This window comes from Coregonus lavaretus (assembly GCF_964263955.1).
Source record: "Coregonus lavaretus genome assembly, chromosome: 22".
Lineage (NCBI taxonomy): Eukaryota > Metazoa > Chordata > Actinopteri > Salmoniformes > Salmonidae > Coregonus > Coregonus lavaretus.
Window position 1 is genome coordinate 40351424 of NC_140009.1, and position 72089 is coordinate 40423512.

Here is a 72089-nt window from a genome sequence, read left to right on the forward strand (position 1 = left end):
ATAGAAAATGTGTGGGCAGAACTGAAAAAGCATGTGCGAGCAAGAAGGCCTACAAACCTGACTCAGTTACACCAGCTCTGTCAGGAGGAATGGGACAAAATTCACCCAACTTATTGTGGGAAGCTTGTGGAAGGCTACCCGAAACTTTTGACCCAAGTTAAACAATTTAAAGGCAATGCTACCAAATACTAATTGAGTGTATGTAAACTTCTGACCCACTGGGAATGTGATAAAAGAAATAAAAGCTGAAATAAATCATTCTCTCTACTATTATTCTGACATTTCACATTCTTAAAATAAAGTGGTGATCCTAACTGACCTAAAATGTCAGGAATTGTGAAAAACTGAGTTTAAATGTATTTTGCTAAGGTGTATGTAAACTTCCGACTTCAACTGTATCTAACTATAGTTGAGAAACAAATGGCCTACCAAATGTCGGAAATTATAAGTAGAAATGTGTCTAAATTAGGGGTGAAAGTAGCCAGTAGGCTATACGGTACAGTATAGAATATCAGCAAAATAAATGATTATGGAATTATTATGGTGGATCGAACTGCGCAGATAGCCTTCTTTCTGAAGTGATTTGTTTGACCAGAAGATGAAAACATCATCACACAACACCATAGACTGCACAACACCCATGGTATGTGCAACTGAGCCTGCGCAGACCACGAAAAACAACAGTAAATGTGATAAGATGTTTAAATGCCACAGTATCCTGTCTAAGATCAGGATATCCCAGGCATCTTATTCTGGTTTCATATAACAGGGATACAAGCTTTTTCGGGTTATTGTAAACGGGATGTGATGGTTCTATGCATCAACTCAAAAACATAATACTTGAGTATCCCGAATAATAACGGGATATTGGTGTGCATGTAAATGTGGTCACCGATTGACCCTGTTTCTTCACAAAATTATTGCATGACTCGAGCCTGTAGATGCATGGCATTAGCGTTCCAAAACGTCATATCATTTTTTTTTCATTTAGGTTTTTAATATTTCATCCTACACAGATGGTTTGAGGGTGACATTTCTTGTGTTATGGAATATATTTAATTTGTATTTTATCCCACAGAAGGTTGAATTAAATCATGAACAAATATGGTATAACAGAAGCAGTTTTTTATTGATCAACTAAATATATCAAATCAATATTGTAAACCTTAGAGCAAACGTCAGGTTCATTACTGAACACTAATGGATGAAATGATCCTAAGGAACTCTTTCAAGTCCTACGTACGTAAAGGTCATTTCTGACATGTCTTTATATCAAAACACAAAGAATCAATGTTAATCATTTCACTACTAGTATTATTAGTGTAGAATTTTACATCCATACTTGTTTTTGGCATTCAGATTTCCAGGTGTTGAGAGACTGATAAACTCAGAAACACGTTGGATTCCTTAATTGAGCCAAATATACATTAGCAGCAATTCAGAAATAAATAGAAATTTTATATTGTGTTGTTGTGTGTTGTTGGGTACACAGTCACCGATGAGGATGGTCACAGACCCTTCACTCACCAGAGGTGAACTAGGAAACTGGGAAATGTCTGACTTGCTAACTGGTTGAACACGGCACGTGTATAACTACAACCAGTTAGCAAGTCGGAAATTAACGGGTTTCCTAGTTCCGACTGGCACATTAACGCAGCATCAGTACAGAACAGGCTGGAGTGTTACATCATCAAACCAGGACCTTGTCATTACTTACCAATTACTAGCTTTAGTCGTGTCATAAACAGAATAGGCAGTGTAACCTGTTCTCGTCAATTGGTTCCTTGTCTCCTTCCTATGGTGGCCACTGATCAGAAAAGACCGGATAGATGAAATCAATGGCTACTTGGGCGTTCTGCCAGGCCAATTTGAACCATTCAGTGTCCACAAAGTAAATGGGATGATAAGGCATTATACGTTTTTTTGGACACACATACTGAACCATACAGAGTAAATTAACCTAGATATGCTTTGTAGGTTACATGAATGTAGTGCGTAGGAATATTATTATTATTTCAACAATGCATATGTTGGAGAAAATGGCAATCCTTTAATTCTTTCCTATGGCTGGTCTTAAGGTCTAAACTCTAGGATATGTCTTCTCTTTACATTAATTTAAAAAAAGTATGAACATGGAATGACACAGGCTTCATATACAACACATCAAATGTAACCTTTTGAAAAATAAAAGGGAGAACAACAATTGTAGACCGGTCACCCAGAAGCTGTGGAAGCAGGGTGACTTAGACTTAATGATGATCAGACCCCCTGGCCCTATGTCAAGTACAGGGGATTCAGTTTTCTCAAATAGATATTTCATAATGCTGGACAAATCACAGTACTGTAAATGGTGTTACCTCCCAGCAGAGCTGCTGAAATACTTGACAGCATTTTCCCTAAAAGTCACAAATTATTTTGCCGTGTTCACTTTTGGCACACTTGTGAAATCTTCCTCATGGAGACCCCTGTTAGATTCCAGATGGTTAGTAAATCCCCCCCCCCCCCACACACAAAAATCAAGCTTCACAGCGGCCTCACTATATTTGAGACAAGATAAGTGCACACAAACCACATCCTTAAAAAATACCATAAATTAATTAGAGGAAAAAACACTGAACATTATAAAACAAGCAAGGAAAAAAAGTGCAAGTTAACCTTCATGGTACAACACATCCTTTAATAGTTAAAAATCTTTTTTTGTTTGTTTGACGTCAATACACATTTTAGGCAGATCTGTAGATAGGATGGATATGTCACATGCCTTGGGAGTGGGGATGAGATCAAGGCTGCTTCCCTGAGTTATGTTAGAGTCAACGGTTTGACATTGAAGCCTTCTACATATGGGTTATAGGCCTCAACACTATTCTGTAGCTAGTCACTAAGTGGCACAAAGTAGGGTGGCTTGTGCTTTGGATGATTACTGCGAATGCTTTTTGGTTGATGGTGGATGCCCCAGAGTTAATACCTAGTGGATAGGTATTTTTTTGAAGGCTGAGCGGTAGATTTACCGCAAGTAACCAACAGCTCGAGAGAGAAGCTCTAGGCAACAGATATCCCTGGAGAAGTTTTCATTTTGAGGAATAAAAAAGTAACATTCTATCAAACACACTGTAAAAAAAGTAAGTATTGTTTTGCATTTTATTTGTACAACAGGTTTATGAAGTTTACCTCACTTGAGTTGAATAAACAGAAATTCATCACCGGCCAAAACATTTGGCTGATTAAACACATTTAACCAAATCCACAGAAGCGTTAGCACTCGTGTTCTTTGTAAAACATTTATTTTTGACGTTGCAGTTCTGTACAAACCAATCTGTTGTACACACGTTTACCAAAATGTTTAAGTTGAGAAAGTTAGCAGTTATTTCAGCCCTCATGGTTTTCCTATCAGCCAGAGACTAGTAAGCATGAACACTTCTAAACTTATTATTTACAAAAATGTTACTCGACTACAGTATATCTACGCCCTATGTATCAAGGGAGGGAAATCTTGTAAAGTCAAGGCTCACTTGAAACCACAAGGATGCTGGCTGATATGTATGACTCAAAGTAGTTTATTCTATGGCAGTGAGAAGTTTTCTGTTTTGAGGTATATTTTTCTTGTAGGTGTAGTGACAGCTTCTAGACGGATTCAACTTGCCTTCCAATTAGCAGGTTAGCGTTTTTCGTCATGAATATTGTTCTGGAGGCAGCTCTGCAGAATGGTCACTAGCTAGCACAGCCACAAAATCTGATTTTAAACCTAACCCTAACCACACTGCTAACCCTAATCCTAACCCTAAATTATGACCAAAAAGCAAATGGTAGTTTTCATGAATTTTTACAATATAGCCAATTTTGACTTTGCAGCTGGCCTATCTAAGGGGAAATCGCTCAGTTCTGCCTCCAGGACAACCCTCATGACAATAAACGTCAACCTGCTCTCTAGTATGTAGTTCCACCATGCAATTCATCGGTTTATCTTAAAGTGCTTTATTTCAAATGAAGAAAAAGAGAGTCGCCGTTTGACTATTGTTCTTGTAAAAACCTAATAAAAACTAGACACTAAAAACATGAAATTGAAAACCGAGTGACAGTAGCGCTCGATTTCAGAGTCTCAGGGTCAATTATGCTTGACCTACAGTTGAAGTCGGAAGTTTACATACACTTAGGTTGGAGTCATTAAAACTCGTTTTTTCAACCACTCCACACATTTTTTGTTAACAAACTATAGTTTTGGCAAGTTGGTTAGGACATCTACTTTGTGCATGACACAAGTCATTTTTCCAACAATTGTTTACAGACAGATTATTTCACTTACAATTCACTGTATCACAATTCCAGTGGGTCAGAAGTGTACATACACTAAGTTGACTGTGCCTTTAAATAGCTTGGAATATTCCAGAAAATGATGTCATGGCTTTAGAAGCTTCTGATAGGCTAATTGACATCACTTGAGTAAATTGGAGTTGTACCTGTTGATGTATTTCAAGGCCTACCTTCAAACTCAGTGCCTCTTTTCTTGACTTCATGGGAAAATTAAAAGAAATCAGCCAAGACCTCAGAATTTTTTTTTTTAGACCTCCACAAGTCTGGTTCATCCTTGGGAGCAATTTCCAAACGCCTGAAGGTACCATGTTCATCTGTACAAACAATAGTATGCAAGTATAAACACCATGGGACCACGCAGCTGTCATACCGATCAGGAAGGAGACGCGTTCTGTCTCCTAGAGATGAATGTACTTTGGTGTGAAAAGTGCAAATCAATCCCACAACAACAGCAAAGGACCTTGTGAAGATGCTGGACGAAACAGGTACAAAAGTATCTATATCCACAGTAAAACAAGTCCTATATCGACATAACCTGAAAGGCAGCTCAGCAAGGAAGAAGCCACTGCTCCAAAACCGCCATAAAAAAGCCAGACTACGGTTTGCAATTGCACAAGGGGACAAAGATCGTACTTTTTGGAGAAATGTCCTCTGGTCTGATGAAACAAAAATGGAACTGTTTGGCCATAATGACCATCATTATGTTTGGAGGAAAAAGGGGAAGGCTTGCAAGCCGAAGAACACCATCCCAACCGTGAAGCACGGGGGTGGCAGTATCATGCTGTGGGGGTGCTTTGCTGCAGGAGGGACTGGTGCACTTCACAAAATAGATGGCATCATGAGGAAGGAAAATTATGTGGATGTATTGAAGCAACATCTCAAGACATCAGTCAGGAAGTTTGGTCGCAAATGGGTCCCAAATGGACAACGACCCCAACAACCAAAGTTGTGGCAAAATGGCTTAAGGACAACAAACTCAAGGTATTGGAGTGGCCATCACAAAGCCCTGACCTCAATCCTATAGAACATTTGTGGGCAGAACTGAAAAAGCGTGTGCGAGCAAGGAGGCCTACAAACCTGACTCAGTTACACCAGCTCTGTCAGGAGGAATGGGCCAAAATTCACCCAACTTATTGTGGGAAGCTTGTGGAAGGCTACCCAAAACGTTTGACCCAAGTTAAACAATTTAAAGGCAATGCTACCAAATACTAATTGAGTGTATGTAAACTTCTGACCCACTGGGAATGTGATGAAATAAATAAAAGCTGAAATAAATCATTCTCTCTACTATTATTCTGACATTTCACATTCTTAAAATAAAGTGGTGATCCTAACTGACCTAATACAGGGAATTTAAACTAGGATTAAATGTCAGGAATTGTGAAAAACTGAGTTTAAATGTATTTGGCTAAGGTGTATGTAAACTTCCGACTTCAACTGTATAGTTATGCATTTCTAGATGGAATCTCTTGAGAGAGTATCGTGTAGTGTTGTTACTATACTAGGTGCCCCTAGGCAATTGTGCTAAGTCAGTTTTGTTATTCTAATGATCTATAAACTTTTCTAACCTCTTCGACTAAGAGTTGGAGGAAGTGAAGTCAGACCATAGATCCTGTGTTTAGGGGCTCCTTGTCAGCATTGGGTGGTATGTCCCATTTTGATCATCGACAATTCGTGAATTTAATGTGAATGAAATTTGACAGCGATTTTTTTATTTGTGAATTTCAAATCATCCAAATTTCCAGATTTAACTGAGGTAGAAAATGGAATTGACCCCAATCTGCACCTAATAACCCCTGTGACGGTGAACCCGGTCTGTCCTCTGCTACATGGAGCTGGTGGGCAGTCTATCTAGTCCTCTGCATGTACCCCTCTCCCAGTCATGGAGAAAATCACTTCATTTCACCACCAGTAAATCAAGCCTGGCTACGTCCTCAGTGGTTGATCTATAACGACGACCACCCATCATTCTCATCCTCCAAAATACAGTTATGTAGTGTGTGTTCAGCTCAATTGGGTGACAGACTTGGTGTGATTTTCATATAAGCCCTTGGGCTTCCAACCACACCTGCAAACCGTTTCTTTAAATGTGTTTTTATCTGTATTGTTGTCTATCACTTGTTTTCTTTGGTGCAAATAAATAAAACTTCGGTTGACTATGTGCTGATGTATGTCATGCTTTTTAGGGCTCTCCCAAAAAACACTCTTACTCAACTCACCCTCACAATGCAATTGAAAACAATTCAGTAATTCAGCTAACCTTTTGGATCCCGCTTCTGCCCCCACCTGCGGTTGTAAACTACCTGGGTTGTTCGCAGTGGGGAGAAGAGGAGAAGGGTCAGGGGAGCAGCCTCAGATCTCTATGTGTTTATGGGGGGAGTTAGTAAGAGAAGGTGTGTGCGTCTATGTCTGTTCGTAATGTCAGTTTCTGTGTTCATGGCATTTTTCATTTCATTTTTGTTTGTTCAGCTCATGCTTTTGCATGTAACATCCTGCCTGTGTAACGTGTATAGGAGTTTGTGTGTGTGCTCTGTAACAGGAATGTCCATCGCCATGTGTTCAGGTGTGTGTTTGTAAGTGTGTCTGTGTGTGTGTGTCTGTGTGTGTAAGTGTGCGTGCATGCCGTGGCTGTATCCAGCTCACTCAGTCAATAGTTCGATCTCGTTGGCGAGGAGGGTGTTGAAGTTGTAGGCCGGGTCAGGGAGGTTGGGCAGGACTGGGCTGGGGCCAACTTGGCGGATCGTGGGCTGCGGGGTGGTATCGGCCAGCTCGGGGTCGCTCTCACTAGAAGTGGAGCCCACGCTCATGTTGCACACGGCCTCGGGCAATACGCTGCTGGGCGCCGGGCACACCTCAGGCTCGCTGCTAGTCTCGCTGGCACTGGACACCACCGAGAGCAGCGACATCTTGCGTGTGAGGCGGCTGGGCAGCAGCGAGAGGGCGTAGTCGGCCACGATGCCCGCCACGTCCATGCCACACGCCTGATCGAAGGCAATGAAGCCCACATTGGCGTTGGCCTCGCACACCACGAACGAGCCGTCGTTGAGCTGCAGCAGGTCAATGCCGCACACGTCCATGCCAAGGATGTTGGACACCTGCACCGCCAGCTGCTTGCCCTGCTCACTCAGCGGGCACATCATCCCCACGCCGCCTGCGGGAGACGAGGGCAGAATGGAAAGACAGGTACGTCAGTACCGCACACACGCCAGTAGCTGCTATCTGTGGACTGTTCACTGTGTGCCTTACATTCACATAATTCACATTCTCTGAGGCCTCTACGGCGAGGAATGACAGGACAGAGAAAACAGTGACCAACTCCCAGGGCAACTATTTCTTAATGTATTGTGAAATGTGGAATGATTTGTATTTAGTTTAGAGCAATAGATAGAAATAGGATGGACAAACAAATAAATCATATACTATGTAAGTAAGCCAGAGCAACCGAGAATCTATGCTTGCGTAAGACAAACAACATTTTGTTAAAAAACTATTGGAACAATTGAGGACTGATGACCCCAAAATGTCACAAGACATGAGTGTGTTTGCTAGCGTAAAACTGCAGACGTCATCAAAAGCAAAGTCACTTTCAAGACAACTATATTGTCCTTCTGTGGCCAAATTCAAGTGCACTGCTCCTCTCACTGTCCCCTGTGCTCTGATGTGGTTTCCTAACATAAAAAAATGGAAATAGCATGTTCAGGGTCCGTTCCATATGTTTCTTAGCCAACTAAAGAAATTATCTCATTCACTGAAAATAATATAGTATATAAAAAAAGGCTAATTCATTTTATGGAACTTTATGAAACTGATTTGGCCCTGACCTTGGTTCTCTCTAGCAATAACAAGTCTATAGACAGGGGTGCACATAACTTTTTCAGTGAGTTACTCAGGTGAGTACCAGCAGATGGTGTCTGGTACTCACCCCATATGTAGCGTGGTCTTCATAAGTACAGTCTTCCTCACTGTCGCCACCACTGTCCTCTTCTGTGTCGCCACCACTGTCCTCTGCTTCAGCTTCTTGCATGGTAGATGATGAAGATGCTGTAGATGCACCTCCCTGTCCTTGGTTGAGCCTCCGATTAGCTGTCTCCATCCACAGGTCAACAGCAGGCTTTGGGTCAAATGTCTCTGTGGTCTTCTTTGACAGGTGAATGTGCATCAGGGCTGAGAGACGAGCATGTGACAGACGAGATCTGTACTTGGTTTTTATTATGTTGAGATGTGAGAATCCCCTCTCACAAGCTGCACTGCTTAAAGGCAGTTTAAGAGACAGCTTAACCACCTTGTTGATGTTGGAGTAAGCATCTGGGTTACTTGTATTTACTATTTGGACCAAGTCATACACAGAAGAGGCTCCCAGGCGTTTTCCTGCCTGCTTTAAGCGCATCCATTCTGTCACAGTGGTATCTTTGTCAAGTTGCAAGGTGGCCTCATATTTCTTGAGAATGCTGCAAACGGTTGTGTTTCCAAAACTGTGGAGGTCTTGCATTTCCTGAGGCCATGTTGAAGGATCAAATACTAAGAAATTATCACATGACTTGAGGGATTCATATCTGATTTCAAACTCTTCAATTACCCCCTGAGTAAGTGTGTCTTGTCTCTGTCAGCATCAGCATTGGAAACAGTGTGTGCCCTGTGGCTTTCACCATCAAGCAGAAGTGTGAACTGTCCAATGGCCACCATGAGTTCATCCTTACATTCTCCAATGGTCAGCTTTTCCTTCTGAAACCTAATGGATGTGGTCTTCAAAATGTTGCAAATGTCAAGCATGTTTGACAGAAAGCACTGAAAACGCTCTGTGCACATATGCTGCAAGTCACTGTTATCACTCGTAACCAGTTGCATTTTAATGGCTGGCAATAGTCTTGATATTTTTAACAGTGTTTCATGCCTCCATGCAGACCATCTGATATTATGAAACTTACCCAGTTTCACAAAGGAGATCCCATTTTCTTCACATAGCTTATTCAGTGCAGCAGTTTTTTTTGCTCCACCTTTTTGTAAATAAAACTGCAGCAGCTTGACCACAGAGCGATTAAATATCTCACAGTAAGGAACGTTGCGATCAGCTGATTTCGCGCAATTCTCCAGTGTGTGTGCGGTGCACAGAATGTGCACAAGGGAGTCTCCAACCGCAGCAAGTTGCCGGAATTTTGGCACAACCCCGTTGTAGATACCTACGTTGACAGCAGCCCCGTCTGTGCACACAGCGACCAACTTTGTTGTCCAGTCATCCAAGCCTGTGTCCTGGAAAAGTCTCACAAGTCCGTCTGTTATGGCCTGCGCGGTTCGGTCAGCACCCAATTCAATCAGTCCAATAAAGTCTGAAGTAAACTCTCCGTTGCTGGACACAGACACAATGTAAACGATTTCCTGCTCAGTTTTTGTGATGTCCTCAGATCCATCAAAAAGAAGCCCCCAAAATTCAGCAGACTGCAACTTGGCTCGTAACTCCCTGCTGATGGTGTGAGCGATGCTCTGCATGATCCGTGTGTCCCCTTCACGTGAATGATATGCACCTCCGACATTTACTCCTAGCCGCTTCAGTAAAGGAACATCCTCAGAATAGGAAGACATGGGACGTGCGTGTTTAGCTTCATTGAAGGCGAGGAGAAAAATATTAAACAGAGCTTGCCGCTGTTCTTCATTCAGCTTGTCTCGCCATCTGGCAAGTGGGCGACTGGACATTTCTTCTCGGCTAGCTTGTTTAGCAATGGCTTGCGCCACATTCGTGTGCTCATTGCTCTTTTCATGTTTGTCAAATAAAGGATGGTTGAAATTCTTTGAGCCTTTATAAAATGCACCTGTTTTGTCTGTTAGATGTGGATTTGAGCGGCAAATCTTGCACCACATTTCAGTGCGCTCATCGTTAGCTTCAAGCCACTGCACATCTTGGAGCCACTTTTCCAAAAAAAAGTATTTTCTTCGGCTCTGGCTCCAGTTGCCGTTTCTTTGTAGGTGGCGAAATGCCAAAGAAGCTGCTTAATGTCTGTTGCTTTTTGGACATCCCTGACAGTAGTTGACAAGCAACATGTCATGTGTAAGGTTAGATGAGAAGATCGGCCAAGTACACAAAGGCGCGTAGTAACACAAGTGGCATTACGCATTCCTGATTTTTGTTGTGCTTGCGTACCTGTGTACCAGTTATGTGCACCCCTGTCTATAGACCTAACCACTGGAGACAAACTTTGCAGAGGACCCACCAGTGGGTGTCTGTGCGGTCACTGTGGTGACACTGGCAGCCCTAGGGGACCTGCCTGTCCAGTATCACTCAAGCCTCCTTTATTTTCTGTCTGTAAAACCCTGATGAAGGCTACAAGCTGAAATGTGTTCATTTTTTAATAAATAAGCATAAAAAATATATAACTCCCATTGTCCTCCAAGAGTGGCTGAATATCCTCCTCTCCTCTGCCCAGCATCACTCACCCAGGGAGCAGTTGCTCTGCATGCGTCCATCGGTGGAGCAGCGCAGCATGGAGCCGATGACGCGGCCGCCCACCAGCACCACCCGGACGTCGCGGCCGTGCGACTCCTTCACGTACTCCTGGAAGAGGTAGGGAGCGTCATGGCGAATCAGGTGGCTCAGGTCGGCCAGGTGGTGCTTGTCCCTGGCCAGGAACACAGCCTTTCCTGACAGAGTCAGAGTGGAGGGAAGCCAGAGAGAACAATTTAATTGATATAGCATTACATGAAGAAGACGCTTTTAAAAGAAAAAGAAACATTGATGGTTCGTGGCCTGGACAATGAATGAGAAAAACAGAATGAGAAAGAGAGAGTGAGTAAGAGTTTTCAGTCACAACCCTTACAAAGAAAACATGAAGAAAATCACATGAACAAATCTCGTGTTTTTCCCTTCACATGATTACTTTCACCACTTCCAGCTACATCTGTCTTCCATCAGAGGCAAACCAGCAGTGGGATGCAGGGTGCTATGTTGCTGGAATGAATGTGCCAAAACTTCCCACTGGAAAAAATGCAGCGAAAGCCATTGTCAGGGTGACATAACCAAAGACAGGGGAAATTACAGGAAAGAGGGAGGCGTTTTATTTAATTGCGTTATCATTTATTTGGTATCACTGATTTTGTTGCATCCATTTACAATTTATTTGCTCTCGCCCCAAAAAAAATCTGTGCAATATTTTGTTTTGCTATCAATACTTTTGAGTTTGTTTTGCTTTCAATATCATTATTTTTGTTTGCAATACTAAGAATTTTGTTCTCGACTTCAGAAGTTTCTCAAATGTGAAAGTTTTATAAAAATGTGAAACGTTATTCTCCTCACATGTGAAAAGGTAGTGTTAACATGTGAACTCTAAATTTAAGCTCAACGTGTGAAAACAGCTATTTCACATGTGAAAATGTGATTTCACATGTTTTTTTTTGTCATGGAAAAGTCATAATTCATTCACCTGACTATAGTCCTCCATGTTATACTCTATAGCATTACATTCAGTACTCTTCTGAAGATGATAGTGTTAGCGTGAATGTTGACACCTCTCACCTCAACGGCCATGTAACAAATGAAATTGAGAAATCTCTCGAGACACTCGGGACACTGACTGAGAAGCCATTGTGGGAGAGAGCAGAATGCCTCTCGCACTGGCTTACAAAAATACCAGGGCCCATTTTAATTAGAGTGGACTTTGTCCTCATGCTCAGTGGCACCTCCTCTGACCCCAACACAGTTAGCGTTGACTGAGGGACCAGGAAGGGAGACTCGTGAGAGAAGCATGCGAGTGTGATGGGGTGTGTGTAGAGATATTAGAATAGGTTGCGTTGCTAACAACCAGTGTCAACCAGCCAGCCAAATTAAATGTAGAGTCTACACTCAACAAAGAGGTTACATGTGAAAAAATAAGAAGATTTTTCATCAAAAGAAGGAAATGATTCTGCCCCTGCTGGCATTGCGATCAGTGTTGCCATCTCCTCAGTAAGGAAAGTAGCTATTGGCTGTCCTAAAAGTTGCTACATGACATCATCACTTAATTTGCATAATTGGCCATGTGCATGTAATTGAGATGGACGCTGTAGGAGGGAGGAATAACATCGTGGGAGAGACAAAAAGTGAGTAAAAAGCTGCGCGAGGACTGGGCCGCCTGTGAGTGCTTTGGGACAGGGGTGGGGCCCCCACCCCCACGGCAGCACCCGCTGCTCGTTGAGAAGAGTAAGAACGATACGTGCTTTCACGTCAGAGTCTCCAATAACACCAGAAAAAGTTGCTAGATTTGTCGCTAGTCGCTTTTTTGAAAATGTGTCGCTAGAGGGGTCTGAATACTCGCTAAATATAGCGACAAAGTCGCTAAGTTGGCAAAACTGATTGCGATTGGCTAGCTAGCTGGATCTTTGTCATGTGAATGGTCAAGACATGGCTCATTGGCTGATATCCACCAATGGCCCCTTTCCTTAAGGCCCAATGCAGTCGTTTTTATATCAATATAAAATCATTTCTGGGTAACAATTAAGTACCTTACTGTAATAGATTTCCCTTAAAATAGGCAAAAAAAGCTTTTTAGCTAAATAATATTTCTCAAGGAAGAAATTTGCTAGGAATGTCTGGGAGGGGTCTGAGTAGGGAGGGGAAAACTGAAAACAACTCGTTATTGGCAGAGAGGTTTGAAAGTCTTTGTTATTGGTCTATTAACCAATTTACCGCATGGTGATGTCACCATGGAAAGTCAAAACTCCTGCCAATGCAAACCTGCTGATTAGAAGGTCCTGTGTAGATTGCATTTTTAACCAGTTAGTATAGAGAAATCAAATTGCTTTTTCCCCCACACTTTTACAGTGTTAAGTTTCATCAGCTGTTGTACAATATGATATAAAACACAGGAAAAACTGAATTGTGACTGGACTTGGCATTTAACACTAGAATCACCTGGCATTTCAGCCTATACAGTGAGGGAAAAAAGTATTTGATCCCCTGCTGATTTTGTACATTTGCCCACTGACAAAGAAATGATCAGTTTATAATTTGAATGGTAGGTTTATTTGAACAGTGAGAGACAGAATAACAACAAAAAAATCCAGAAAAACGCATGTCAGAAATGTTATAAATTGATTTGCATTTTAATGAGGGAAATAAGTATTTGACCCCCTCTCAATCAGAAAGATTTCTGGCTCCCAGGTGTCTTTTATACAGGTAATGAGCTGAGATTAGGAGCACACTCTTAAAGGGAGTGCTCCTAATCTCAGCTTGTTACCTGTATAAAAGACACCTGTCCACAGAAGCAATCAATCAATCAGATTCCAAACTCTCCACCATGACCAAGACCAAAGAGCTCTCCAAGGATGCCAGGGACAAGATTGTAGACCTACACAAGGCTGGAATGGGCTACAAGACCATCGCTAAGCAGCTCGGTGAGAAGGTGACCACAGTTGGTGCGATTATTCGCAAATGGAAGAAACACAAAATAACTGTCAATCTCCCTCGGCCTGGGGCTCCATGCAAGATCTCACCTCATGGAGTTGCAATGATCATGAGAAGGGTGAGGAATCAGCCCAGAACTACACGAGAGGATCTTGTCAATGATCTCAAGGCAGCTGTGACCATAGTCACCAAGAAAACAATTGGTAACACACTACGCCGTGAAGGACTGAAATCCTGCAGCACCCGCAAAGTCCCACACGGCCAAGGCAACAAAGGAGTGGCTCAAGAAGAAGCACATTAAGGTCCTGGAGTGGCCTAGCCAGTCTCCAGACCTTAATCCCATAGAAAATCTGTGGAGGGAGCTGAAGGTTCGAGTTGACAAACGTCAGCCTCAAAACCTTAATGACTTGGAGACAATCTGCAAAGAGGAGTGGGACAAAGTCCCTCCTGAGATGTGTGCAAACCTGGTGGCCAACTACAAGAAACGTCTGACCTCTGTGATTGCCAACAAGGGTTTTGCCACCAAGTACTGAGTCATGTTTTGCAGAGGGGTCAAATACTTATTTCCCTCATTAAAATGCAAATCAATTTATAACATTTTTTATATGCGTTTTTCTGGATTTCGTTGTTGTTATTCTGTCTCTCACTATTCAAATAAACCTACCATTAAAATTATAGACTGATCATGTCTTTGTCAGTGGGCAAACATACAAAATCAGCAGGGGATCAAATACTTTTTTTCCCTCACTGTAAGTACTGAAAATATGTCATCAATGTTCTGTTTTACACTTTAGCACTTATTTTGTCATATTGGGATGGTAATGAAATAATTGGCCTGTCCAGACAGATCTATTCTAACAAAAGGACAGGTAGCCTAATTGCCCCTCCAGGATAGTTTGGTTGATTTGGGGAAAGTGAGGGGTTTCTTTGGGGGATGGTGCTCCCTTTCAAATGTGCTCAGAGGCACCCTTTTTCTAGTGTGCAGCCTGACTACACTACATGACCAAAAGTATGTGGACACCTGCTCGTCAAACATTTCATTCATAAATCATGGGCATTAATATGGAGTTGGTTCCCTCTTTGCTGCTATAACAGCCTCCACTCTTCTGGGAAGGCTTTCCACTAGATGTTGGAACATTGCTGCGGGGACTTGCTTCCATTCAGCCACAAGAGCATTAGTGAGGTCGGGCACTGATGTTGGGCGATGTGGAGAGAGCTGAAGGTTCGAGTTGCCAAACGTCAGCCTCGAAACCTTAATGACTTGGAGAAGATCTGCAAAGAGGAGTGGGACAAAATCCCTCCTGAGATGTGTGCAAACCTGGTGGCCAACTACAAGAAATGTCTGACCTCTGTGATTGCCAACAAGGGTTTTGCCACCAAGTACTAAGTCATGTTTTGCAGAGGGGTCAAATACTTATTTCCCTCATTAAAATGCAAATCAATTTATAACATTTTTGACATGCGTTTTCCTGAATTTTTTGTTTGTTATTCTGTCTCTCACTGTTCAAATAAACCTACCATTACAATTATAGACTGATCATTTCTTTGTCAGTGGGCAAACGTACAAAATCAGGGGATCAAATACTTTTTTCCCTCACTGTAAGTACCCACTAGAGAACGTTGCCGGGCGTCTCCTTTAGCATATGCATCAGATTGCATATCAACCTGCAAGGTGCAGCAAACATAAGCAACATTGCTTGATAAATAATGCATAAACGATTATAAAGGATTAATTGCATAAAGAAATACAACAGTTATTTGTTTACATAGAGTCAAGGATATGTTTTGTAAAATTCTACAAAGTCCTACAAAAAAAACTTTGGCCTATAGCCTATTCTCATTTCCCTCACAATAAAAAACATTACAGTGTAATCCATTTGATCAACTTTGTAGATTTGATTAGTAATAGAGTTTTGACAAAGTAGAAAGGAAAAATATAATAATAATATAACCAGGCAGGTGCACCGGTGAAATTATTTGCCGTATTCCTAAACAAAAGCACCAGTGCATGAACAATTGTAAAGGATGAATTGCATAGATAAATAGCATATTTAAAATTGTACGTTTATTATGTTACTAGTTTTTGCTTAGCAGCCAGAGCAATGCTGCCACGCGATTGGTCATTTGCTGAATGCATGGACAGCACGAATATTCTTGGAAAAAGTGAAATCTGCACCTCTTGAATTATGAGAGTTATTTGACAAAGGTAAGTGTAATAGAAACGGCAAAATATGCTCTTTCTGATACTATATAGAAATCACAACATTTCACCTGCATATGACTCTGAAGGAGGACGATCCTTTCCGTACATCTGTAAATTACAAGTAAGGCCATCTCTTCATGTTCAATTTGACAATTGATAGGCCTAATATTGTCACTCATCAGATTATTGTCCATCTTCTCTATAGGCTAACTCTTATTATGTGTGAAACTAGTTTCTGTATAGTTTAGGTGTAGTTTCGATGGGCCGGCTGTAAAGGCTGACTGACATCGTTTGTTTCCCGCTCATCAAGTTGGATAGAGTCAAGGATATGTTTTGCATTATTCTAAAGGCCTACTGCAACACATAGCATTAATAAAGTTACAGTAAGTAAAACAGTCCCATAACAGCTTCTTTATACAAAGTAAAACGTAAAAGAGAATGGTATCAACCCGCAAGGCGCGCAGTCTAACTATTAACATGAGCGCCAATGCTGATAAATAGGCATAACACAAACTCATCATTACACTATTGTCTTTCTAAATTAAGTCAACCTCTTCACCGTCCTTAACATTCAGTTAGGCCTAATTTAAATTCAATTGTGAAGTAAGGTGCACAATTATCAGCCATTGATCCATTTGTCATTCATTCACTGAGGAGAGAGAAACGCATTAACGCCTGGCTGGGTACCAACGTCCTACAGCACATTGTCTTGGCGGGTTAAGTCAGGAATAGGTGTGAAAAACACAGGTAAAAATGCTCTCAATACTTTTCTGTTTGTGATTTCGAAATTCTGACATATGAGCAGTGTAAAATACAAACATTCAGGAAAAGTCAGGGAAGGAGCAAGACATAGCCTTTTGGGGGGTTACAAAATCAAATGTCAGTGGCCATTCCAGTGTTTACAATGCCCTTTCTTGATAGACAGTAACCCAAAGTCTATTGTTATCTACATTTTAGCAGACGCTTGTATCCAGAGCAACTTACAGTTAGTGAGTTCATACATTATATTTTTTCATACTGGCTCCCCGTGGGAATCGAACCCACAACCCTGACGTTGCAAACGCCATGCTCTATCAACTGAGCTACATCCCTGCCGGCCATTCCCTCCCCTACCCTGGACAACTTGTGCGCCACCCCATGGGTCTCCCGGTCACGGCCGGCTACGACAGAGCCTGGATTCGAACCAGGATCTCTAGTGGCACAGCTAGAGCTGCGATGCAGTGCCTTAGACCACTGCACCACTCGGGAGACTTATCTATACGGACAATGGGAGACCAACTGGGAGACCAAGTAAAGTGTCTATGACTGAAAAGTTGATGGGCCAGGAGTCCTCTGTGAAATAGCCAGGGTTCAATCTCTTTACTAACTTAAACATAAGTTATAGGGTTCAAAAACGTATCTGGCAATCCTACTTTAAATGAGAAGTAAACTTGAAAAATCAGCGAGGGTGATAAAAATGGGTTTAAATAAGCCGTCAAAGATGTGTACTCTGTGCTTTCCTTTTCACGACGACATAACCACTTAGCACCCCTTTGTTAAATTCCTTATATGGGTGGACCGAGGTGCTGTTGGCCACGCACACAATGGTGTAAGAGGATTCGAGAAACAGTTTTGCATAAACCGAGAGGCCTGGGCCGGTTCTGTTATTAAAGAGAGGGGTGAGAGAGGTGAGGGGAGGGATGGTTGCGGTCAGACTGACCTCTGTGACCACGTGCGTTCTTCACCACCACGGGGTAGCCCAGCGGTTCCGCCTCGTCGATCATCTTGCGGAAGTTCTCGTGTCCTCCTACGAAACACACAAGACACACACACACGTTACAATTTGTCCAATGATCAAACTCTCTCCATTACCCTCTGTGTACCTCAGTCATTTGACTGTGCGAAATGGGGTTTGTTGCTATAGGAACCATGTTGTGACTTGTGAAGCAATGAATGATTGCCATTGGATGAGGATTGCTGTGGGTATGTAATTCTGTGTTGAAGGGATATTTCGGGATTTGGGGTAATTTCCTACCTACCCAGAGTCAGATGAACTCACAAATACCATTTGTATGTCTCTGCGTGCAGTTCGAAGGAAGTTGAAGGCAGCATATCATTAGCTTACCGCAATTGCTGGAAGTCTATGGGTATCTACTATCCAGCTCCTGGGAAATAGACTTAACTACTAATTTCTTACAAAGCTATACATAGTGATCTATATTTTATAAATTAGTACATTTTACTGATAATCGTAAGAAATTAGATTCTATCAACGTCCTCATTTACGGACTACTTTGGGTTCTGCCTGCGCTCTCTTCCCACGAGACTTGTTGTGGTTTTGTAAACAAAGCTCCTGGGAGACAGCCAGCTGTTGCGTACTCTAGTAGCTAAAGTAGCTAGCTCGCTTGCTTATTGGCAAATCATCACAATCACATTTGATAAATCATGTCGGACTTTGAGGTAGTAGAATACATTTGGTTATATTCAGAGCCGTGTTTATTCGAGCCAGAATTGACTGTGGAGGAACGTGTGCAGTTGGATGCTGAGGGAGCACGGAGGGAGGGTGAATCAGCGGAGCCGGTAGACGAGCTAGCAGGAGCGGTGGCGAGACCCTGGTCTGAGGGGGACGGCGGGCCAAATCAACCCCTGGCAACCAACGAAGAGTGTTTGTGCTGCGCAGAGTGGGACTTGTTACTGCCATCAGGGGCTTGATACTCTACATGACCAAAAGTATGTGGAAACTCCTTCAAATTAGTGGATTCGGCTATTCCAGCCACACCCGTTGCTGACAGGTGTATGAAATCGAGCACACCGCCATGCAATCTCCATAGACAAACATTGGCAGTAGAATGGCCGTCCTTAAGAGCTCAGTGACTTTCAACGTGGCACCGTCATAGGATGCCACCTTTCCAACAAGTCAGTTCGTCAAATTTCTGCCCTGCTAGAGCTGCCCCGGTCAACTGTAAGTGCTGTTATTGTGAAGTGGAAACGTCTAGGAGCAACAACGGCTCAGCCGCGAAGTGGTAGGCCACACAAGCTCACAGAACGGGACCGCCGAGTGCTGAAGCGTGTAGAAATCATCTGTCCCTCGGTTGCAACACTCACTACCGAGTTCCAAACTGCCTCTGGAAGCAACGTCAGCACAAGAACTGTTCATCGGGATCTTCATGAAATGGATTTCCATGGCCGAACAGCCGCACACATGCCTAAGATCATCATGCGCAATGCCAAACGTTGGCTGGAGTGGTGTAAAGCTTGCCACCATGGACTCTGGAGCAGTGGAAACGCGTTCTCTGGAATGATCAATTACACTTCACCATCTGGGCTTGGCGGATGCCAGGAGGATGCTTCCTGCCCCAATGCATAGTGCCAACTGTAAAGTTTGGTGGAGGAGGAATAATGGTATGGTGCTGTTTTCCATGGTTCGGGCTAGGCCCCTTAGTTCCCCTGAAGGGGAAATCTTAACGCTACAGCATATAATGACGTTCTAGATGATTCTATGCTTCCAACTTTGTGGCAACAGTTTGGGGAAGGCCCTTTCCTATTTCAGCATGCCCCTGTGCACAAAGCGAGGTCCATACAGAAATGGTTTGTTGAAATCGGTGTAGAAGAACTTGACTGGCCTGCACAGAGCCCTGACCTCAACCCCATTGAAGACCTTTGGGATGAATTGGAATGCCGACTGCGATCCAGGACTAATCGCCCAACATCAGTGCCCGACCTCACTAATGCGCTTGTGGCTGAATGGAAGAAAGTCCCCGCAGCAATGTTCCAACATCTAGTGGAAAGCCTTTCCCGAAAAGTGGAGGCTGTTATAGCAGCAAAGGGGGGACGAACTCCATATTAATGCCCATGATTTTGGAATGAGATGTTCGATGTGCAGGTGTCCACATACTTTTGGTCATGTAGTGTATCTACAGTGAAGAAAGCAGCGCACCCAGTGACTGTGTAACACACCGCAATGACTTTTCTGCACTCATCAATCCTGGAGTTATAGAGACATTCTTCCATGTCCCAAAAATAAAGTGGAAAAAGTAGCCCATATCTGCTGGACCGAATGGACAGCTGTCTATCGAGTAAGTGACATTACTCTTGCTTGTCCCAGCACACAGTAACAAAATATAAAATAAGATAATCTATTGATATCTTTTGTTGTTTTATCATTTCAAATCAAATTGTTTCCTGTTATTAGATTATTTGGATCTAGCTCCTCACGAATAACAACTTATTTGTTCTTAGTCAATACAGGCTGGTTGCATATCAACTGATGTTGGAGTGGGCACTGAAGGGCTATAGACTGGGACAAGGGAACAGAAGAGTCATGCCTTCATGTGTTGTTTCTGCCATTCGCCTCAAATATCCCTCCCCCACAGGAGTCTACATGGGATTCAAGGAGACAGAAGATGTAATGGGCCTGTTATAATTACACTCCGATGACTCAGCTTCACAGCCAGACATTGCCTAACTAATTTAGTCAAATCACTTGAATAAATGCTGTTTGAACCAGTCCCATCGATTTTGTTAATATCTACTATAAGTGATTCATTACAGTATGCCACATGAGATAGTGTTGTGTATGAAATATGGCAGTCAGATCACTGTATCAGTAACATTTGAATACTAAAGGTAAATTGGTAAAAGCCAATAAAACATAGTGTAGACCTATGTAATGACATGACAATCAATGAATCAGCAATTATTTATTTTATACAGCACAATACAGATCACTGCACATAATGTACAATACGGGAAAGGGGGATACCTAGTCAATTGTACAACTGAATGAATCTTCCGCATTTAACCCAACCCCTCTGAATCAGAGAGGTGCAGGGAGCTGCCTTAATCGACATCCACGTCATCGGCGCCCGGGGAACAGTGGGTTAACTGCCTTGCTCAGGGGCAGAATGACAGATTTTTTACATGTCAGCTCGGGAATTCGATCCAGCAACCTTTCGGTCACTGGCCCAACGCTCCTACCCGCCAGGCTACCTGCCGCCCCAATACTCAGTATAGACAAGTCATTCACACAATTCACAGCAATAAAATGTAAAATATACAATAAAATAGGCGGTACAAAGCAGGTATAGCGGTGCTGTTATGTACAGTGGTAGCCTACAGTGAATTGATTTTTTTTTAATGCTAAAGATGCAGAGAGATAATGACCAGAGGCTAACAAATTATGTTACAATAGAGTGTGTTTGTATTAGGTAGTAGTGCAAGGAGGCCCAAGTCCATGGATACTGGGGGAGTTGGGGGTGTCAGAAAAGCCCCAAGTGTCCTTGAATCTTGATGTGTGTGCTGCAATTGTCTATCAGTGTAACAGTGCTTTGTTACTTGTCGTGTTTGTTTTTGTGTGGACCCCAGGAAGAATAGCTGCTGCTTCGGCAAAAGCTAATGGGGATCCGAATAAACCAATAAACCAGCAATGACCTCCTCCTTGCTGGGTTTTGGGATGGGGTTATGTTGGCAGCCAAACGACAGTCTCTTCCACAGGATTTGGGCTCCAACTATTTGTCCATGCGTCTCTGCAGGATGTATACTCCATCAGCTCATCCCTGAATCTTTGAGTGGTGGGCTGATATATTGGCTGTGCAATCCACTGTTTTGATTGTTTTGGGTAGACAACGTTGGATCTTGGAGTACCTGAAATGAGGAAAGAGAAGACGATAAACCAGTGAATACAATCTAAACAGAAGGACGTTGTCGTACATATAGAAAGAAATGATGGGACTTCTTGGTTTGCTACATTGCAATCAGGCTGGATGCAGTTGATCAGATTAGTGTAGTGATTAGCGTAGTGGATATACACTATATCTACACAAAGTTATGTGTACACCCCTTCAAATGAGTGGATTCAACCATTTCAGCCACACCCGTTGCTGACAGGTGTATAAAATCGAGCACACAGCCATGCAATCTCCATAAACAAACATTGGCAGTAGAATGGCCTTACTGAAGAGCTCAGTGACTTTCAAGGTGGCACCGCCATAGAATGCCACCTTTCCAACAAGTCAGTTCGTCAAATTTCTGCCCTGCTAGAGCTGCCCCGGTCAACTGTAAGTGCTGTTATTGTGAAGTGGAAATGTCTAGGAGCAACAATGGCTCAGCCGCGAAGTGGTAGGCCACACAAGCTCACAGAACGGGACGCCGAATGCTGAAGCACGTAGTGCGTAAAAATCATCTGTCCTCGGTTGCAACACTCACTACTGAGTTCCAAACTGCCTCTGGAAGCAACGTCAGCACAATAACTGTTCGTCGGGATCTTCATGAAATTTGTTTCCATGGCCGAGCAGCCGCACACAAGCCTAAGATCACCATGCTCAATGCCAAGCGTTGGCTGGAGTGGTGTAAAGCTCACCGCCATTGGACTCTGGAGCAGCGGAAACGAGTTCTCTGTAGTGATGAATCACGCTTCACCAACTGGCAGTCCGACGGACGAATCTGGGTTTGGCGGATGCCAGGAGAACGCTACTTGCCCGAATGCATAGTGCCACCTGTGAAGTTTGGTGGAGGAGGAATAATGGTTCGGGCTAGGCCCCTTATTTTCAGTGAAGGGAAATCTTAACACTTCAGCATACAACGACATTCTAGACAATTCTGTGCTTCCAACTTTGTGGCAACAGTTTGGGGAAGACCCTTTCCTGTTTCAGCATGAAAATGCCCTTGTGCACAAAGTGAGGTCCATACAGAAATGGTTTGTCGAGATCAGTGAAGAAGAACTTGACTGGCCTGCACAGAGCCCTGACCTCAACCCAATCGAATTGGAAGCAAGTCCCCGCAGCAATGTTCCAACATCTAGTGGAAAGCCTTCCCAGAAGAGTGGAGGCTGTTATAGCAGCAAAGAGGGAACCAACTCCATATTAATGCCCATGATTTATGAATGAAATGTTCGACGAGCAGGTGTCCACATACTTTTGGTCATGTAGTGTAGTCAGGCTGCACACTAGAAAAAGGGTGCCTCTGAGCACATTTGAAAGGGAGCACCATCCCCCAAAGAAACCCCTCACTTTCCCCAAATCAACCAAACTATCCTGGAGGGGCAATTAGGCTACCTGTCCTTTTGTTAGAATAGATCTGTCTGGACAGGCCAATTATTTCATTACCATCCCAATATGACAAAATAAGTGCAAAGTGTAAACCAGAACATTGATGACATATTTTCAGATACTTACAGTGAGGGAAAAAAGTATTTGATCCCCTGCTGATTTTGTATGTTTGCCCACTGACAAAGACATGATCAGTCTATAATTTTAATGGTAGGTTTATTAGAATAGTGAGAGACAGAATAACAACAACAAAATCCAGAAAAACGCATATAAAAAATGTTATAAATTGATTTGGATTTTAATGAGGGAAATAAGTATTTGACCCCTCTGCAAAACATGACTTAGTATTTGGTGGCAAAACCCTTGTTGGCAATCACAGAGGTCAGACGTTTCTTGTAGTTGGCCACCAGGTTTGCACACTCCTCTTTGCAGATCGTCTCCAAGTCATTAAGGTTTCGAGGCTGACGTTTGGCAACTCAAACCTTCAGCTCCCTCCACAGATTTTCTATGGGATTAAGGTCTGGAGACAGGCTAGGCCACTCCAGGACCTTAATGTACTTCTTCTTGAGCCACTCCTTTGTTGCCTTGGCCGTGTGTTTTGGGTCAATGTCATGCTGGAATACCCATCCACGACTCATTTTCAATGCCCTGGCTGAGGGAAGGAGGTTCTCACCCAAGATTTGACGGTACATGGCCCCGTCCATCGTCCCTTTGATGCAGTGAAGTTGTCCTGTCCCCTTAGCAGAAAAACACCCTCAAAGCATAATGTTTCCACCTCCATGTTTGACGGTGGGGATGGTGTTCTTGGGGTCATAGGCAGCATTCCTCCTCCTTCAAACACGGCGAGTTGAGTTGATGCCAAAGAACTCAATTTTGGTCTCATCTGACCACAGCACTTTCACCCAGTTCTCCTCTGAATCATTCAGATGTTCATTGGCAAACTCTTGAGCAGGGGGACCTTGCGGGCGCTGCAGGATTTCAGTCCTTCACGGCATAGTGTATTACCAATTGTTTTCTTGGTGACTATGGTCCCAGCTGCCTTGAGATCATTGACAAGATCCTCCCGTGTAGTTCTGGGCTGATTCCTCACCGTTCTCATGATCATTGCAACTCCACGATGTGAGATCTTGCATGGAGCCCCAGGCCGAGGGAGATTGACAGTTATTTTGTGTTTCTTCCATTTGCGAATAATCGCACCAACGGTTGTCACCTTCTCACCAAGCTGCTTGGCGATGGTCTGTAGCCCATTCCAGCCTTGTGTAGGTCTACAATCTTGTCCCTGACATCCTTGGAGAGCTCTTTGGTCGTGGCCATGGTGGAGAGTTTGGAATCTGATTGATTGATCGCTTCTGTGGACAGGTGTCTTTTATACAGGTAACAAGTTGAGATTAGGAGCACTCCCTTTAAGAGTGTGCTCCTAATCTCAGCTCGTTACCTGTATAAAAAGACACCTGGGAGCCAGAAATCTTTCTGATTGAGAGGGGGCCAAATACTTATTTCCCTCATTAAAATGCAAATCAATTTATAACATTTTTGACATGCGTTTTTCTGGATTTTGTTGTTGTTATTCTGTCTCTCACTGTTCAAATAAACCTACCATTAAAATTATAGACTGCTCATTTCTTTGTCAGTGGGCAAACGTACAAAATCAGCAGGGGATCAAATACTTTTTTCCCCTCACTGTACCAGCAACTATTGAGGCTTGTCCTCTACTCTGGTTCTGAATGTGATGTTTCTCCAGCAGAGAGTCCGTTCCTTGTGGACTGTCCACAGCAGGTACATCTTCTATCTCAACCTGAGTGAAAAATAAAGGAAAAGGGAACAGGAAATGTTGGTATTCATAAACAAAGGAGAACACACTTGAAGAAAGCCATAATAGATGTTCTGTTTTTTGTGGCATGCTGTCATCTATTACATAGCTAACACTATAAAGTCAAGCCAATGTATTTGTTTCTAAAGCATGTGGAAATTGTATAATTAGTTGGAAAGTACTTAAATCAAGTTGAATAAAGACAAAAATAATGGCACCACACAATTTTGAATAATGAAAAAAGGACATCACATAGTTTTGTGCATTCTTAGTTGTTTTGTTGTACTCGGCTATACTTTGGCTTTGAGAGGAGGGCATTCACACAGATGTAATGGATGACATGGACATCTTATCCATGAGAAAATTGACAGGCCTATCACATTTTATCATGAGAACAGCTAGCTACTATTCAATCAATCAGATACTGTTAGATCATCGTCACACTTACCCCATTCTACTTTGTTCTGGCATGCGTAGAATGCCCACTGATGGGACCACTGTATCCCTCAGGAAACGTCTCATCTTATGGCTCGTCAGTTCCATCCTCTCATAATAGTCCCCCGGTAAAAAAAATTCAGAGCAAACTAGCTACTACCTTTCTGAGGTCCTTGGTCAGAGTGTTGTTGTCTATATTCATGGCAACTAGCCATAGTTTCAATCAGTCCGGATTATTCATTGGAAGTTTGTGAAAGATTCTACAGCACACCCACAAACCATATTCGATATTGGACAAGTGATGGTAGTCCGTTGATGTAACACAAGTCTCACCACACTTAGTTACATGTGTTAGCTAGCTGTCTTGCTAACGTAAGCTAGCTAATCACTTGAAAATACTTCCAGCAGTGTCAACAATCTTCAGTCATGGCTGCGAGGTAATAATATTGTTTTGGACGAGCAATGGCAGTCTGTTGATGTATTCTTCTTCGTCTGTGGGGTTTATAATTGATGAACTCTTCTCACACTTTGCTTACTTGATATCTAGCTAGCAAACTCGTTCAAAACTACCGCTGTCCCGATTTCAGCTGGCCAGCTCGCACACAGCCTATCCTTGCGCCCACCATCACAGCAGATTAATGAAATGCGTAGTTCGGTGAAAATAGTTCCAAAAAGAAATGTTTTTCAAACAACTATAATCTAAATATTATAATTTCATATATACTTGTAAAGAATACGTAGAGTTCAAAGTGCTAATTTCCCTGCTTTTAAGAGGAGCTGGCTAGTAGATTTCCATAGACTTCCAGCAATTGTGCTAAGATAACGATACCTTTAACTTCCTTCAAACTACACGCAGAGACATAAAAATGGTATCCATGAGTTCGTCTTACTCTCGGTAAGTAGGAAATTTCCCAAAATACCGAAGTATCCCTTTAATACTTGGTTGTTTTGCCGTCTCTGACTTTTCATGTGACTATATCTGGAAATACTTCTAATTCAATTGACCAGTAGGAACAGTGCTGACATTTAAACGTAATCTGGAGAGCGAGATCTGCTTAGTTTTGCTCTGTCTGGGCCTGAACTAATGTGGAATATTGAACACACTCTACAATTTTTTGGTGCTCTCTGTCTGTGGTCTGGCGTTTTGACAGAAGACCAGATGTGAGCTGCCCTGCACATGCCTTTTCCAAAAAGCACACGTCCACACTCTGCTGAGACAGAGCGAGCGAGCGAGAGAGAGAGAGCGAGAGAGAGAGAGAGAGAGAGAGAGAGAGAGAGAGAGAGAGAGAGAGAGAGAGAGAGAGAGAGAGAGAGAAAAGAGAGAGCGAGAGCAGCAGCAAATGTCAGGCCTGGCTCTACCACGTCACCGGCTGCTACGGCGGGGGAGAGCCAGAGAAGGGGAGGGGCAGGGGGAGGAATCTTTTATTGTCAAAGTCATGATGGTGGAGGGGCACGTTACATAAGCATTGCAGCCTCCCTGCACCGCCTGGTCTGCCTCTGTAGTCAGAGGAGTGCTAGATTCTCCCTGCTGCCCTCGCCAAAACACACGCCACTGGATTTTTGCAGTGGCAATAAATATATCAAAATACACCTTGGCTATCAGCTTTGGTTTAGTCTTACAACAAAACAAAAACACAGCGAGTGTGGTTTTGGCTAAGGCGTACAGGCCCTGTTGCCTGCCTGTATTCTTCCACATCCTGTTTTGTCCAACGTAGAGAAGTCAGAGATTCCGGGCAAAATGTGACAAATGTGAAAAACAAAGATTAGAGTGTTTGAGAAAGGGATGACGACAGAGGACGGGATTGGATGGGAGAAATGCTCTTTCTGTTTTGACGCATTCTTAAGATCAACTATGGTAATTCCGTAAAAGAAATAAACAAAAATAACAACACTTATTTTTATTATTTTAATGAAAGGATAAGAGCAGAAGCAGGGAGACAGAAGGAGCAGAAATGTGTAGAGCTCATGCAGGAATCGAACCAGGATCCCCGTCGCAAGGGGACGTACATGGTTCTGGAGCTGAGAGTGTTAAAGCTCAGACACACATCTCTTTTGTGTTCACAAAGCAAATACCTTGGAAGTCGTCAGCGACTCAGCCTTGTTAAAATACTCCAAACCAGAAGGTGGCAGTAGCGTTGTTTGGCAATGCATATCCGTGCGTATTGCTTATGGTCTAGATTCCAAGCTAATGCGATAATGTTGCTATTTTGTAGAACGCCCTTGTTGATAATAGCCAAATGGCCACAGCTAGATAACTACCTAGCAAAATGACGAAGAAACAATTGAATTAACTCTCCATAACCCCATAATGCCAGCCCATAGCCAAATGTTTAGCTAGCTACCTAACGTTAGCATATTCACTAGCTAGCACAACATAGTTAGCTATCTCCATGGCTGTGTGAAGATGTTTAGGGGTGGGGGTGCTGAGACATTTAAGGCCCAAATAAAAGGCCCAGTACACAACTTTATATATTTTTTACAATATTTTCCTGAAACAAATGTTACTTATTTTTCATTTATTATGATTTATCAGGGGGTGCTATAGCACCCTCAGCCCCCCTACTTCACACATATATGGCTAGCTAGCTAGCTAAGGACAACTCGGCAGCTAACATAGGCAGCTGTTTCATGTGATTTAATTATAATGTCAATACAGTGGTTAGCTAGCTTGGAGGAAGTATTTAGTGTTGTGTGCATTGCATCTGTGCACTTAGCTAGCTACCATACCATAGCCTACATTGCAGTAGTGTGACTGGCTCACCATGGATGTACGGAGAACATGCCCTCTTTTCTCCTTTTATTTTGTTGGCTACCCCACATGGGGGTTCGTGCTCTCTGAATGTCTCAAAGTCAAGTTGTTGGCCACTGACTAGCATTGCGATTCGGTAGGTTAATCGGCCCGCAGCAGGTACCGCTTTTGTTCGAGCAAGAGAAGGAACGGCCTCCCACTGTGATAACTACTTTTCGGCAGTCTATCAGCAGTGAGATTCTCTGTGTGTTTCATGCTTTACCCACTCGACCAGACTCCGGTCTCTCGGGTGACTTTTTAAGTTAATCCTGGTTGTAGAACTTTATGTCAGGACACTCTCAGACCAACTCAAGCGCATTCAAAAGCATGCTTTGGTGAATCATCCTCTGCATGGCATATCTCCAATACAAGGATACACCGAATTCATTATCACTGCCCTCATTACACTGGATTTTCTAAGCTCAGGGATCAGGAATAATATGACCAAGCTTAGAAGCTCACCGTAGGAGAAGGTGTCAGGGAGTGGGACCCCATGGCCGGCCAGCTCCTGGAAGGTCCAGAACTTGTTGACGCAGTTGAGGATGGCCTGGGGCCGGTTGACCAGCCGGCAGCCCATCTTCTCCAGGTGGCGCAGCACCGTAATGTCGCTGTCCGACTGCACCCAGGGGGTGGGGACTCGCACTACCGCCACCTGAGGGTAGGACGTCACCACCTCCTGCTCGACCCGCAGACCTGGGGAGGGAATGAGGGAGAGCGAGAAGGGAGAGCAAGAGAGACAAAACAGAGTTTTTTTAGTGTGAAATATTCCCAATGTTACATTTCACATAACGTAAAGATTTATAGTCTCAAATAGCCCTTTTAATATCCGGGCAACGGCACACATTTCAGCAAATAAACGCCTGTTTCAAATAAATGAGGTTTAATAATGGTTGATTTGTTACATTAAATAATTCAGTAATGTTTATTTTATCAACAAAATGTTTTTTTATCGCCAGTAAGAAACTGCTAGCCATTGGCTGCTAACAGCTGAGAACGGCTAGCTAACTTGCAAGCACAAAAACAGCCAACAACTTCGGGAGTACAGAACCCTAGAAATCAGCCAATCGCCCTCTAGTGGTGAAAGTAAATACTACCAAAAATGCACAGTCAAAGAGGAGAATAATTATTGTCCAGGAAAAGTGTGTTATTTTTTAATAGAGGCATACTAATACAAAAGAAACGTGACAGCGTGTAAATGATAACACATTAGTGCAGGAAATGAAGAAATTGATTAAAATGTTGGAAGTGAATGCTGGAAGTAAACAATTAACTATGCAAATTAGTAAAAGCTGTGTGCATTAAAGAAATAGATACCGGGCTCAAATAGAAGCCTGTTGTGTTAAATTATTTATGTAAATAAACACCCAGGCTATTAATTGAAGTTTTACGGTAGTTTCATAGACATCATTGGCAATTATTGATTAATCATATAAACACAGTTTTCTCCCGATACCGAAATGCAGGCTACACTTTCACTCATGTCAAAAGAAACAACACATTTAATTGATATCAACATTTTTCTGACCAACTCTTGTAGCTACAGTGCTCTGTATCACACAACAACCAGACAACCTAGAAGTAGGGGCCGTTTAGAACGTTCAGGCCACCAGTCCCTCCCATGTCACATTAGCATCCCACAAACAAACCCAGAAATCTTTCCCACTGCACCAACACGCAGGCCTAGACGAGTTGTGAGTGGATACTGCTGTGTTTGTGTACGCACTATGCAGCTCCAGTCATTATCGAGCTTGTCTGGATGTGTGAGCTCTGAGCTGCCCTTGTGTAGCATAGGTGTGGGTCCAGGCAGGGTAGCCTAGTGGTGTTAGTGCTTCATTTGGACTGGGTCCAGCCCGTGTCGCTCACTCACATCACACCCTGCTCACATCCACATGCCCAACTTCTCTGGCCTCAAGGCCAAGATTCATCACCCTCAGAGGAGCACAGATCCCCAGCAGTATACTTAATACAGCTTACAGTTCAGTGCTTTCTCCCAATATAGGAAGGTATAAGTCATTTATTTTACCTTTATTTCAACAGGGAGTCCCATTGAGACCAAGGTCTATTTTACAAGGGAGCCCTGCATTTTACAGTTAAAATACACAAAAATCTCAAATACAATCGTAGATAACATCTACATCTCTCAGCTACCAGGTCTATAATCAATACCTTAAACTACCTGAGCGGCACCAGAACATCCAATTTCAACCAGATATGCAGAACCAACCTTGCGAATGTGTTTTGTAACTCATGTAGCCAGTCTTCAGCCTGGGAGATTGACTGAACCTAAATACACATAAGAGCTTTCTACAATCATGCATGCAAGAGGCCCCACCAGCACCTATTCTCTGATAGATCTTACACCACATCTTTTGAAAGTATACAAGAGATAGCTATGTATAGCCTATCTATAGATTCCATACATACATATGTGTATTCTTATTGACATAGTTTGCGTGTTTGAACGTTGTGCTCAAGGTTACATTCTCACTGTGAGATTTGAACTGGCAACTAACAGTTCATTTAGGCCTACTACCAGCCATTTTAAGGAGACATGCACAGAAATGGTAGCAACAGCACATCATGGTGGAATAGAAAGAAAAGCAAAAAAGGGGACAGCATACAATGAAGGGATGAAAAGGAGAGATGCTGCGCAGCAAGGTTTTCAGTAGGGGCTGTGGCCCAGCAGCTCAGCAGGAGAGACAGATGGGGTGATGATGGGACGTGAGGAGGAGCGGGGGCAGGAGAGGAGGGAGGAGAGGGGCTCGTCACTGACGCAGCACTATTCGCTCCACCGTGACCTGCTCTTCAGCCATCTTGAGACGTCCACTCACCAAAGAGACAGCGTCAACGCTGGATCGACAGAGGTCACAGTGTCTGAGGATAGGTGACAGGCTTCTCAAATACTGGCTCCTGGTGCTTGAGAGGTCACAGAGAGGAAGATGGGCCATTTTTGGTTCAAACGATGGTCAGAGATAAATGCAGCAGGACAATAGAAAAGGATGGACACTGTGTCTCCTGAGTGGCGCAGTGGTCTAAGGCACTGCATCGCAGTGCTAGCTGTGCCACTAGAGATCCTGGTTCGAATCCAGGCTCTGTCGCAGCCGGCCGCGACCGGGAGACTCATGGGCGGTGCACAATTGGCCTAGCGTTGTCCAGGGTAGGGGAGGGAATGGCCGGCAGGGATGTAGCTCAGTTGATAGAGCATGGCGTTTGCAATGCCAGGGTTGTGGGTTCGATTCCCACGGGGGACCAGTATGAAAAAAATATGTATTCACTAACTGTAAGTCGCTCTGGATAAGAGCGTCTGCTAAATGACTAAAAATGTTGTTGTTTTTTATGATGGAGATGTATGCATGGTGCTTGCAACGCCAGGGTTGTGGGTTCGTTTCCCACGGGGGGCCCAGTATGAAAATGTATGCACTCACTAACTGTAAGTCGCTCTGGATAAGAGCGTCTGCTAAATGACTCAAATGTAAAATGTATGCATAAAGAACTGCAGGGGAGGTGGGGAAAAGTGTGTGTGGCGGGGGACGAGTCAGAAGTTGAAAGTGTTTGTTTAGGAATAGCCCTGCCTGTCCCCCCCCCCTCCTCTCACTCTCAGTATTCAAATTGGGGGATTCACTCACTGCATGCACACACCCCCTCCCTCCATTCATACTGCTTTGATTGTGCAGCCGTTGAGCGAGCCATGCTACAATGAAGTATCAAAGGATACTGTCCAAGACAGTATTCGGTGTCCACATCACTTGTGTCGGTTTCCAAGGCAACTAACACAGAGCACATGGAAAACCCTGATGAATCTGTTCGCATCCGGTGCGCTCATAGTACTGTCAGCCAGCCACATGATCATTTCAAAAACGTTTACAAAATGTTCGTATAACCCTCCAGTCCTTTTGGCAGAAGGACCATCCGGGCATATTGTGTGTTTCTAATTTCTAGTGACAAAATGACGTTTACAACCCTCTAATCTATCAGTCATCTTTCCATGTGCAGGGCCTTCCGTCCTCACGGGGCGTTGAACTGTGTATTATTTTCGTTGTGTCTGACATGGCTGACTGGCTCCATAACTGCTGAGTGGGGGACTCCCATCCCGCTCTGGAATTCTGTGCATTCCGCCATGACGTCACAATATGGCTTGGCTGACATGCCAACGTTCAACAGGCATTGCCAGCCCTGGACGCAGCCCAGGCGGGCACCACTTCCTCTGGGGAAAGGGTGGGTGACTGGCTGGCTGGACACTGGTCTGTCTTGTCTAACGACAACACGGCCACATGTAGCCGACACAAAGACACACACATAAAACTGTGATTTTCAGTTGTTCTTGAATGGTGTGTGGACTTTTGCAATGTTTATGTGAGAAATGACCATGCATTGGTGCATTTCAAATGTGTATGGACTGGGCCTATTAGGCAATTGTATTCAATCATTTAGAGAATAACCTATTGATTTATTCATTGCAAGAGTCTGTCTTGTTAGAACTACAATATGTGATTCGCTCATTAACAATAATAATCATCTCAGTTGCTGTTCTTTATCGCAGTATGTGCTATAGGAGGTTATTGTACTTCAGGTCTATTTAGCTGAAAGCGCCCTCAGTCCCACACTGTCATTAGGCTGCTACTATATGTGCTGCCCCTGTCAGCAACGATCACACTGGACCAAAGGAAGTTTGCAGAATACAAAGCACACAAGAGGTGGGGATGGGGCTCAATTCTTGGGATGAAGTGAGCTAATGAACACTAAAATGTTTTGCTCGCAAAGGGGGGTGGGGGGGTATGGATGTGGGTACGCAGACCCACGAGCCTCTGCGGCCCCTCATGATGAGTTGTTTTTCTGTTGCCCCTACCCCCATCAAAGTTGCCCATCCCTGCTGTAACCCAAACAATACCACACCTATGCATCAGCTGATGGCATACGGGGTGTGTCATTTCATTTCATGGGGCAGGTTTTCAAGCCTAACTGGTTGGAATTGACAACAACGCCTTGTGTTCTTAGGAAGGATTTGGTGTGACGTCAAGATGTGTTTTGTGACACACAGGGACGATCTCTCCTATGTGTCACGATCGTCTTCCAAAGGAGCAGACCAATACGCAGCGTGTTGAGCGAACATGATAGACTTTATTAATTAAAGTGCAAAAACCAAAACAATAGAAGTAAAGTCCACAGTACAAATGACTGACAAGGAACAAAAACCCACAACACTAAGGTGAACACTGACAGTTTAAATATGGCTCCCAATCAGAGATAACGAGCCGACAGCTGACACTCGTTACCACTGATTGGGAGTCACACGACCAAACAAGGAAACACAACCAAAACCAAACCAAACACAACAAAACGAACACACCCTGGCTCAACATACAAAGTCCCGGAGCCAGAGCGTGACAGTACCCCCCCCTAAAGGCGCGGACTGCGACCGCGCCTCAAAAACCCCAAACAGGGGAGGGCTGGGTGGGCATTACTCCTCGGAGGCGGCTCCGGCTCCGGGCTTGACCACCACCCTTCTTCAATCCCCCCGTAGCGCCCCCGGTCCGATCTGACCCAGCTGGTAGGATCTGGACTGACGACGCGCACCCCTGGCTTGGCGCGTGAGGCAGGAACGGACCGGACCTGGCTGACGATACGCACCCTAGGCTTGATGCGTGGAGCCGGACCGGGCCTCACCAGGCTGACGACTCGCATCCCTGGCTTGGTGCGAGTAGTAGGAATGGGCTGATCAGGCTGACGACTCGCACCCTTGGCTTGGTGCGAGTAGCAGGGACGAGCTGAACCAGGCTGACGACTCGCACCCTTGGCTTGGTGCGAGTAACAGGAACGGGCTGGACCAGGCCGACGACTCGTACCCCTGGCTTGGTGCGAGTAGCAGGAACGGGCTGGACCAGGCTGGCGACGCACACCGTAGGCTTTGTGCGTTGAGCAGGAACAGGCCGGGCTGGGCTGGCGACGCACACCGTAGGCTTTGTGCGTGGAGCAGGAACAGGCCGGGCTGGGCTGGCGACGCACACCGTAGGTTTTGTGCGTGGAGCAGGAACAGGCCGGGCTGGGCTGGCGACGCACACCGTAGGTTTTGTGCGTGGAGCAGGAACAGGCCGGGCTGGGCTGGCGACGCACACCGTAGGTTTTGTGCGTGGAGCAGGAACAGGCCGGGCTGGGCTGGCGACGCACACCGTAGGTTTTGTGCGTGGAGCAGGAACAGGCCGGGCTGGGCTGGCGACGCACACCGTAGGTTTTGTGCGTGGAGCAGGAACAGGCCGGGCTGGGCTGGCGACGCACACCGTAGGCTTTGTGCGTTGAGCAGGAACAGGCCGGGCTGGGCTGGCGACGCACACCGTAGGCTTTGTGCGTTGAGCAGGAACAGGCCGGGCTGGGCTGGCGACGCACACCGTAGGTCTGGTACGTGGAGCAGGAACAGGCCGGGCAGGGCTGTCGACGCACACCGTAGGCTTTGTGCGTGGAGTAGGAACAGGCCGGTCCATACTGGGAACACACACCACTGGCCTTAATCGGGGATCAGGAACGGGCCGGACCGGACTGGTAACACACCTCAGTCTCTCACGCCGTGCCTCAACTACTTCCCTCCCTCTACTCGCCAATGGCTCCCGTAATCCGGTAGCCTTCTCTCCACGTCTCCCTGTGGCAGCCTCCTGCTGCCCAGCCGCCCAAGCCATGTGCCCCCCCCCAAAAACTTTTTGGGGTTGCCTCTCGTCCTTCCGACGATGGCCCTGCTGACGCCGTTGCTCCTCTCTCAGTCGCCTCTCCACTGTTTTACTCCATGGCCGGCGATCCATCCCATCCAGGATCTCCTCCCAAGTCCAAGACCCTTTACCTTCCAAAATCTCCTCCCATGTCCAGACCCTTGGCTCCTGGACACGCTGCTTGGTCCTGGTACGGTGGGTTTTTCTGTCACGATCGTCTTCCAAAGGAGCAGACCAATACGCAGCGTGTTGAGCGAACATGATAGACTTTATTAATTAAAGTGCAAAAACCAAAACAATAGACGATTCGTAAAGTCCACAGTACAAATGACTGACAAGGAACAAAAACCCACAACACTAAGGTGAACACTGACAGTTTAAATATGGCTCCCAATCAGAGATAACGAGCCGACAGCTGACACTCGTTACCACTGATTGGGAGTCACACGACCAAACAAGGAAACACAACCAAAACCAAACCAAACACAACAAAACGAACACACCCTGGCTCAACATACAAAGTCCCGGAGCCAGAGCGTGACACTATGCATTGTCTGATTGATTGGAGAGGACAACAGCCTTCAGGTAGTGAGTGTTTTCCCTTGGTATAATGACCATTAATGCCCTGCGGCCTCTGTCATATCTATCTAGAACTATGTAAACTGCTTTGCCAAATACCGAGTCATAATATGCAAATGCACTTGTTCCCATCACTTGAGAGCACGCAAATGAGTTGTCGTGACACAGCTCGCTACAGTGGGAGAGGAATTATCAGTCTTTGACCGCCAGGGCGTTATTACATCACAAGATAAAAAAATACAAACTCATAAAAACTGATATAATCTCTCCGTGACCTGCCATGTCATCTAGCATATGACATAAGTAGTGTACCCTTCAACACTTTATTAAATAGGCTAAAAGTGTTGTAAACAAAAAGATAGCATGAGAGTAGCTTATTTATTTCTATATCTGCTTATAAAAGGAAGGATTAAACACAAATCATATCAACCTATAATCTAAGCATTTCTCTTTTCCAAATACATAAAATGGGGATCATTATCTAAGCTAAATACAGCCTAATGCTGACATTATATTGGGAGACAAGTGAATTCTCCATAGCCTTAGGCTAATAAAAAGAGGTGAAATGCTACACCGACTTCTCTGTTCCCTTCTAAAAACCAGCTAAACCTATTCTTCAGGCGAATTGGTGTTTCCTTCATTGAATACAACATCTTACAGCTGACAATGTCCTGGGAAATAGGCTATTCCTATTCCTTAAATGTAGCCAAATTATTTTAGTTTAAGCTAAAACAATTGAGCTAAAACAGCCTTGTCAAAAGCAGAAGTGTTCATATGCTCACATGAGAAAGCTGTTATAGTTCAGCGTGGTTTGTCAATGGGGAGTCTTTCCTCAGTGTTCCGATGCCAAGATTAGGATTAAGGAAAGATAGGGAATTCAGCCCTTGGTCTATTAATGATGCATCTTGTCTCACATCATATGACTGGCGGTGGAAAATCACAATGTGTTCAGTTGGCCATAGCTCGAGAGATCCTGTGTCCTGTTGCCTTCTATTATATTATGGACGTGTTATATTTGTCATCTAGCATTGAAAAGTGGGTTTGTGTGGCCTCCACAAGGAAGGCCAAAGAATCTGGGAATCGATTCATAACCTGTCTTCCTCGTGCACAACTCTATATTTCTGAATCATGGGATGTGAGATTCCTTTTGATGATCATTGGGTTTGGCAGTGTACTTAATAATAATAATAATAATTTGGTGGGTGCTTTTATTTGTCACATTTCCAAATAACTGTCCTATTTGGAAATGTGTTTATTGCATATTCCAACTCCCCGAGACACCCTCGGACAGTGGGGTCACGGCCAGAGTCTGCTGTTATCAACTGTTATCAGAGGAAGGCCCCAGAAAAATTATACGTTGGCAGCTACACAAGCCACAGCCTGTTCTCTCTGCTACTGCACGGCAAGTCTGGAACCAACAGGACCCTGAACAGCTTCTACCCCCAAGCAATAAGACTTCTAAACAAGACTGCTAAATAACTAATCAAATGGCTACCCGGACTACCTGCATTGACCCTTTTTTGCACCAAACTCTCTTGCACTGACTATGCACACACTGGACTCTTCCCCCACACTCACACATACTTACTTACACTGACACCCCACCACACACACTACATATGCCCACACACATATAGCATGCACACACATGCATATTGACGTCACACACATACGTTGCTGGTACCGTCTATTATCTATCCTGTTGCCTAGTCACTTTACCCCTACCTACAGTGCATTCGGAAAGAATTCAGGCCCCTTGACCTTTTCCACATTTGTTACGTTACAGCCTTATTCTAAAATTGATTTTGTATTTTATTTCCCTCAATCTACACACAATACCCCATAATGACAAAGTGAAAACAGGTTTTTAGAAATGTTTGCACATTTATATAAAATTAAAAAAGAAACCGTAAATATCACATTTACATAAGTATGCAGACCCTTTACTCAGTACTTTGTTGAAGCACCTTTGGCAGCGATTACAGCCTCAAGTTTTCTTGGGTATGACGCTACAAGCTTGGCACACCTGTATTTGGGGAGTTTCTCCCATTCTTCTCTGCAGATCCTCTCATGCTCGGTCAAGTCAAGTCCGGACTCTGGCTGGGCCACTCAAGGACATTCAGAGACTTGTCCCGAAGCCACTCCTGCGTTGTCTTGGTTGTGTGCTTAGGGTTGTTGTCCGGTTGAAAGGAGAACCTTCACCCCAGTCTGAGGGCCTGAGCACTCTGGAGCAGGTTTTCATCAATGATCACTCTGTACTTTGCTCCGTTCATCTTTCCCTCGATCCCGACTAGTCTCCCAGTCCCTTCAGCTGAAAATCATCCCCACAGCATGATGCTGCCACCACCATGCTTCACCGTAGGGATGGTGCCAGGTTTCCTCCAAACGTGACGCTTGGCATTCAGGCCAAAGAGTTCAAACTTTGTTTCATCAGACCAGAGAATCTTGTTTCTCATGGTCTGAGAGTCCTTTAGGTGCCTTTTGGCAAACTCCAAGCGGGCTGTCATGTGCCTTTTACTGAGGAGTGGCTTCTGTCTGGCCACTCTACCATAAAGGCCTGATTGGTGGAGTACTGCAGAGATGGTTGTCCTTCTGGAAGGTTCTCCCATCTCTACAGAGGAACTCTGGAGCTCTGTCAGAGTGACCATTGGGTTCTTGGTCACCTCCCTGACCAAGGCCCTTTTCCAATCAATTGAATTTACCACAGGTGGACTCCAATCAAGTTGTAGAAACATCTCAAGGATGCTTAATGGAAACAGGATGCACCTGAGCTCAATGGAAAAGGAGAAGGGGTCTGAATACTTTCTGAATGCACTGTTTATGTACAGAACATAGCTACCTCAATTACCTCGTACCCCTGCACATCGACTCGGTACTGGTACTCCCTGGATATAGCCATGTTATTTTCTACTCCCTATATATAGCCATGTTATTTTTACTCATTTTTACTTGTTATTCAATGTGCATTTATTCCTTGTGTCACTATTTCAATTTTTTACCTTATCTTTAACTCTGCATTGTTGGAGATGGACCCGTAAGTAAGCATTTCACTGTTAGTCTACACCTGTTGTCTAAGAAGCATGTGACAAATAAAATGTGATTAACAGATTTTTCGCCTTGACGGCTCAGGGATTCGAACTAGTGACCTTTGGGTTACTCGCCTAATGCTCTAACCACTGGCCTATTTTTGGAGTGAGTCTATTGCTACTAAAGCTATTTAAACAGTACAGGGTCGATATAAACTACACCATTTTAAGGCTGCTGTCATTTCATCCTGCTTATTAGCTAGCACTGCAGGTATAGGCCTAGTGCATTATGATGCAGTTATAATGCATTGTCAGACCTGTCATGCCATGAGCATGTATGACCCTTTTATTTAGTTTTATAATAATCTCATAATGATCCACCTGAACCTTGGGTTTCGCCAGGATGGAATGGATTGGTTGAATATCCCTATGAGTTGCCCCATCATGTTGTGTTAAAAAAAAGGCCTTAGTGTGATCTAAAGCTGCCAGTATGGCCAAACTCTCCACTGGCTGTTAATCTGTGACGTCAACACTAACGACTAAAGCCATATATGTAGATCTGGGGCCAGCTGGGATTAGAGGGCAGGCCCCACAGGACACAGCCCTGCTCCAGTTGTGGCTCTGGCTAACCTAGACAGCTGTCTATTTACCTACCTATCTCTGCCAATAGTCCTACCCTCCCTTCCTCCTGGGTTTCTCATGGATTATCCAGCATTGAAGAATATCTACCAACTAGGCCATTGTTGAAGTGCATGGGCCAATGATAAACGGAGTGGCTTTGACTTTAACAACATTTTTGTAAGATAAGTGATGTAGGTGGTGTACATCGTTAGCCTATCTCTTGTAAACGGATGTAGAGTAGCACATTCGACATGTAGCGTACGTGGAAGATTAGGAGAGTGTACACCAGTTAACAGATTGGACGTGCTCCATCCCAGGTGAAGAAAAGGCTTCTGGATTCGGAAGCCGTTCCCAATCTCAATGCCACATTTCAAAGAGATAGCTCCCCCTCCCCACCTCCTGATCTGTACCAGCTTGCCCCCTCCCTCCCTCCAGTTAGTGCCAACATGTAAGATGTGCTATAAAACAGCCTGCCACTTCAATGAGCTAAATGCCCCCCCCCCCCCCCCCCCCCCCCCCCCCTCCCTTCCCAAGCTCATGTCTTGTGGTCCTCTGTAGCTCAATTGGTAGAGCATGGCACTTGTAACGCCTGGGTAGTGGGTTCGATCCCTGGGACCACCCATACGTAAAAATGTATGCACACATGACTGTAAGTCGCTTTGGATAAAAGCGCCTGCTAAATGGCATATTATTATATTATTATGTCTCACTACCAAATTCCAAGGGTCTTCATGTTCTTCCAGTATGAACCTTCATAGCGACAAATTAAACAAAGCTCATTGAATCAAGCAACCCAGGATATTAATGACAATTAAGGCTCGTTTTTTGGACAAGGATTCTAATATCCTTGTCCAAAAAGCCACCACCCATTTACCTTTCCACATTGTTCACCTAAAATACATTGAAAGAATGAAAGCATAAATGAGTTTGTGTATGCTAAACTGCTTATATTAATGATGCCCAAAAGTTTTTTATTATCAGTTAAAGTGATAAACTTGTAACTATTGTTTTACTTGTTCCACCAGCCATCAGTGCTCAAGTCTGTGTTCTGATACCTCTGTGCCTGTTGTCCCTGCATGCAAGTGCCTCGTGACAAACCCAATTTCTACTAATTATTAGCAATTGATGCCCAAAAGTTTTTTATTATCAGTTAAAGTGATAAACTTGTAACTATTGTTTTACTTGTTCCACCAGCCATCAGTGCTCAAGTCTGTGTTCTGATACCTCTGTGCCTGTTGTCCCTGCATGCAAGTGCCTCGTGACAAACCCAATTTCTACTAATTATTAGCAATTGTTGCATTAGAGTTGACTCAAGTGCATGACAAAAGAGAAGGCAGTTAAGAATGAAACAATCCAGCTAGCTAACCCCACTACAAACGTCACTTAGCTAATTACAAATCACTATAAAGTGCACTACGTCCTCTGCTAACTTAACAGTTTAAATGCTTCCGTTCAATTCAGGTTAGTTAGCATAGCTGTACTGGCCCATGAATAATAGCCTGTATAGCCATAGCCTACAAAGCTAGCTAGCCACCCTCTTCGTATTGCGATGCGATATTCACAACAGCTATCTAGCATAACGTTAGCTAGCCAATTATTCTACGACTACTGTACATAGCTATGTAGCTAGCAAAGTACTGTAAATCTCACCTCCGGATGTGGTATCGTGGAGTTGAGTATGGCTTCATATATAGTCAATATTATCGCAGTGTTTACACCTACGCATATTTCCTATTTGATCAAGTAGATATTCGATGTAGCTATTTTTTTTGCCTTGGCATCATTCATGGAGTATCTGTGTGAGTTACTACTCGATGCTGTCTGGAAACTGGGTAAGGCGGTCACAGTCACACTGTTAGCTAGCTAGCCAGCAGCTCGTGCCGAACAATACCTGCTACTGCAAGGCTGGCTCGTGGATATACTAACGTTACACTGAAATACACCCCACAATAGACAAGAATACACGATTTAACACAAATATGACTATTGTCTTACAAATCTAGTGATACTTGCCTAATTGTCCCTCGCTGATGGTCAGCACGATTTGGTCCATGAGAAGAGAGCGGAATTCAACATCCTCCTCGGAGCATCGCTGTTTCAGAGCCCGAAGGATCTGAACTTGCGGATACTCCTGGTGGATACGCCGGTCGGTCACAAACCAAACTCGAGAACACATGTTTATATCGAACTGTGTCGTGTCGATTTTAAAAATAGTAGCTTATACACAGTTGTGGCGGAGGGCGAGCGAGAGCGCAGGATCCTGGTCAGAGAGTGACAGGAATAATAAAGATGCTCACACAATCGAGTGCAGCTAAACGAACAAGCAATGTGGCAAAAAAAAAAAAGCAAACACCACGATTACGGCTGTTCGTTTAAATGGAGTCGATCAATTACTCGATTTCTACTTGCTTCCCTTCATTTGCAGGCCGTTATTCCTGGTCCCATCCGATCCAACATCCCGCTGAATCACAAGCACCACAAGCTGTGTAACTCAACTAAAATGTTTATAACGGCGTTTCTCATCTATATCAGCGTTTATTATCTTCTAGAAACAATACTTGTAGCAGTATTAGCTATGGCTCCTTGCACTTGCAGCCCTTTAGGGCAAACAAAGCGTGTGCAGTTTTGCTTTCGAATCCTCCGCTCATCGAACTCAACAGCTAGGCCTACTATCCAGTGAACGCGATAGCCGCTTGGCTGAATAACACATTTGTGGTAGCTGTATGGTTATCGAAGAAAAGGCTGCTGCTGCTCGTATCCCCACGCTTGTTTGGTCTGATTGATTAGCTGTTGGCGGAATGGATCTTTACAGCTATCCACGAGGATCGGGTGCTGAAAATGTGCACGTTTGTTTCCAGTTTTGCGTTTTTTCTTCAAGCACGCGCCTCGTTTACAACGACTTTTTCCGCGTTCCCGGAAAATAGATGGGGAATGATAATCGAGTTTATGCCATCATATCGACCAATCGCAGTTTGTAAACCAACGGGCGCATTAATAGGTGCATTCGTTTTAGCACGCTCAGGACACTAAATAGGCGGAGTTCGTGTATTTTAGACAATTTCATTGGTTCTAAAATGAACCCCGGGGCGCCGGACAACAACGAATGCACCCGGTGTTATTGTCCAATCAGGAGACTGATGCTGTGGAGGCTCGCAAGGCATGTGAGCCGATGAGAATGCGTGAATTAACATAGGGGTGTGACCAACGAGGGCGCGCGGATGCTGGAACACTGCATGTCAAGAGGGGGGAGTAACACGAGTTCGCGCATCACCCAAACCGGTTCAGACCGGGTGCTGCTGGGAGGTTTGGTGAATACCAACGCCTCTGTCTCCATGTTGTGATGCTGAAATAAATGGATGAAATTATAACATAGCTTCAACAATCGGATGCTCAAACTGGATTTCTTAGCTGTAGCCTAATCGAAACGTTGATCGACAGCATACATTATAAGGGTCCGCAGCCTATTTAGCTCCGCAAAAGCAATAGCCTGCTATGTAGGTCCCCTGTAGCTCAGTTGGTAGAGCATGGCGCTTGCAACGCCAGGGTTGTGGGTTCATTAACCACGGGGGGCCAGTATGAAAATGTATGCACTCACTAACTGTAAGGCGCTCTGGATAAGAGCGTCTGCTAAAAAAAATGACTAAAATAACTAATGTAATATCCCCAGAAGAGTATGTATACCGTTGTGAAGCACTCAAGAATAACTAAGCACTTTCGGTCACGGATTTTTGGAATCCTTCAAAATAAGAGTATACTTAATATATATTCAACTTATAGGGTGCTTTTCAAAGAATCTCAAAGCGCTTCAAAGCACACGAACAAGACAAGTAATTTAGAAAAACAACATCACAACATCATGAGATGGACAGTCATTAGAAAGTTCATGGCTTGAGTATTCTGTACTCCTGAGTGGCGCAGTGGTCTAACTGTGCCACTAGAGATCCTGGTTCGAATCCAGGCTCTGTCGCAGCCGGCCGCGACCGGGAGACCCATGGGGCGGCGCACAATTGGCCCAGCGTCGTCCAGGGTAGGGGAGGGAATGGCCGGCAGGGATGTAGCTCAGTTGATAGAGCATGGTGTTTGCAACACCAGGGTTGTGGGTTCAATTCCCATGGGGGGCCAGTATAAAACAAATATGTATTCACTAACTGTAAGTCGCTCTGGATAAGAGCGTCTGCTAAATGACTAAAATGTAAATGTAAAATGTATTCAAGCAGGAAGAGAAAGTCTGTGGCAGGCAGGAAGCGCGGTCTCATCAAGGTGTCTCGCTGTCTCTGGCTTTTCTGTAGTAGAGCTCAGTCAGATTATAGATGAATAATTAGGGCGAAAATGAGCACAATTATCTATATATTTTATAGTAATTATAATACAAATAATAAATAAACATATTTCTATAATAAATATTAAGTGATTTTGTGGCCCTTAAACAGCTTAAATGCAGTATGTTTTTCATATTGGACATACATATTGCACCATACATAATTGCCTGTATGTTGTGTCGCAGGAAAAAGGGGGATCCATTCTCCTCAGGAACACTTCTACTTAAATACAGTACGTTTTTCATTTTTGGGCTGTTATTTGTATTACTGTATTACTGTTGTTATCATAATAACTATCTAGTAATCAAACAATATTGTCAATGCTATAATATCAATTGTGCTATTAAGGATATTCAAAAAATATATATTGTTAAACAAAATTCTAAGTGGGACTTTTATTTTAAAAGGAAATCGCCAAGGTCACGGGCTTATTCTTGCTCTTTCTTTTTCTTTCTGGCTTCTAAGAGGTGGTGTGTATAATATGGTCAAAGATGGTAGATATATGAAGTTCACTCAGGCCGTTTACCATAGAAAAAAATGGTCAGTTCCGGGCTACTTAACCCATAGACACCAATGCAATAGCTGCTGGGTCTGGTCTACTTAGTTCATTGACTTTCATTGAACCACACAAAAACTGAAAAAACCTTTGAGTGGGGTGTCTCGCTTCCTCTTCCGTCTCTGGTTTCAAGAAACAAGATCTCATGTAGTTTTTCTGGTAGAGCGTCAGAATAGTTGGTTTGTAGGCCTTTTTTTTTTGTAGATTCCTTTTTGTAGGCCACCGCATTTCAGGTTATGTGCATTCGCGTACAAAAAAGCAATAGCTCTTTTTTTTCTTCTCCCATATATGGAAAAAATACAGTAAATGGCAAAAAAGACAGTAAAAAAATAAATCATAAGAAACAAGGTTTTGAAGTGTCTGTCCTATATCTACCTTCATACATAAAACCGGTACCGGTTAGCTTTAGACGAGTCCCATGAGACTTGTGCAAAACGGAGAACACCATCCTGTTCGTGAGAATCTCCCCTTTACACATTAGTTTGTAGGTTAAATCGTTCGGACGCTACAGATGTTACCATAGATGTTTTCGTGAGAAGACCGATTTTCGGGATGTCTAATGGTCTGACAAACACCCACGCTCTGCCACCTTTCACTGCAGATGCGAAAGTGCGACACTGGCGGATAAAGTGGCTTGAAACCCATCCAATGCAAAAAACAACAACAGATATCTCTAGTTTAAACTGACATATTGTGATGGGGATTTTTTGTTATGTAACTTAGATTTACGCACCAGTGCATCAATCGACATTAACTTGGTATTACATACATAAACATATGGGGTGTTTTTTCCTAGTCTTCCCTCATTTGGAATAATATTAATTAATGCACAGGTAATAAGCCATTTGTATTTGCTCCCTGGTCTAACAAAGCCAGGGTGTGTTTAAGTTCAAGAACTTCAATTGACTTTGAATGCATTTTCCCTCCCTAGGCTGTCTTTTTCCCCCCTGAGATAGGACCTGGAGGCTTATGGTGTATGTCAATGGGTATACACTGAGTGTACTAAAAATTAGGAACACCTAATGAGTTGCACCCCCTTTTTACCCTCAGAACAGCCTCAATTCATCAGGGCATGGATACTCTACAAGGTGCTGAAAGCGTTCCACAGGGATGCTGGCCCATGTTGACTCCAATGGGATGCTGGCCCATGTTGAATCCTTCTTTAACCTGTCTCCCCCCCTTCATCTACACTGTTTAAAATGGATTTAACATTAATAAGGGATCATAGCTTTCACCTGGAGTCACATGGTCAGTCTTTGTCATGGAAAGAGCAGGTGTTCCTGTTTTGTACATTAATTTTAACCCACTGAAGTCGGTTACGACGCCGAACTGCAGTCAGATAAAGAACCTGATGAGGACGACGAGCACGCAGATGAGCTTCCCTGAGACCGTAACACCAGCGGTCACGAGTCATGATGTCAGTCAAATTCCATGTGACTGTTTAGTCAGGGTAACTAGGCTTCTCCAAGCTCTGATACTGCTGATGGTCATCAGTAGCCTACCAAACTTGCTAACTGCCTGGTACTCCACACTCTATTGTCCCTGCAATCACTCTGACATCAATGCAAATGTAATCGAAAATCTAATCAAACACTTCATGAGAGCCCATGAGCTCATGTTGCGCAACATTTCTATAGGCTATGCAATTGTGTGAGAAAACAGAGTGATGACCTCTATTAAAAAGAGGAGGATCCCATCAGCTTTCTATAGGCTAGGCCTACTATATTTATTTCTCAACCTTCCTAGTATTAAGCACATTGTGTCATGAACCCTGCGTCCTGAGTCTGTTCCTGCCTGTGTTGCCGTTTTTCTGCTCTGAATCTCCTGTTTCCCGAAGGTTCCTGAACGCACCCTGTCCGGTTGCCGGGCGATGTTGCTAGGCAGGTGATCTCTCGATTACCCACACCTGCTTCTCATCAGCTTCGGCACACCTGGTCCTGATCATCACCCGTTCATAAGCTCTGACCTGACATCCATTCCCTGCCGGATCGTTAGCCATTAACATCATTCTCCCGGAACCTTCACCCAACCCCTGCCGTGCCATCAGTTAATCTGCCAATTCACCACCACCTACTCATCTCCGCCACCCGCTCCGTCTCCTGGATTATTCTGCATCTTTTGAATCTGTAAATAAACACTCACATTCGTTCAACTCACCTTGTCCTGGTCTGCTTCTGGGTTCGGTCTTAGAGAACCGTGACAGAACGATCCGGCCAGAAATAAACCCAGCGGACCTGGACTCTGTTCGCCGTGCCATTACCCATCAGGAAATGATGTTGGGACAACACAGCACGGCGCTACAGGAGATAGCGTTGTCGGTTCGGAACTTTTCTACCAGTCTGACGAAGATCCAGGCTCAGCTCAGTTTGCCGGTGGAGAATCCACCACCGGTTTCACCTCTCTCGCCTGCCGCTTCTGGAGCTGTGCCCTTCCGTGAGCCCAAGGTTCCGACGCCTGATAAGTATGAAGGGGATTTGGGAAGATGCCGTTCCTTTCTTATGCAGTGTGGATTAGTGTTCGATCTACAGCCCCACTCTTACGCCACAGACAAGGCTAGGATAGCCTTTGTTATTGAATTGCTGCGTGGTAGAGCCCTGGAGTGGGCTTCAGCCGTATGGGAACGACAGGACACCTGCATGGCGTCATACCAGCAGTTCACGGCAGAGATGAGGAAGCTGTTTGACCATCCAGTCCGAGGTAAGGACGCAGCTAAGCGCCTGTTTTCTCTTCGCCAAGGAACTTGCAGCGTTGCCGACTTCGTAATCGAATTCAGGACATTGGCTGTGGAGAGTGGGTGGAATGAAGAGTCACTGCAAGCTGCCTTTTACCAGGGGCTGTCAGAGCAACTCAAGGATGAGTTGATCTCCTATCCGGAGCCTAGTGACCTGGACAGTTTGGTAGCTTTGTCTATTCGGGTGGATAACAGAGTTCGAGAGAGAAGGAGGGAGAAGCAATGGGGCCCGTCCAATCAACCAGCTTCTCGGTTCCCAGTCGGGTCAGGAGGTGGACCAGAACGCGTCGATCATTGTCCACCACACGGGATTAGTGGAGAGGTCCTGCCTCCAGATTCTGAACCCATGCAAGTGGGGCGGCACGGGTTAACCAAGGAGGAGCGCCAACATAGACGTAAGACCAACCGCTGCCTCTACTGTGGTAGTTCGGGACATTACATCTCCACTTGTTCCCAGCGGCCGTCAAACTGCTCGGCTCGCTAAGTTTGGGAGGACTTTTAGCGAGCCAGTTTCAACCTCTCAATACCCCTGTCAGACCCCGTTTCCCGGCTACCCTCATGAACAGGAATCAGAGTTTAGCGATTAACGCTTTCGTCGATTCAGGTGCCGATGGAAGCTTTATTGATGCCGACGTGGTGGAACAGCTGGGGCTTTCCAAGGAGCGATCACTGGAAGCCATTGAAGCTACCACTCTGAACGGCAGTAGTCTGGCACGTATCACGATGAGGACTGAACCGGTTAAGATGCTGTTGTCAGGGAATCATTCTGAGGTTCTCATTCTTCATTCTGCCTTCTCCCCATGTTCCTCTGGTCCTTGGATACCCCTGGCTGAAAGAACACAATCCCACGTTCGATTGGGTGACTGGCAAGGTAACTAGTTGGAGCATTGATTGTCATGCTAACTGCCTCAAGACTGCCTGTTCCCATTCTGTTCCCAGTCAGGTTATTGAGGCTAACCCCCCAGATTTGTCCCTGGTTCCCGAAACATATCACGATTTGGGGGAAGTGTTCAGTAAGCAGAGGGCTCTGTCACTCCCTCCCCACCGACCATATGATTGTGCCATAAACCTGTTCCCTGGAGCTGCCTATCCCAAGGGACGGTTATACAGCATCTCCCGACCTGAACGTGAGGCTTTGGAGACCTACATAAAGGAGTCCCTAGCTGCTGGTCTCATTCGTCCCTCGTCATCACCCCTGGGGGCAGGATTCTTCTTTGTGAGTAAAAAGGATGGCTCTCTTCGACCTTGTATTGATTATCGGGGGTTGAATGATATCACGGTCAAGAACAAGTATCCCCTGCCCTTGATGAGCTCTGCTTTCGACTCCTTACAGGGTGCTACTGTGTTCACCAAGCTGGACCTACGCAATGCGTATCATCTGGTCCGGATCAGAGAGGGGGACGAGTGGTTGACTGGTTTCAATACACCGATGGGTCATTCCGAGTATCAGGTGATGCCGTTTGGACTGACCAATGCCCCAGCAGTGTTCCAGAGTATGGTGAATGACGTCCTGAGAGATATGATCGGTCTTTTTGTGTTCGTTTACCTGGATGACATTCTAATCTTCTCTAAGGAGCTTTCCAGCCACGTCCAGCATGTCAAGCAGGTTCTGCAGCGATTGTTGGAGAATCGCCTGTTTGTGAAGGCCGAGAAGTGTGAATTTCACGCCCACACTACATCCTTCCTCGGGTACATCATCTCCAGGGGAGAGATTAGGATGGACCAAGAGAAGGTTAGGGCAGTTCTGGATTGGGCCCAGCCCGGTACGAGATTGCAGCTCCAGAGGTTTCTGGGGTTTGCGAATTTCTATCGTAGATTTATCCGTGATTACAGCCGTGTGGCCGCTCCTTTAACTGCCCTGACTTCTAGTACCAGAACCTTCAGTTGGAATCCTGAGGCGGACCGAGCATTTCTGGATTTGAAGAGGCGATTCACCAACGCTCCGATTCTCTCTCAACCTGACACTGCTCGTCAGTTTGTCGTTGAAGTGGATGCGTCTGATGTGGGGGTTGGCGCCATCCTGTCCCAGCGATGCTCCACTGACGGTAAACTCCATCCCTGCGCCTACTACTCTCGTCGTCTTTCGTCTACGGAGAGGAACTACGATGTGGGTAACCGGGAGCTCCTCGCGGTGAAACTTGCCTTGGAGGAGTGGCGCCACTGGTTGGAGGGGGCGGAGCAACCGTTTGTTGTCTGGACTGACCACAAGAATCTTGCTTACGTGCAATCGGCTAAACGTCTCAACTCCCGTCAGGCCAGGTGGTCGTTGTTTTTTGGACGCTTTAATTTTTCCTTGACGTTCCGACCGGGGTCTAAGAACGGCAAGGCGGATGCCTTGTCCCGGATATTCTCCAAGACGGAGGAGAGTGGGGCCAAGACTGAGACGATTCTTCCCCGGAACCTTGTCGTGGGAGCCGTTATGTGGGAGATTGAGGAGGAGGTTATGGCGGCCCTTCGGACGCAGCCCGGCCCCGGTAACGGTCCACCCGGTCGGTTGTTTGTGCCTGAGTCGGTTCGTTCGGCTGTCCTCCAATGGTCCCACGCCAGCAAGATGGCTTGTCACCCTGGCGTGGCTCGGACGATGGCGTTTCTACGCAGACGATTTTGGTGGCCTGCCATGGGAGAAGATACTCTGAGGTTTGTTGCTGCCTGTCCAGTTTGTGCGCAGAACAAGAGTGCCAATCGGCCCAGCTCTGGACTTCTTCACCGCCTACCGATCCCACGGCGACCATGGTCGCATCTGGCCCTGGACTTTGTCACTGGGTTGCCCTCTTCTGAGGGGAACACGGTCATTCTGACTATTGTGGACAGATTCAGCAAGTTCGCCCACTTTGTGCCCATCTCCAAGCTTCGCTCTGCCTCTGAGACGTCCAAGATCCTGGTTAGGGAGGTTTTCAGGGTCCACGGATTGCCCAGTGACATAGTTTCCGACCGTGGCCCTCAGTTCACCTCTGCTGTCTAGAAATCCTTCTGTTTGGCCATTGGAGCTACAGTCAGTCTCACATCTGGATTTCACCCCCAATCTAATGGAAAGGTGGAGAGAGCCAACCAGAAGATGGAATCCACGCTGCGCTGCCTTGTTTCCTCCAACCCCACCTCTTGGGCCTCTCAGTTGCCTTGGGTTGAGTATGCTCACAATACTCTCCCTACTTCTGCCACTGGGATGTCTCCCTTCCAGTGCCTATACGGCTACCAACCCCCCTTGTTTCCTTCTCAGGAGAAAGATCTCTCTGTTCCCTCTGTCCAGGCCCACATTCGTCGTTGCCACCGGACCTGGCATCGGGCCAGAAAGGCCCTCCTTAGAGTTTCTGACCGGTATCAGCTCCAGGCGAATCGTCGCCGTATTCCAGCCCCCGCTTATGCAATCGGAGATAGGGTCTGGTTGGCTACACGGGACCTTCCTCTGCGGACTGAGTCAAGGAAACTGTCGCCGAGGTTCATTGGTCCGTTTGTGGTGGAGAGAGTGATTAATCCTGTTGTGGTTCGACTCAAGTTGCCTAGTACGCTCAGAGTCCATCCCACCTTCCATGTCTCCTGCCTCAAGCCTGTTCTCCTCAGCCCTCTGTTGCCCCATCCACCTCCTCCTCCTCCTCCTCGGATGATCGGAGGAGGTCCTGTCTACACGGTGCGCCGCATCATGGATTCCAGACGGCGGGGCCGGGGTTTCCAGTATCTCGTGGACTGGGAGGGGTATGGTCCTGAGGAGAGGAGTTGGATTCCTCGGCGTCAGATCCTTGATGCTGACCTCCTTCGTGACTTCTACCGCCTCCATCCTGGCGCTCCGGGTAGTCCGCCCGGTGGCGTTCGTCGGAGGGGGGGTACTGTCATGAACCCTGCGTCCTGAGTCTGTTCCTGCCTGTGTTGCCGTTTTTCTGCTCTGAATCTCCTGTTTCCCGAAGGTTCCTGAACGCACCCTGTCCGGTTGCCGGGCGACGTTGCTAGGCAGGTGATCTCTCGATTACCCGCACCTGCTTCTCATCAGCTTCGGCACACCTGGTCCTGATCATCACCCCTTCATAAGCTCTGACCTGACATCCATTCCCTGCCGGATCGTTAGCCATTAACATCATTCTCCCGGAACCTTCACCCAACTCCTGCCGTGCCATCAGTTAATCTGCCAATTCACCACCACCTACTCATCTCCGCCACCCGCTCCGTCTCCTGGATTATTCTGCATCTTTTGAATCTGTAAATAAACACTCACATTCGTTCAACTCACCTTGTCCTGGTCTGCTTCTGGGTTCGGTCTTAGAGAACCGTGACACATTGCTTCTCTTTAAAACAGGAGTATAGCCTACCTGACTGGCATGAAAATGAACCACGGGTAAAGTGTCCTCCATTCACAATTTAAGTGCATAGATTACATGAATGGCATATAATTATAATTACATGTATTTTTTTCCGCGCTGCCCCTGTTGAGACAGGTGCATGATAATGGTCCATTCTAAATCAAAACAAATTTCACAAATATTATTTAATATATGTAAAGATTAAATCAAGAATAGTGTGATGGGTGACAATATTAGCCTATCACTTGTGAATTATGCCCATCTTAAGGCAAACAGCGAATGCTTTTTTTTGCAACTTTTTCAAAACATAGTCGCACACCTCATGTAACCTAGCCCATAGGCCTATATGTTTTGATAAGGTTTGTATCACAACTAAAGTGGCCAAATAACTTCTTAAAATGAAGCACATGAATCCGCTTTACAATGGGTGTAGAACCTAACTGGCATACATACGCAGCGCGTGAGTTTCAAGTTTGGGGAAGATCATTTTCACCATAAAAATGCACCTTAAAAATATAAACATTACATGCAGAATCGCATTTGTGGTCACTTTTGAGAATGGTGTTTTCCTGCTAATGGAACATTCACTCTTATAGCCTATTGCCGTGTGTGCATTGCTGCGGCGCTTATAATGTGAAGAAATAGCCTAATAGTTTATCAACATTTTATGCAATCAGTTGCGTCAGGCTCATTACCTAAAACAGGTTTTTTGATGCTAGTGGTTGTATTAATTTGGGATCTATTGCATCCCACAACTCTCCTGGACTATGTTTGGAATATTTATTTATCCTTTGTTCTATGGGGGATAGTAGATTGACATAGGCTAGTGCCTTTGCTGTCCGTTAGGCCTACTCATCTTGTTGGCTGACGAAAAGTAAATGTGGACAGTTCTTCCAATATCTTCAATATGCGCTTCGGAATTGGATAATGACGCACGCAGTTGAGTCCCTCTCACTTGTAGCCTGTGAGAAAGACCTGATCATGTGACTGAGAGCCATGTGAGTGAGAGGTGCTTCGGCATGCAGCGGGGAGAAGGGAATTATAATTATTATATTCAGCCCGATATAACGCCCACTGGCCGCAAAAGGCATGGATATTTTTAGGGGGATTATGGCCACACAAAGGGGATGCAGTCGGGAAATTCGAGGCATTATCAAGTGACAAAGTTTCGTGACCGCCACAGCCCTAGTTGTGCAAACCCACAGTTTCAGCATGGCTGGTCTCAGACGGTCCTGCAGGGGAAGAAGCCAGATGTGAAGGTCCTGAGCTGGCGTGGTTAAACGTGGTCTGCGGTTGTGAGGCCGGTTGGACGTACTGCCAAATTCTCTAAAATGACGTTGGAGGCGGCTTATGGTAGAGAAATGACATTCAATGCTCTGGCTACAGCTCATCTGTGGCATTGTGTTGTGTGACAAAACTGCACATTTTATAGAGGCCTTTTCTTGTCCCCAGCACAAGGGGCACCTGTGTAATGATCATGCTGTTGAATCAGCTTCTTGATATGCCACATCTGTCAGGTGGATGGATTATCTTTGCAAAGTAGAAATGCTCACTAAATGGGATGTAAACAAATTTCTACACCAAATTTGAGAGAAATATGTTTTTTGTGCGTATGGAAAATTTCTGGGATCTGCTATTTCAGCTCATGAAACCAACACTTTACATGTTGCGTTTATATTTTTGTTCAATATAGTTAGTTACATGCACTAAAAGGGAGAAATGTGTACATATTGAAGATGCGCATGCTCCTTCCCAGAATATAGTTTTGTGTCTGTTTTCAAAGGATGGAGCTAAGAACATTAAAAACTTCATAGTTAAGAACACTACAAGATATGGAAGAAATTGAAACGTATTTTACAAGAACTAGTATCACTCCCTAGAAACACAACCTTTCAGAATGAATTGATAAATTGATCCACATGGAAAACTAAAGGAATAGAAACCGTAAATGACTTGGTAATAGGAAATACAGTTATTTTCATGACAGCTTTAAAAAGCAATTCTGGGTTGACCAATGTAGATATTTTCAAATACATGCAACTTAAAAGTTGTATATCAGAAAATTGTGATTTGTAATCTTTTGGACATCAGAGCAATCTTGAGGGAATCTTATTTGAGTCAGAAAAGTATATTGATATGATAGGTAAGCTATACAAAACCTTGCAGAGAGCATATCCAACTGACAATCTCTTAGAAAAAAATATAAACTATTGAAACCAAGATTTTAAAATAACTGATATTGGCACAAGATGGATGGAATGTTGTAAAATAACTGACGAGATTACAGTTAACGAAAATGTACGCTTCATCCAGTATACATTTCTGTATAGAATTTATTATACAAAAGAAAAAATTCACAAATTCTACAGCACAACGGTCATGTCTGAAGTGTAAAACTACTACTGACTCAATAATTCATGCCTTCTGGGAATGTTACAAAATTCAAAAGTTATGGGCGGAGTAGGACAGATGTATGTATTGCAACGTAAATTTACTTTTAATTAGTCTGTCTGTATATTTCAAGACTTGATTTATGAGGGTGCAGTGAGATACTCGATGGGTTGCACAATACTTTTCTCATCAATTAACTTTGAAAAACATATACTGGAAATCAGCCAATCCTCCGTCGTTCACGAAATGGAAAGGTCAAATGCTTTATTATCAAAAAATTGAAAGTGCGTTGGCGACTGAGAGAAACAAAATCGGGCAGTTTGAGGCCATGTGGCAGAAAGTGATAAGGGTGCTGGAGATAGGGGTGTGTGCTAGTGGGTCTGGGCAGGTGTGATGTAGTGATGTTTGTATGTTTTGTATTGTTTATAAATTATACAATCTTAGTTGTATATATATATATATATAAAAAACTATCGTTATCCCAGGTTCAGCGGCAACTCGCCCATTAGGGCGTTAAGGGCGCTGCCCCACTTGTGATTGGTCAAAAATTTTTATAATTCATGTTTTAAATGCTCATAAAAGTGCGGTAAATGTGTAAATTTTCCTGTTTCAAAAATATATTTTTTCAAAACAAGCAGTTCAGTTGCTTACTACTCTGCACCTCAGTGACTGCCAGCAGCAGCTCCGCCTCCCGTGGGCGCATAGGCCATGCGAACAATGCTTGGATTGTTTTGCCAGCTATTTGCTATGAGGGGGGAACTGCCCCAATGAAATCGTAGGATTTCATAGAATAAATTATAACAGCACAAAGTAAATGGACCGTCCTGGGGTGCTCAAATGTGCCTCCGTTCAGTCAGAACTTCTGGGTCTGCTCTAGTCTCCCAGTGAGTCTCTCGCATCAGACGGCTTACTACCGCACGTGAGACTAGATCTGCTCTATCAGGTACAGATGGTGCTAAAGCAAAAAGCTAATTATAATTCACTTGTAAATAAATAATCATAACAGTCATGGGAGCCTGGGACCTGATAAACCGGACAACTATATCCAACAAGAGTCAAAGGACGGAGGGATACACTAGCTAGAACATTTTCGTTGCTGATCTGGTAGGACAAAAAGCATGGCCAATTTGATTGTTTCCCCCCATGTTGTTCATAGGGATCTACTGTAGGTGATGTTAAGTTGCGTCAATTCAAATCTGGTATTAGGAACAAAAGACGTCAACACGACTTCTAAGATATACTTGTATTTTAATTAATGCAAAACCTTCAATGGTAAATATGTTGTTCGTATATACGGGTCCACTGAAATACCACGCAGGGAATTCAGAGAACTGATCCATTGTTCTAAGTTCTTCTTCAAATACTCTGACAGAGATAGTTCCCGCTCCCTGCTGGCCAATCAGAGTAGAGACTGAGCGTGGTTTAGACTTATTCAGCCAATTGTTGGCGCACAGGCTGGTCCCAGCCCCTTGGCGCTTTACCGTTGCACACTGTTGCCAGGCATAAGTTGTTATCATCACACCCTGTAGAGTCAGCACCTTTTTGCAGTACACATGTCCTTGAGTATGATGGTTTAACAAAGAGGCAGTGTGTATGTGTCTGTGAGAAATACAAGTCTGTCTCACCCTACTCCCTAACATTCTTCACATGAATCACAGCTTGTTATGTGAAACAATCTATATCAGTAAAGTACAAACCTATTATGTTTAATCATTAATGCATTCTTTCAAAGCTAGGCATCACATCTAGATCCCCACAATCCCCCTTTTCACACCCACTGGGTGTGAACCCAAAACAAGAAATTTCAGGGAAATTCAGGAATCCCCCTATTGACACCCTCTAGGGTGTCACTCATTAAAATACAATACAAACAAAAAGAATCACACTTTTATTAATAGGCAATAATGATAATAAAAAGGCCTTCAGTCCTTCCATCTACACCTAACTTGTACTAGGTTGGCTACCCAGCCACCCAGGAACTTCAAACCTTCACATAAGGAAAGACAAACATTCACAATGGTTAACTTGATTAATAAAGCATAAAACACAGGATTAATAGAACACAAAACACAAGATTATTAAAACATAAAACACAAACAGGGAAGTACATTTTGGCCCCCTTTAGACACCCTCTAGGGTGTCACTCCACCAAGCCTGGTAGGTCATATCCTTCATTCCTTAGGTCGGAGTCCGGGATTGGGCCGTATCTCACCATCTTCCATTTACCAAATATGTTGTCAAACCAACCGTTTAGGGAACTATCAATACCAGAGTTCTCAGCCAGTTCGTTCACCAGTGTGGTGAGTCCCTGAAGCGCTTTGGTCACAGACCCATCCGGTGCTGTATTGTTGGAGATGAAAGTACAGCACATAGATCCAAACAGAACACAAACTCCACCCCGCTCAGCCAAAAGCATATCTAAAGCTATTCTATTCTGCCATGCCATTAAGCTAGTTGCTGCTGTCTGCTCAGCCAATCCCTTTATTGCATCACGAGTGTGGTTTATAAATCTTTGCTGGTTATAGTAAATATAATTTATCCAATCTACGTTTTTATTAATTGTTGACCACCAGAATAGACTTGATTCAAACCCAGCTGCAATCTGATTCCTAGCTTTGAATTCTTCTGGAACCCCTCGAGGTACTCCTATCCCATCAATATATATCCTTTCATCAAAGGATCCCGGGAAGAGGTCCCACTTTCTACGTGACAACTCACCAGTCTCTGACACGTTTGATTGTTTGCGTATGTAGGTGAGTTCACAATCTGTTATCACCACACAACCATCAGATGTCAGCACGGGCCTGGTTTTGGCTCCTAAAATCCTCTGGCTGCAAAAAAGAGGAGAGATTAGTCATGGTCTCTTTAGTTGTGATATTCTCTGTGTGGGAGCAGGAGCTAAGATGCCCTACCCTGTATCCTATCTTACTAGTCCTAGAAAAACAATAAGAATCCCCTGAGACTTCAAACGGAGGCAACCTAGGCCGGGGTGACTTTGTTATCGGGAGATACAGATAGTGCAAGTTACTTCACCACATTCCCAGGTGGCTTGAACAATTTAATCATGGAGGATAAACCTGACGGAGAGTTAAAGCCTGTCAAGGGGAACGGAGTAGTTGTTAACCTTGGTTTGGCTGTCCCACAGGCATAACAGTCCTCTTTAGACATAGTTCTTGCCGTATACTGAATCCATTCCAACCACAGGTTAGGATCTCTATACCCCGTCTCCACCTGTACTACTTCCTTCAGGTCTATAGTTTGCACTATCTTCACCACAGCCCCGGTCTCACTACCTCCCTCAGAGAGGTTTACTCTATAGGGTGCCCCAGTTGAAGAGGATATCTCACTTGTCAGGTCTGTAACCTGTTTTAGCGTAATTCAGACTTTCAGACAGTACCTACCCTTATATGGGTCGCACTGCCATTTCTGGTAATTCCCTACTTTCACAATACTACACCTGTCCTTAAACTGTGTATGGAGATTGACATACACCCCCCCCCATAGTCCCAGGATGTACATGGTGACATACATATATATCTCCCATCCTTTACGATACTACCAGCCAGTAGTCCCCAACTCGTCCGCAAAGACCTCAAAAGGTGATGTCCTTCCCTAAAGTCCCTAGTACTTTCCCTTTCCCTACGTCTAGCTGTCTCCTATGCCTTCGTAGACTGTGCTCAGGTATTATTTTATCAACTTGTGTTAGGTTAACTACTACTTCTGGCGGATCAGGAGGGTTTGAGTGTGTTAGGAATATGGCCCCCACAATCAGACAGCTACCTACCGTCAGGAGACCTGTGAATCCCCACCCTCGCCCTGAAAACATGTCAGACGCCGGAGGCCAACCCATTGCTTTACCTTCTATCGAACTCACACAGGGATGATCAGACAGGGTAAGGGAATCTTCGTTAAGGAGCCAACCCCCGAGCCCTAGTGGTGATCGGTTCTTTCTCCTAACTCTGTGTTTGTTTGTCAGGTGTAGCTGGGTTTACCTTTTTGCAGTGTGTGACATGCACCCAGGTGGATCTCTCAGCTATTCCAATGGCAAAGGCAGTGACCAAGAGGACTTGGTAGGGCCCTTCCCAACAGGCCTGCTTCCATTTTTTCTACTTTAGGGACTGGATGCTGAGCAGTCACCTGGTTAGATAGAGTGGGTCACCTTCTCCTTTAGTACACCTGTGGGGAACAAAACCTCTGACATACGGGTGTGGTTAATAAACTATCTTTACACATGTTCAGCTCTCAATTTCTATTTCTGACTTTATTATTTGTATTATTTTTGAAAGTATTTTGTCCTCTCCTTCGTATATATTTAATCCTACCATCCCCCTTTTGACACATGATTTGCCCATGTGTCAATATTACCACCTACCTAAACAATCACTTAGGTAATATTGGTAATTCATTATCCAATTGCCATCCCTTATTTTTATTTTTTATTTTTTTTAGACTGTCCCTTGCTTCTTTATTGCTCCTCCCTTCCTGATCTCATTACTAAATAAATGATCTAGGTTATTGCTGTTTCGCATTAGATTGTGCCTTCCTCTGATTACTGCAGCTCATTGCATTAATTTAGTTTCAAATACCAACTTGTTGTTTATTAAAGCATACTAAAAATGAAATTTAAATGACAACATTTGATAATACCTCAATTTACTTCTATCCCGTAAAAGTAATCCAAGATTAGTACAATTGACTAGCAACAGGTATCCCTCATTCAGGGAAAGCTCTCTCTCTTCTGTTATTTTATGGATCAAATCATATATATTATTACTAAATTATAATCTTCTTCACACTTTTCACAGTATTATAAATTACCCTCAACTTAGTAAAATAAACTATCTTAAAGTCCTCCTCTCACGCCTTTAGAATTTACTAGTGTGGATGATTAATTAACACCAGAAAGTTAAAACAGAGTTCAGAGGTCATTGAAATCATTCAACGAACTGTTCCATCCCATAGTATACTAAACACTAAACACCATTATTCTAAATATTTCATAAATGTTACTTATCCCAAGTGTTCATTAAGTCCTCATGACATTCATTCTCATAAGAAATCATACATACCCCAAACTCAGCCAAAACCGAAAAACTCCATAAAATTCACTGTGCGTGCTCCTCTAAGACCTATCACCCTTAACCTGCTGAAAACCCCCCAAAATTGAAACAACAAGGCTTTATAAACATCATACTAGGTGTGTTGTTTTTTGTTTGAAAAACCCAATTTGAAAAACAACAACCACAAATAGCCAGGCCTCACTTGATTTGGTAGCTCACTTTTATGACCTAAATACTGCCTAACTTCACTACTGCTCCCCCTAGCCCTGGGCAACCTCCCAATGAGATGAGCTAATCTATTTCTCCTGGTTATAATCTAAAGATGGTAGTACACATAAAACATGATACAGATATCCCCAGTTCTAACCCATCAATAATTGTTTGTATCAATCTAATTCCTCATAACTAATCCATAAAACCACTCAAAATTCCCAGAGTATACAATGATTATTTAATTGATTACCCTAACTCTGCTACATGTGATCTCATCTCAAATGATCCATTATCAATTATTTGATCAACCCCCTAGGAAAATCTGTCTCTGTCATATTTCATTTTTTAGCCAATACAATCACGGTTACATCAAATGTAATGCAATGTCTATATTTGGGTGTAAGGTAAATGATTCCTGTTGTGTTTTTCAGCTAAACCTTTTATATCCCTCAGTTAATGGTATTTTCTCCCTAATATATCTTCATACTCCTCTTCTTTCCCTAAATGAGATTTAATCCCTTGCCTTTCCTCTACTATCATTCTATCATTAGTGGATCAATGATAATAACTGTAATAAGTATCAATAATAATTCTAATAACCATTACACATTATATTGTGCCCTTTTTCTGATAATGTTATATTTGTAGCCTATTCCATCACTTTAGTTTAAAATATACGTTTGTTTATTTAACAAATCTAGGACACACCACAGGCTTGCGCTATTCCCCCAGCACAACAGCCAAAGCCACTTGCATCTCCTGTTCCCCCTAACAAAAATAAATTATCGTTCTAAAATGTACCAACTATTTGTATACACTCCTGAGTGGCGCAGTGGTCTAAGGCACTGCATCGCAGTGCTAACTGTGCCACTAGATACTGGTTCGAATCCAGGCTCTGTCGCAGCCGGCCGCGACCGGGAGACTCATGGGCAGCGCACAATTGGCCCAGCGTCGTCCAGGGTAGGGGAGGGAATGGCCGGCAGGGATGTAGCTCAGTTGATAGAGCATGGCATTTGCAACGCCAGGGTTGTGGGTTCGTTTCCCACGGGGGGCCAGTATAAAAAGAAATATGTATTCACTAACTGTAAGTCGCTCTGGATAAGAGCGTCTGCTAAATGACTAAAATGTAATTTGTATACACCACTGGCGTCAAGCAACCCATCGAATAAAGTAATAACAATTAGAATTTATCAAAGCACTTCCTTCCAGTCAAGTATCTAGACCTCTACTTGAAATCCCACAGTTCAATCTAACTCGCTTGACTGTCTCTATTTTATTTTTTCTCCCGCTAACCAGAGCCATAAATTATTCTCCTTTGTCCTCAACTCAATTTTCACAGCTCTATTGTCATTTCAGTTCGCTATTCAATTTCTTTAACTGTTCTCTCTGATTAGGCCCTAATTAATAAAACAAATTCAGTGGGGAAAAAAAGTATTTAGTCAGCCACCAATTGTGCAAGTTCTCCCACTTAAAAAGATGAGAGAGGCCTGTAATTTTCATCATAGGTACACGTCAACTATGACAGACAAAATGAGATTTTTTTTCTCCAGAAAATCACATTGTAGGATTTTTAATGAATTTATTTGCAAATTATGGTGGAAAATAAGTATTTGGTCACCTACAAACAAGCAAGATTTCTGGCTCTCACAGACCTGTAACTTCTTGTTTAAGAGGCTCCTCTGTCCTCCACTCGTTACCTGTATTAATGGCACCTGTTTGAACCTGTTATCAGTATAAAAGCCACCTGTCCACAACCTCAAACAGTCACACTCCAAACTCCACTATGGCCAAGACCAAAGAGCTGTCAAAGGACACCAGAAACAAAATTGTAGACCTGCACCAGGCTGGGAAGACTGAATCTGCAATAGGTAAGCAGCTTGGTTTGAAGAAATCAACTGTGGGAGCAATTATTAGGAAATGGAAGACATACAAGACCACTGATAATCTCCCTCGATCTGGGGCTCCACGCAAGATCTCACACTGTGTGATCAAAATGATCACAAGAACGGTGAGCAAAAATCCCAGAACCACACGGGGGGACCTAGTGAATGACCTGCAGAGAGCTGGGACCAAAGTAACAAAGCCTACCATCAGTAACACACTACGCCGCCAGGGACTCAAATCCTGCAGTGCCAGACGTGTCCCTCTGCTTAAGCCAGTACATGTCCAGGACCGTCTGAAGTTTGCTAGAGTGCATTTGGATGATCCAGAAGAGGATTGGGAGAATGTCATATGGTCAGATGAAACCAAAATATAAATTTTTGGTAAAAACTCAACTCGTCGTGTTTGGAGGACAAAGAATGGTGAGTTGCATCCAAAGAACACCATACCTACTGTGACGCATGGGGGTGGAAACATCATGCTTTGGGGCTGTTTTTCTGCAAAGGGACCAGGACGACTGATCCGTGTAAAGGAAAGAATGAATGGGGCCATGTATCGTGAGATTTTGAGTGAAAACCTCCTTCCATCAGCAAGGGCATTGAAGATGAAACGTGGCTGGGTCTTTCAGCATGACAATGATCCCAAACACACCGCCCGGGCAACGAAGGAGTGGCTTCGTAAGAAGCATTTCAAGGTCCTGGAGTGGCCTAGCCAGTCTCCAGATCTCAACCCCATAGAAAATCTTTGGAGGGAGTTGAAAGTCCGTGTTGCCCAGCGACAGTCCTAAAACATCACTGCTCTAGAGGAGATCTGCATGGAGGAATGGGCCAAAATACAAGCAACAGTGTGTGAAAACCTTGTGAAGACTTACAGAAAACGTTTGACCTGTGTCATTGCCAACAAAGGGTATATAACAAAGTATTGAGAAACTTTTGTTATTGACCAAATACTTATTTTCCACCATAATTTGCAAATATATTCATTAAAAATCCTACAATGTGATTTAGTGGATTTTTTTTCCTCATTTTGTCTGTCATAGTTGACGTGTACCTATGATGAGAATTACAGGCCTCTCTCATCTTTTTAAGTGGGAGAACTTGCACAATTGGTGGCTGACTAAATACTTTTTTTCCCCACTGTACTTGCTATAATTTACCAGCACACATTTAATTCATATCCCTATCATTTTTTAACTACGGGGAAGGCGCGGGGACCTTGTAACATATTTTCATAGACCTTTCTAGAATACTTCTACTATCTAATTCAACCTTTCACATTTCTCAATCCACTTAGTAATCTAGGTCTATATCCCCAATGCGAAAGCTTTACCCACTGTCCCTACCTGTGTTCGAACCAGGGACCCTCTACATACATCGCCAGTCACTCCACACATTCCGCGATGCTTTCAAAGTAAATACTTCCAGTTCATAGAGCAAGTGACGTCACCAAATGAAAACTGCACTAGCTTTCACCTCATTCAGCAACACAAAGTAATGCTCTCTCTCCCTTCACCCATTCCCTATTGAATAAGTGAGTCTTTCTATTTAACCCCAAAACACGCTACAAATCGTCCATTCAACATTACCAAACCAAATACTCAGTAGCATCCGGTCACCACCCACACCAGCCGTTGAATTCACTCATACACACAGACTTCACCTCATGCCACCGAAATGCCCAACAAAACATAATAGTTCAATGGAGCCCCCTATTGGCTCTCCACTATTTATACATTACTTCTATAACCACATTAGTTATGGTCCGATTACCCATTAAACCTTATCACATGATCAAACAACGGCACAACCTTAAACTCATATGGGGCGGCAGGCAGCTTAGTGACCAATAGCGCCGCGCCAACAACCGAGAGGTCGCCGGTTCCAATCCCCGAGCCGACCAGGCGAAAAATCTGCCGATGTGCCCCTGAGCAAGGCACTCAACCCCAATCGCTCCCATAAGTCGCTCTGGACCAGAGCGTCTGCCAAATTACCATGCAAATGTAAATATTCTCTACTTTCTCACCCATGATGTACGTCTACGTTCGGGTGAGCAAGTTCATACGTATATATCGTCAGAAACCCACAGGCACCTCTCAAACAATCGCCCCGTGGTGTTCCCAGTCAACTCCCAGTCTTTCCTGACTCCAAAAGCCACACTCTCGCTGTCTCCAGCCCCTCCCCTCACGGCTCTCCCTTGTGTCAAATAATAAACCAAATTGCCTCAACATAATTATTTAAAACCAGTATTATGCTATGTTAAACATCAAATGTTAAATCAAATACTAAACCAAATTGCTTCAACATAATTATTTAAAACCAGTATTATGCTATGTCAAACATCAAACGTTACAGTTCAGTTATATCAGTTCAAACGTTTCAGTTTAGTCATACTAGTTATTCATTATTTTACCTTTATGTTCCCAATTGTTATTAACGGGTTATACGGTTTAAGCAACCACAAACCCAATAGTTATTCACAAATTATACAGTTTGGACAGCCACAGACGTCTTTAATTCCTAATTAGTTTTCTATCAAGGTATACAGGTTTATTAATTTTAGTAACCCGCATTCACTCTTTTATTTCGTCTGCAAACACTATTTTATTACACTGGGATCATTCACACGCTCATGCATACGACACCCTATACTTTAAAGTGCTCCTCCGATCTGGGCGGTACCCCCAAGTACAGCTCCCTGCCGAAGCGCAACACTATAGTGTACTTTAAAGTGCTCCTACGATCATAGCCGTACTAGTTACGGACCTTGCCATAGCACAACACTATCTAAAATTTCCCGAACCTAGCCGTATCCTCGAAGTTACGGACCTTGCCGGTGTAATTCTTCGAACCTAGCCACACCCACGTAGTTACGAACCTTGCCGATAGCAATTACTTAAGTCAATTATTCCCTGTATCTTCGAACCTAGCCGTACCCTCGCAGTTACGGACCTTGCCGATAGATGTCAGTATTTTCTCAGAACCTAGCCGTACCCCGCAGTTATGGACCTTGCCGGTAGAACAAATACTCTATGGTACTATGGTTTAACATCACATTCACCAAAGGTTTGCATGTCACAATATTGTGCTTATCTACTCATAATAGTTTCATAATTTAGTTCACTTACATCAGACAGGTGTTTCACAAAATTAATTACTGTTTCACAAATACTCTGACAGAGATAGTTCCCGCTCCCTGCTGGCCAATCAGAGTAGAGACTGAGCGTGGTTTAGATTTACTCAGCCATTCGTTGGCGCACAGGCTGGTCCCAGCCCCTTGGCGCTTTACCGTTGCACACTGTTGCCAGGCATAAGTTGTTATCATCACACCCTGTAGAGTCAGCACCTTTTTGCAGTACACATGTCCTTGAGTATGATGGTTTAACAAAGAGGCAGTGTGTATGTGTCTGTGAGAAATACAAGTCTGTCTCACCCTACTCCCTAACGTTCCTCACATGAATCACAGCTTGTTATGTGAAACAATTTATATCAGTACAGTACAAACCTGTTATGTTTAATCATTAATGGATTCTTTCTAAGCTAGGCATCACATCTAGATCCCCACAGTGACAAGGTGAATCCATTTTCCCATTCACTGTGTGTCTAAAATGGCCACTTTCATCACGATTGAAAAAAAAAAATTGGTTTGTGTTACAAATGTCAAAAGCATATCAAACATTCTTTCTTCCAATTAAGTTTATATGTGAGAATTGCCAGAACAATCTGAGATACCAAAAATATTTTCGGGTCATGCTGTCATGGAATCGCCCAGTATCAAGTCTACACACTTAGAAAACAAAGTGTCAAGTGGAACCATAAAGGGTTCTTCAGCTTGTCCCCATAGGGAACCCTTTTTGGTGCGAGGTAGAACCCTTTGCAGAGGGTTCTATCTAGAACCGTCTATGAAAGGTTCTTCATAGACCCCTCTGTAAAAGGTTCTACCTTTGTTAAGGGTACTTCCTAGAACCCTTTACAAAGGGTTATACCAATAACCCTTTTATCTTCTGAAGGTTCTTCCTAGAACCCTGTATGAAGGTTGTAAAGCCTTATTTGCATATTTCCCAGTGTGCTTTTCGAGTTAATTGTAGAGTTAATGTACCACCCATGACTGTGTTTGTTAGTGATAGAGACATGGTTGTTGTATTCGATGGCTTTCAGTCCTGTAGCCATCACCAAGTGACTGCCTAAGTGAATATGTTATCATGAAAATTTAACTATTTATGAAATACATTACATTATCATAAAGCCTTTCTTTGACAGGCGTGCAAGTCACAATATGCTGGCTTGCAAAGTGACGTGTAATTCCTATTGGAATCCAACCATTTTTACTTTTAATCACCCGCAACCCACATTCAGAATGACTGCCAATGTAGGGTAGATTGATATATGAAACTGTAGGGTAGATTGATATATGAAACTATCTAAACTGGAACAACCATCTCTCTCACAGGTGCAATAGAACTACTAACAGATTGGATTAGGCTAGTTTAGATTTTTTTAAAATGTTATTTATCTTTGTAACATAAGATCAAGGTTGGGTAGGTTACTTTTTAAATGTAATCCACTACAGTTACTAGTTACCTGTCCAAAATTGTAATCAGTAACATAACTTTTGGATTACCAAAATTTTGTAACGTAATCTGATTACTTTTCCACTAAAAGGCCCCCTCCACTCCAGAGGAAGTTGCCGCCACTATTGCAACGTAATTTCCTGTCCTAGAGAGGAAATACACATTTAAGTTCCACCTCCAAAGAATGACGAAGGCTACTTATACATATTCACGAATTGGGTGTGGGAATTTGCACGTGGAGTTGATCAAGATCAACAAATAGGGTGCTGACAGCTGTCAGTGTAGCTAGCTAGCATGCTTACCTTATTAGCTAACTACACTACAAAAGTATGTGGACACCTGCTCGTCAAACATCTCATTCCAAAATCATGGGCATTAATATGGAATTGGTCCCCCCTTTGCGTCTATAACAGCCTCCACTCTTCTGGGAAGGCTTTCCATTAGATGTTGGAACATTGTTACAGGGTCTTGCTTCCATTCAGCCACAAGAGCATTAGTGAGGTCGGGCACTGATTTCGGGCAATTAGAGTCGGCGTTCCAATTCATCCCAAAGGAGTTAGATGGGGTTGAGGTCAGGGCTCTGTGCAGGCTGGTCAAGTTCTTCCACACCGATCTCGACAAACCATTTATTTATGGACCTCGCTTTGTGCACGGGGGTACTGAAACAGGAAAGGGCCATCCCCAAACTGTTGCCACAAAGTTGGAACCACAGATTTGTCTAGAAATTAATTGTATGCTGGAGTGTTAAGATTTCTAATGGGCCTAGCCAGAACCATGAAAAACAGCCCCAGATCATTATTCCTCCTCCACCAAACTTTACAGTTGTCACTATGCATTCGGGCAGGTAGCGTTCTCCTGGCATCCGCCAAACCCAGATTCGTCCGTCGAACTGCCAGATGGTGAAGCGTGATTCATCACTCCAGAGAATGCATTTCCATTGCTCCAGAGTCCAATGGCGGTGAGCTTTACACCACTCCAGCTGACGCTTGGCGTTGCGCATGGTGATCTTAGGCTGCTCGGCCATAGAAACCCATTTCATGAAGCTCCCGACGAACAGTTATTGTGCTGATGTTGCTTCCAGAGGCAGTTTGGAACTCGGTAGTGAGTGTTGCAACTGAGGACAGATTATTTTTATACGCTCTGCGCTTACGCACTCAGCGGACCCGTTCTGTGAGCTTGTGTGGCCTACCACTTCGCAGCTGAGCAGTTGTTGCTCCAAGACATTTCCACTTCACAATAACAGCACTTACAGTTGACCGGGGCAGAAATTTGACAAACTGATTGTTGGAACGGTGCCACGTTGAAGGTCACTGAGCTCTTCAGTAAGGCCATTCTACTGCCAATGTTTGTCTATGGAGATTGCATGGAAGTGTGCATGGAAGTGTGCCAGCTGTTCCGGATGACTATGTGATCACGCTCTCCGTAGCCGATGTGAGTAAGACTTTTAAGCAGGTCAACATTCACAAGGCCGCAGGGCCAGACGGATTACCAGGACGTGTACTCCGAGCATGTGCTGACCAACTGGCAAGTGTCTTCACTGACATTTTCAACATGTCCCTGACTGAGTCTGTAATACCAACATGTTTCAAGCAGACCACCATAGTCCCCGTGCCCAAGGACTCTAAGATAACCTGCCTAAATGACTACCGACCCGTAGCACTGACGTCTGTAGCCATGAAGTGCTTTGAAAGGCTGGTCATGGCTCACATCAACAGCATTATCCCAGAAACCCTAGACCCACTCCAATTTGCATACCGCCCCAACAGATCCACAGATGATACAATCTCTATTGCACTCCACACTGCCCTTTCCCACCTGGACAAGAGGAACACCTACCTGAGAATGCTATTCATTGACTACAGCTCAGCATTCAACACCATAGTGCCCTCTAAGCTCATCACTAAGCTAAGGATCCTGGGACTAAACACCTCCCTCTGCAACTGGATCCTGGACTTCCTGACGGGCCGCCCCCAGGTGGTAAGGGTAGGTAACAACACATCTGCCACACTGATCCTCAACACGGGGGCCCCTCAGGGGTGCGTGCTCAGTCCCCTCCTGTACTCTCTGTTCACCCATGACTGCATGGCCAGGCACGACTCCAACACCATCATTAAGTTTGCCGACGACACAACAGTGGTAGGCCTGATCACCGACAACGATGAGACAGCCTATAGGGAGGAGGTCAGAGATCTGGCCGTGTGGTGCCAGGACAACAACCTCTCCCTCAACGTGACCAAGACAAAGGAGATGATTGTGGACTACAGGAAAAAAAAGAGGACTGAGCACGCCCCCATTCTCATCGATGGGGCTGTAGTGGAACAGGTTGAGAGCTTCAAGTTCCTTGGTGTCCACATCACCAACGAACTATCATGGTCCAAACACACCAAGACAGTCGTGAAGAGGGCACGACAAAGCCTATTCCCCCTCAGGAGACTAAAAAAGATTTGGCATGGGTCCTCAGATCCTCAAAAAATTCTACAGCTGCACCATCGAGAGCATCATGACTGGTTGCATCACCGCCTGGTATGGCAACTGCTTGGCCTCCAACCGCAAGGCACTACAGAGGGTAGTGCGTACGGCCCAGTACATCACTGGGGCAAAGCTTCCTGCCATCCAGGACCTCTATACCAGGCGGTGTCAGAGGAAGGCCCTCAAAATTGTCAAAGACTCCAGCCACCCTAGTCATAGACTGTTCTCTCTGCTACCGCACGGCAAGCGGTACCGGAGTGCCAAGTCTAGGTCCAAAAGACTTCTCAACAGCTTCTACCCCCAAGCCATAAGACTCCTGAACAGCTAATCATGGCTACCCGGACTATTTGCACTGCCCCCCCACCCCATCCTTTTTACGCTGCTGCTACTCTGTTAAGTATTTATGCATAGTCACTTTAACTCTACCCACATGTACATATTACCTCAACTACCTCAACTAGCCGGTGCCCCCGCACATTGACTCTGCAACGGTACCCCCCTGTATATATAGCCTCCCTACTGTCACTTTATTTTACTTCTGCTCTTTTTTTTCTCAACACTTTTTTTTGTTGTTGTTTTATTTTTTACTTTTTTTGTTTAAAATAAATGCACTGTTGGTTAAGGGCTGTAAGTAAGCATTTCACTGTAATGTCTGCACCTGTTGTATTCGGTGCATGTGACCAATACAATTTGATTTGATTTGATTTGATTTGATTTTATACACCTGTCAGAAACGGGTGTGGCTGAAATAGCAGAATACCACATACCTTTGTGTGTATATACAGTGGGGAGAACAAGTATTTGATACACTGCCGATTTTGCAGGTTTTCCTACTTACAAAGCATGTAGAGGTCTGTAATTTTTATCATAGGTACACTTCAACTGTGAGAGACGGAATCTAAAACAAAAATCCAGAAAATCACATTGTATGATTTTTAAGTAATTAATTTGCATTTCATTGCATGACATAAGTATTTGATCACCTACCAACCAGTAAGAATTCCGGCTCTCACAGACCTGTTAGTTTTTCTTTAAGAAGCCCACCTGTTCTCCACTCATTACCTGTATTAACTGCACCTGTTTGAACTCGTTACCTGTATAAAAGACACCTGTCCACACACTCAATCAAACAGACTCCAACCTCTCCACAATGGCCAAGACCAGAGAGCTGTGTAAGGACATCAGGGATAAAATTGTAGACCTGCACAAGGCTGGGATGGGCTACAGGACAATAGGCAAGCAGCTTGGTGAGAAGGCAACAACTGTTGGTGCAATTATTAGAAAATGGAAGAAGTTCAAGATGACGGTCAATCACCCTCGGTCTGGGGCTCCATGCAAGATCTCACCTCGTCGGGCATCAATGATCATGAGGAAGGTGAGGGATCAGCCCAGAACTACACGGCAGGACCTGGTCAATGACCTGAAGAGAGCTGGGACCACAGTCTCAAAGAAAACCATTAGTAACACACTACGCCGTCATGGATTAAAATCCTGCAGCGCACGCAAGGTCCCCCTGCTCAAGCCAGCACATGTCCAGGCCCGTCTGAAGTTTGCCAATGACCATCTGGATGATCCAGAGGAGGAATGGGAGAAGGTAATGTGGTCTGATGAGACAAAAATAGAGCTTTTTGGTCTAAACTCCACTCGCCGTGTTTGGAGGAAGAAGAAGGATGAGTACAACCCCAAGAACACCATCCCAACCGTGAAGCATGGAGGTGGAAACATCATTCTTTGGGGATGCTTTTCTGCAAAGGGGACAGGACGACTGCACCGTATTGAGGGGAGGATGGATGGTGCCATGTATCTCGAGATCTTGGCCAACAACCTCCTTCCCTCAGTAAGAGCATTGAAAATGGGTCGTGGCTGGGTCTTCCAGCATGACAACGACCCGAAACACACAGCCAGGGCAACTAAGGAGTGGCTCCGTAAGAAGCATCTCAAGGTCCTGGAGTGGCCTAGCCAGTCTCCAGACCTGAACCCAATAGAAAATCTTTGGAGGGAGCTGAAAGTCCGTATTGCCCAGCGACAGCCCCGAAACCTGAAGGATCTGGAGAAGGTCTGTATGGAGGAGTGGGCCAAAATCCCTGCTGCAGTGTGTGCAAACCTGGTCAAGACCTACAGGAAACGTATGATCTCTGTAATTGCAAACAAAGGTTTCTGTACCAAATATTAAGTTCTGCTTTTCTGATGTATCAAATACTTAAAAATCATACAATGTGATATTCTGGTTGAAGTGTACCTATGATAAAATTACAGACCTCTATATGCTTTGTAAGTAGGAAAACCTGCAAAATCGGCAGTGTATCAAATACTTCCCACGGGGGGTATGAAAATGTTTTATAAAATAAAGTATGCACTCACTAACTGTAAGTCGCTCTGGATAAGAGCGTCTGCTAAATGACTAAAATGTAAATGTAAATGTACTTGTTCTCCCCACTGTATACACTACCAGTCAAAAGTTTGTACCCACCTACTCATTCAAGGGTTCTTTATTTTTAATATTTTTTACATTGTAGAATAATAGCGAAGACATCAAAACTATGAAATAACACTATGAAATAATCACGTAGTAAACATTCTTTTTTAAAGAAATTAAAATATATTTTATATTTGAGAATCTTCATGTAGCCACCCTTTGCCTTGATGACAGCTTTGCACACTCTTTTTTGGTTACTACATGATTCCATATGTGTTATTTCATAGTTTTGATGCCTTCACTATTATTCTACTATGTAAACTTTTTTTTTATTTTTTATAAAGAAAAACCCTTGAATGAGTAGGTGTGTCCAAACTGTTGACTGGTAGTGTAGGTCTACTATATAAGATCTCTGTCTCTTTCTGTAAGTCGGAGCTCTCGGTCCAACACTCAAGAGTGTAGGGTCGACCAGCCTCATTATTGCAAAAATTAATCGATAACAAATGAAGAAATGACAAAGTCTCTCTCACTTGATTGGAATTTCCATGACTAGGCACCCCAGATGGGACACCAAACTCCATCTGCTGACGGCTCCTGAGGACCTAGGTTAACCGTGCACGGGGGCCACACCAAATGGCTCAAGGAGCCCGCACTAATCAGTGACCTGCCTAAGATCTGAAGGAGGGTGTCGGCGGGTTGGATACAGTGTCCTGAACAGACACAGATAAATAGGGGGAGACTGACATTTCTTTAAAACAATTATTATTATATATTTTTTTTGTTGAGAAAATTGAGTTCAGAGGGTACTGCCATCTAACGTTAACATCCAAATCTGTGTTTACTGGATGAAAACTAGAATCTGTGTGAACTAGTTAAGATCATTTAACGTTAGCATCCAAACCATGTGGGAACTAGTTAAGATTATTTAACTTTAACTGTATAAATTGCGCCTAACAGAAATCTAAACTACTCAGGGAGTGGAACGTGCAGAACAAGAAAATAATATAGACAGTATGGATTTGCCTAAGATAGAATTGTTTGTGCTATACTGTTGCATGATGAGCGAGGAAGAGGGCTGGGTAGCCTAACACATGGAAAAGAATGAGCTGCACGGGGTCGCCGGCAGTGGAGGTGCCGAGAGAAAGATGGACTTTGAATTATTAACGACATGAGGCTGAAAGCTGAAGACGGATATCTGAATTGGCTGGATTAAGTGATGTTTAGGAAACGCAAAAAGCGTGTGGGCGTTGTGACCATCCTTCCCCAAGTTCCTGACTGAAAAATAAATGGCGAAGATATGTAGAAAATACTATTAACAGCTTGAATTGTGGGTTTAATTAGCATGTTATAGTTGTTTAAGGTTGCTTTAGATGTGATTTGTTTTGATGATTGTTTTGTAAGGGAGATGGACTGCTTGAAAAGCATTTCCTGCTGTTTTATTTAAGATTGATGGAACGTTTTTTTTATTTTTAGAATTGTCTTGAAATTATACGTTTGAAGTAAATTAGCGTTGAAGTCTATGACATTTGCTTAAAGGGAATTAATTTGGTATTGGAATGAATAAGAGTACTGTTGTAATTTAGTGGACTCCTTTAGACCTTCCTAAATTTGATAAGATATACAATTGCTGTAGACTGTAGTTTTACAAAATTATAACTAAGCTGCTGACTGAAGGAGTTATGACTGATTTCCAACAATACCATTTTCTGTTGTAACCACTAACCTTTGCTTTCACAGCACTACCGGTGAAGACTTTAGAATTCTAAGTTTTAAAAGTGAATGCTTTGAGCCTTGTGTAGAGAAGGCCTGTGTACAAAATTTGAAAAGGTGTTCTTGATGTAACCGATTCCTGGTTTTCAAGTGAGTTGATACGTGTAGTAAGAATACCTGAACTTTCGGGAACTTAATTTAAGTAGTGAGAATTGTGTTGACTGATCTTTGGAATAGAATTTAAGTGAACCAAATGTAATTTAAAATAGGCCTGGAATTAGTTAACTGATTAATCTAAGAGCACTTGACTGCTGTTAAGACATTTAGATACCGTTAGAGAACTAAACAAATAAAGAGGGGTACCACATTAATTAATGTGTGGACGCACACAATAACAGAATGATTGCGAATGAATGTTTAACACTCTGGTGGCCACAAGATGGCGATAAAGGACAAGATAAAGTGGACTTCTGAGGGTTTGCAGGCACTTGACATTGAAACAGTTGCCGGATCATTCTCAAGCGTTTAATCTATTGGTGTTTAAAAACAAAAACAAACAAAAAATGGTTTTATGTCATCTGTCACTATACAGGATCACAGTGGGAAGCAGTGGCCCGTTGCATACTACTC

At 43.9% G+C, this 72089-nt stretch overlaps 1 protein-coding gene across 1 annotated transcript; it reads right to left on the reverse strand.

Annotated features, from left to right (window-relative positions):
- Positions 1 to 6774: 6774 nt before the first annotated feature.
- On the reverse strand, positions 6775 to 41766 carry LOC311149682 (beta-citrylglutamate synthase B-like). The gene is made up of 5 exons (XM_084186885.1): positions 40871 to 41766; positions 28399 to 28629; positions 17578 to 17664; positions 10735 to 10938; positions 6775 to 7459 (listed from the first exon to the last, which is right to left on the reverse strand). Exons 1-5 carry the CDS (start codon positions 41031 to 41033, stop codon positions 6948 to 6950), a joined length of 1197 nt encoding a protein of 398 aa, XP_084043011.1. The 5' UTR covers positions 41034 to 41766; the 3' UTR covers positions 6775 to 6947.
- Between the last annotated feature and the right edge of the window lie 30323 nt (positions 41767 to 72089).

Coding starts and splice junctions, on each gene's coding strand:
- LOC311149682 (XM_084186885.1), bottom strand. CDS start 41,033: ATGTGTTCTCGAGTTTGGTTTGTGACCGACCGGCGTATCCACCAGGAG. Junction 28,630..40,870: donor CATCAGCGAGGGACAATTAG/GCAAGTATCACT, acceptor TTCCCTCCCCAG/GTCTGCGGGTCGAGCAGGAG. Junction 17,665..28,398: donor CCCTGACACCTTCTCCTACG/GTGAGCTTCTAA, acceptor TGTGTTTCGTAG/GAGGACACGAGAACTTCCGC.